This window comes from Patella vulgata, chromosome 1 (genome assembly GCF_932274485.2).
Source record: "Patella vulgata chromosome 1, xgPatVulg1.2, whole genome shotgun sequence".
Lineage (NCBI taxonomy): Eukaryota > Metazoa > Mollusca > Gastropoda > Patellidae > Patella > Patella vulgata.
In genome coordinates this window covers 79,716,102-79,788,190 of record NC_065879.2, presented here as the reverse complement: position 1 = coordinate 79,788,190, position 72,089 = coordinate 79,716,102, and the positions used below count along the sequence as shown (strand labels likewise).

At 36.7% G+C, this 72,089-nt stretch overlaps 1 protein-coding gene across 2 annotated transcripts; it reads left to right on the top strand.

The window, feature by feature from the left end:
* Positions 1 to 27,784: 27,784 nt before the first annotated feature.
* Positions 27,785 to 68,432, top strand: LOC126824023 (uncharacterized). Of its 2 annotated transcripts, XM_050553128.2 has the most exons (29): positions 27,785 to 27,918; positions 31,060 to 31,216; positions 31,907 to 32,076; positions 33,207 to 33,372; positions 34,320 to 34,483; positions 36,774 to 36,915; positions 37,651 to 37,841; positions 38,704 to 38,845; positions 42,000 to 42,175; positions 43,608 to 43,752; positions 44,204 to 44,406; positions 45,728 to 45,869; positions 48,717 to 48,883; positions 50,318 to 50,577; positions 53,207 to 53,290; positions 53,780 to 54,145; positions 54,444 to 54,529; positions 55,365 to 55,428; positions 55,748 to 55,927; positions 56,848 to 57,089; positions 58,283 to 58,562; positions 61,271 to 61,429; positions 62,070 to 62,250; positions 62,772 to 62,962; positions 63,617 to 63,883; positions 64,635 to 64,752; positions 65,184 to 65,387; positions 66,541 to 66,708; positions 67,413 to 68,432. In XM_050553128.2, the coding sequence occupies exons 1-29, from the start codon at positions 27,855 to 27,857 to the stop codon at positions 67,415 to 67,417; spliced, it is 4,884 nt and encodes a 1,627-aa protein (XP_050409085.1). In that variant the 5' UTR covers positions 27,785 to 27,854; the 3' UTR covers positions 67,418 to 68,432. The 2 variants fall into 2 exon arrangements, with proteins under 2 accessions (XP_050409085.1, XP_050409095.1); XM_050553138.2 differs by lacking the exons at positions 27,785 to 27,918; positions 31,060 to 31,216; positions 31,907 to 32,076; ... (12 more) ...; positions 53,780 to 54,145; positions 54,444 to 54,529 and adding an exon at positions 54,595 to 54,632.
* Positions 68,433 to 72,089: the final 3,657 nt, after the last annotated feature.

Below are 72,089 nucleotides of genomic sequence, written 5' to 3'. Positions count from 1 at the left end.
AGTATGACGCCACTGTAACGGTTAATCTCCGTTTACGACGCCATTTAAAAATTTAATCAATCAATGAAATCCTGTTTAAATCCAAGCCGAATCCAAGCCATCCGTGGGTCTACAGAGTTGATTTTGTGCTTGTTGTGTAAATAAAGATCTAATTTATAATTTCTATGACATCTGTAGCCTAAATAAAGACTTGCAATAATCAGATTTAGCTCTTGCATAATGTATGTTTAAGGATACATTATGTAAGATTTAGATAAAGAGCTGAACATTCTTGCCATAATAGTTCGAAAATAGATAATGTAAATTGAAAATATTAAAAATTTCATTCAAATTACTTCCTTGTGAGCCAAGTTATCACTGTTTGTAGTTTTGACAAGATGTGTGCATAGTGGCAACCAGAACACTGGTATATTCGAGACATAGCCTCGCTTTCCCATTTTTAAATTAAATTTTTAAATGGCGAACCATTCTAATCTATTTAAAATCTTGAGTATCCGATGCCATCAAGAGTTGATTATGATCTTGTTTTGTTAATAAATGTCTAATTAATAGTTTATATAACATTTCAGGCCTAAAGAAAGACCTACAATAGGCAGATTTAAATCTTGCATAATGCATGTTTAGGGTCAAGTACTTTCCAGTATTCTTGGATGCAATGCTCATCGTTTATCTCTGTAAAATTAAGGTTACTTTGTAGTCTATAAGAGTTCTCAGAATTATCTGAGACATTTAGAGATGAAATGAAATGGGGTTTAAGGTCCTACTGTACTGCTACAAACTGGGCTAATGAAGACAAGCATACGTCATACAGTGTGTTATGAGGAAAATTTTGCAAGGACCCGGACAGCGGCACTACAGCCTACTCTCATATCGAATTCCAACTGTCAAGGGATCTTTTACATGCACGCCAATATGTACACTAGACCTCAGTTTTTCATCCCATCCAAACGACTAGATAGCTGTCCTTGTCCTGCATCACTAACAATGGGGAACCACGCCGGAAAATCTGGATGAACTTTCTCGGCCAATACAGGGATCGAACACCCAACCTCCAGGCTAGCGAGCCAGCGTCTTACCCACTTACATACAATACCATACCCTGCACAATATTGATTGTCTTGGTATGTCTGATGTGAATGAAAAGTTTTGTTTTTGAAAATTGTCTTTTTGTAGGATATAATCTTGAAGTACAGTAGGGCGTTACACCTCATTTAATTTCAGTTAATATTGAGAGCTAATTAACTCCACTAATGTCATCTCTATCAGTGATAGTAGCGACCAAGCAAATATTTACTGCTGATTAGTTTGGAAAAAAAAAGTCTTCAAGCCATTGAACCAACCCACGGCTGGAGATGATTGTTTGTTATTTACATAGATGCATCCTGCCGTTCGACTTTTCTTTGTTGATTATTTTTACTCTATTTAGATTCTTGTGTAGATCAGTTTGTTTTTTTTGAGAGATGGTCAGTATTTTGGACAGGTCAACAATTTACACTTGTCCACTCTGTGGTCATTATGTCCACACCGACCAAGTCCAGTGTAAATACCGTAAAAAAAACATCTAGTAGTTTTCTGAAACATTTGATTTATTCAAAGAACATGCGGAAGATTTATGTTGTAGTATGTTTGTATGTCAACAAGCCAACACTGAGGCTGATGTCTTCGGCCAAATCTCAAAATAAATAGATGACACTCATTAATTACTTGCATATTTACCTTTCATGAAGCATCGAGCGAAATCAAATTGTTTATCACTTTGCTTATTATTGAACTTAGTCAAGGTAATGATCACATAATGAAACTATACACCATGTTTCATCAGTCTCACTAAATTAGGCGAAATGGGTAAGATGCTGGCTCGCTAGCCTGGAGGTCGCATGTTTGATCCCTGCATTGGCCAAGAAAGTTCATTGGGGTTTTCCCCTTGTCAGTGGTGCAGGACAGAGGGTCTGAAAAGGACAGCTGTTTAGTCATTCGGATGGCACGAAAAAATGCTGTCTCTTGTACACATTGGTGTGCACATAAAAGATCCTTTGGCAGTCGGAATTTGATACAAGAGTAAGCCATAGTGCAGCTGTCTGGGCAAAATTTCCCTCACAGCACACTATATGGCGTATGCCTGTCTTCATTAATCCAGTCGGAGCAGAACAGTCGGACGTTAAACCCCATTTCATTTCACTCAATAATAGCAGAGTCATCATGTTCCAAAGTCTTGATCAATCAAATTGTTTATCTCTGCTTAGCTTGAGCCTAATCTTGTTGTTTTTCTCTAGGTCTTCTGATTTCCTTCCACGGTGAAAGCAAATTATTGAAATAAAATGTTTTCCATATGTTAGTCCTAAAATAACCTAGTTTGTATTGAGTGGATGTTGAACCCAATTTCCCTCTGTCTCTCTGTCTCTAACATCTTAACCTCTACATACAAGCTAATTATTGAAAAAAATTGTACCATATGTTAATCTCAGAATGATCTTGTCAGGTAATTATTGAAATAAAATTGAACCATATATTTGTCCCGAAATGACATTGGTTGTGTCGCGTGGCCGTTAATCTCTCTCTCTCTCCCTCTCTCTCCCACCGGTTTCCTCCAACTGCTAAAGACCCCTACGGGCAAGCAAATTATTGAAATAAAATTGAACCATATGTTAGTCCCAAAACGACCTAGTTTGTGTCGAGTGGACATTTCACCCCATTTAATTCAGAAAATGTGTAATGCAGCTTTAACTTAAGTGTTTCCACTTGACTATTTGACTTTAACAAGTTATATTTTCTACCAATATCTTGAAGAGAATGTCGCTTTAAATTTGATTTACTGCCATTCATGTCATTAGAAACCTAAAAGAAACGAGGAAAAAACACCCCGTTTGACAAGAAATTTGACACTTACTGTCTGGCTGGGGTTTATGTTTTCACGGCTTTCACTATTGATTTTTTAATTAGTCTCTTTTTTTTTTTCTTGCTGGGAGCGTTAGCAACGATAGGTCGTTATACGACCACTAGACGAAGGTTTAAGCGATTAAAGATCGTTAATGACGTGGAGTTGATTGCCTGGTGGGTATTGGTTGACCGTAATATACATATATAACTCTATCTATATCCCAAAACAATTAACGTCAATAATGTCACATATGTATTTTTTATTCTGACAACTGTCCTGTATTAGGCATTGTATTCTTGCTTTTTAATGTCAATAACATAATACAATTACCAATATTGTCTAATTGGTGTCATGCATGAAGTCGCGTCCTTATCTGATACCTCATTCTTCTAACTTTTACATCCAACCTCGTGGGTTTTCTCCGGGTCCTCCGGTTTCCTTCCACTGCTAAAGATCCCTATGCGCAAGCGAATTATTGAAATAAAATTGAACCATGTATTAGTCCCGAAATGTCAAGTGGACGTCAAACTCCATTTCTCACTCTCTAACTTTTACAGTCAATAAAATTTGTATCAAAACTGTCCAAAAAGTATTTTTTAAACTGATGGGTGTCATTTTACGGCAGGCATGAAATAAAATGAACTGGGGTTTAATGTCCTACTGTTCTGTTCTGAACTGGGCTAATGAAGACGGGCATACGCCATACAGTGTGCTATGAGGGAAATTTTGCCCGGACAGCGGCACTCAGACTACACTTATATCGAATTCCAACTGTCAAGGGATCTTTTACGTGCACGCCAATGTGTACACAGGACCTCAGTTTTTTGTCTCATCTAAACGACTATTTGTGCTTTTAATTTCAATCATATAACATTTGTATCACAATTGGGGTGGGGGGGAGGGGGGCGAATGGTTAGCATGAGCGCGTTGTATCATCCTGCCTGTCATTAAGTCAACAGTGGTGGTTTCGATTCCCTGACAAGGAGTAGGGTCGCCTGTCCAACCCTGTGGGTTTTATCCGGGTCCTCCAGTTTCCTCCCACTACAAAAGACCCCAACACGCAAGCGAATTATTTAAATAAAATTGAACCATACGTTAGTCCCGAAATGACTGGTTTGTGTCGAGGGGACGTTAAACACCATTTCTCTCACTCTCTCCCTTGCTTTTTAATGTCAATAACATCACATATCACCCAAATTGTCCTTAAAAAAAAGTAAATTCTGATTGGTGTCATGCAAAAAGTGATATTTTATGCCATAAATACATGCTACAAATATTTCTTGTTCTAGACTAGTAGATCTAATTCTCCTCAAAAATGAAAATATTATACAAACAAATATTGGCAAACTTTCTACAATATCGAATGACCACCCACCTCCTCCCTCGCAACTGTCATTAACTCCAAGTCTCAAATAACTCTGGTTCTTGACAGTAGTATAAAGTTTTCACCAGCATTGACAATCGAAGCCTCAAATATTTCTTGCTCTGGATAGTGGCATAGATAATTTATATTCTCCACAGCAATGACAATATTTACTCAAACCCGTATTAGCAACTGAATAACTACTTGCTATAAGTGATACCCCCTAAACCCCCAAAAAATAAAATACAGAACAAAAAGTACCAAGGATATGATTTTTTTTTTTTTAGCAACATCAAGTCTTAAATGGTTTTTGTTCTGGACAGTAGCATAGGTTATTCCCCTCAGTAATGACAATGTTACTCAAACCAGTATTGGCACACATCTATAATACAGAATGACCACTAGTGACCACTGGTCAAAAAACAACAAAAGACATCATATGAAAAAAATCCTCGGTATGTTGAACGTCCTCATCGATAGTTATCTCTGTAAATAACATTGAGATCGCAATCTGTATCATAAGCTGAGAAAAACAAACAAAGTACGAACGATTATAATATTTGTTTTCCTGCCTGTAAAAATAACAGGTGAATTGGTTGTCTTTTTATCTTGGGCAAATTGGAACAAGAAAACGGAAATGTCCAGTCTCTTATTTGCCCAAATTGTGTTTATTTATTTGATTTATAATAGATTTTTCCCTCGACCAATATTTGTCATCATGGACATTTTTTTGGTTCTTTATTTATTTGTTTTGACGGTGGCAGAATTTTAAAATCTTGGTCTATGTCCATAAAATGACCACAAGTATGAAATGTGTACGGCTGTAGTCATATATACTCTAAATCATTTTGATCATATCTTTGACATATCCACTGGGAATGACCGAAGAAAGACTTCCGATTTAGGCTGAATCAATTTAATTTTTAGTTTTCATATTCACTTGGAATATCCAAGGAAAAACTTTCGATTTAAGCTGAACCAATAAAATTTTTATTTGTCATATCCACTGGGAGTGTCCAATGAAAAATCTTTATTTAGGCTAAGCTAATTTAATTTTTATTTATCATTATTCACTGACAATGCCAGAGATCATTAACTTAGATATACCTTAAAGGAAGAACTCTTTATTTGAGGCTGAACCAATCTAACTTTTAGTTGTAATATCCACTGGGAATGTCTGAGGAAAAACTCTCTATTTGAGGCCAAACCAATCTAACTTTTAGTTGTCATATCCACTGGGAATGTCCAAGTAAAAACTCTCTATTTAAAGGAGCTAAATCGCTAATATTTGGGACCTAGAAATTGACACAAATGGGTCGCAACCAGTGATGGGATTTCAAAATTTTTCTTGTCGGACATTTTTTTCCCGAAAATAAAGGGGCATAACTCTTATCGTTATTTAAGCAGACGTTTTCAAACCACAATTAAGAATCACGTGTCAACAAAATATTCAAATTTATACGTAATAAAAAAATATCTTCACCTCGTTATTTTTCATGCTTAATTCCCGTACGGTATTAAAATTTATGTCAATAATATTCTTACAAAATTACATGACATCGTAATATCATAGAATGAAAGTGTGACGACTACTGTCGATCGGTACCTGTTTCAAATTCCCCCCAAATTACCGTATTTTTCGGGTCATATTTCGATACATTTTTCAGCAAAGACCGACATTCATATCATACTCCGTTTCGATTTATATACGAAAGGAAAAATATGACATCCTGAAATTTATTTCGTAGTAAACGTCGCTCAAAAACTAGCGAGGGACACCCAACTGCAGCACGCGCTATCGTCTAAAACAATTAACTAACCTTATTAACTAACTCGCAACGCATATAATAATGTAATATGAATGTATATAAACTGATTTACATTAAATCATTTCTGTTTTTACTCTAATACGCCAGAAGTCTCAATCGAATGGCAATCTCTAGTGTCTGATTATTCCAGTCTACATCGAAAGTATTTATTGCACATGCTCTCCAGATAAGAATATGATGTCACCATTTGACATGACTTGTGAAATATGTCTTGCCTCGTTCTTCGAGTCCCTTGTTACAAATGGCGCTGAAACGCATTATGGTAAAATGTTTATTTTGTCTTAAATATTGGATATCAGAAGTTGATTTAAACTGACAAATAATTCGTGTTTTCAATGTCAAAGACTTTGGAATTTGGATAATACTGAGTTAGAGACTTAGCTACTTTAAGCTGAACCAATTTAATTTTTAATTGTCATTTCTACTGGGAATGTGAATGGAAAAACTCTAAATTTAGGTGGAAACAATTAAAATGTCTGTGGAAAAAATCTTGACTAAGGCAGAACCTATTTATTTTAAGTTGTCATTTCTACTCGGAACGCCCGAGGATCATTAACCTGGACGAAGGCCAAATGAATAAATAGTCATGGGGTTTAACGTCCTACTGTTCTGCTCCTAAACTGGGCTAATGAAGACGACATATGCCATGCAGTGTGCTATGAGGGAAATTTTGCCCGAGCAGCGGCACTACGGCCTACTCTTATATCGAATTCCAACTGCCAAGGGATCTTTTACGTGCACGTCAATGTGTACACAGGACCTCGTTTTTTTCGTGCCATCCGAACGACTAAGACAGCTGTCCTGAGTATCATGAATGTTTTTTTGTTTTTTTTTCGAATATCAAAACTAATTTAAATTTTAGTTCAAAATTTTTAAATTTAATCAATCAACTGGAGATGGAACAGAGAGAGAAATGGGGTTTAACGTCCACTCGACACAAACTAGGTCATTTCGGGACTAACATATGGTTTAATTTTATTTCAATAATTTGCTTGCACGTAGGGGTCTTTGGCAGTGGGAGGAAACCGGAGGACCCGGAGAAAACCCACGAGGTTGGACAGGCGCCCCTACTCCTTGTCACGTACAACCGGGGATTCGAGACCACGCCAGTTGACTAAATGACAGGCTTTATGATACAGCGGGCACATGCTAACCATTCGGCCATCCAACCTCCCCAGGAGATGGAACAAAAACCATGACATAAAAAAATACTTTAGTTCTATATATATATATATATATTAAAGTAAATAAAGTACACGTACTTATTTGTTTACGGTAGATAAATGCATAAATAAATTAAAAAATCCGTCCAGATAAAAAATTCTCCACTTTACTTCATTCTGACATACATTAAATCATATAAGCTAGCTGTCAGCCTTCTATAGGGGTCTTCAGATATTAATAATGTATATATATATAAAAAATTATTTTCAGTTCTTCAGGTTCTTGATAAAATAATGTCTTGTTTTGAATTTAAAAACTTGAACTAAAACCTATTGTGTAGGACAGAGGGCCTGACAAGAACATCTGTCTAGTCATTTGGAAGGGATAAAAAAAAAACAAACCAAGGTCCCGTGTACACATTGGCATGCACATAAAAGATCCCTTGGCAGTTGGAAATCGATAAAAGAGTAGGCTGTAGCGCTGCTGTCCAGGCAAAATTTTCCTCACAACACACTGCATGGCATATGCCTGTCTTCATTAACCCAGTAGGAGCAGAACTGTAGGATGTTAAACCCCATTTCATTTCATTAAAACTGCGACAGAATTTGATATACTAGATTGGTCAGAGATGGAAATTAAATTTAGCCTATCCAAATCATTAAAAAATTGACCCACTCAGCATTAGAAAATCAATTATTACCCTCAGTCAGGTAAAAAAAAAATAGCAAGTATAGATGTAAACTTTAAATGACTCAGTTGAATATTTATTTGTCGGCCCCATTTTCTCCAAAAATAAAAACGGCCCACATGGCAAAAAAAAAATGGCCCATCTGCCTATCTGGACTAAGGTCAGCTGGGGGTGGGTGGGCATGGTGGTGCCCTCCCTGTTGTGCGCAGGGGCGTGGTGATCCATGATTTTGCATCAGGAACAAGATATTCGGGCCCCCCCCCCCCCAAAATCAATATTTATATGTGGGGGGGGGGGGGGGGGCTCCCAGTGCTGCCAGGTAATATTGGACTGTGTAGAATATGCTAGAGTCGATATGTAGCATATCTGACACAAGGTATATGTTTGATACTGGTTAAGCATTTAAACCACATAGTTTTTTGCCATTTGCGAGGGGGCGTAAAAACTCAAGGGGGCGTCCCTGTCCATAACTCACACATATTATTTTCTATAAAATTCAAAATAAGTCCTCAGTATGATGTCTTGAATAAAACTACAATGTTACATGTTGTTATTAAAAAAAATAAAAACCTAGAAAAAAGAAAATCTGAAATTAAATTTTGTCAAACCTTAAAGGTGCAATTTCATATTTTTAAGTTATATTTTTAAAAATTTATTAAAATAAAGCCTTAAAATAGATGGTATCTATAAACAGTCCTACCTTGTTAAAGAATAATCCTATTAATCCTATAATTCACTATTGCCAGTTGAGAAATTGGCAAAAATATAATTTTCAACTTTAAATTCAAACGTTTGAAGATAGCTATTCCATAGGGGGGAATAGAAAAACAAGGGAGGTAATTGTGTTATTATTTCCGGGGTCAAAGGATTTTTAAGAGGGAGAATAATACCTATAATCGAATAATAGTGAGTTGACAACCTAGTGAGCAAAAGACATAGAAATAATTATGTTTTGAATTTCTTAGAAAATATGAAATTATCGCTTTAACGGAAACATAGCTGGAAATTTCAAACATCAATTCAAATTATACTTGGTATATAATTTATTGTGATTGTGTGTGTGTGTGGGTGTGTTTATATATACATGTATTTCCTGGATTGAAATTTCATTGACCTTGACTCCATATTATCTAGCCATGAAGGCAGGGGGAATGGCATAGCTTTGGAAAATTGTCAGGCCGTAAATTATGATATTAAAATTCAGCCTACCTTTAGCACTGATTACATGATCCTGCTCCATTTTTTACATTTTCCTTTTAAAACACAGACTTCTATACACTAAGATTTTACTTTCATTCTAAACATGCTTACTCTTTCTTGAACATCTAATGCCACTCCTCATTTAGCTGTAAGTAGTGGATGGTCTAATACATAATATATGCTTTATTCTTTCTTTAACATCTAATACCACTCCTCATTTAGCTGTGAGTAGTGGCTGGTCTAGTACATCAGGCAGTATATGCTTTACCGTTTCTTGAACATCTAACACCACTTCTCATTTAGCAGTAAGTAGAGGCAGTAAATGCTTTACTCTTCCTTGAACATCTAATACCACTCCTCATTCAGCTGTAAGTAGTGGATGGTCTAGTACATCAGGCAGTATATGCTTTACCTTTTCTTGAACATATAATACCACTTTTCATTTAGCAGTAAGTACTTGATGGTTACAGTACATGAGGCAGTATATGCTTCACTCTTTCTTGAACACCACTTCTCATTTAGCTGTAAGTAGTGGGTGGTTTTGTGCATGAGGCAGTATATGCTTTACCCTTTCTTTAACACTTAATACCACTTCTCATTTAGCAGTAATTAGTTAAGGGTTTAGTGCATGAGACAGTATATGCTTTACTCTTTCACCTAGTACCACCTCTCATTTAGCTGTAAGTAGTGGAAGGTCACGTGCATTAGGCAGTATATGCTATCTCTTTCTCGAACATCCAATACCATTTCTTACATACCTGAACCACAATATTCTGACTTCAACTTATACAGAAAACCCATTGGATTTGAAGAGAAGAGAATAAGTTGAAATGATATATACCATCCTCACTAAAGGTTAATCATATTTCGATGCTCAGACTTACATATTATATTAAAGATATATTAATGGTCTGTCATTAGAGAAAAATGAAATATATGTTAATGTGATATTTTATCAAGTGAATATTAAAATTTATCGTAATAAATATTAGTATCTGTGACAGTATGAAACAGATGTAGATATACATACTAACCATAGTTTTTCTATAGATTCTGTTTAACCTATTTTCCTACAATTCTTAAAATATATTCTGTTTAACCTGTATTCACGCAATTCTTAAAACATGTTCTCTTCTCTATAAATTCTCTATAACCTATTTTCACACAATTCTTAAAATATATTCTCTATAAATTCTGTTTTAACAATTTTCACACAATTCTTAAAGATACATTATTGGATATTAGATAAAGATCTGGCTGTTCTCACAATATAGTTAAAAAATAGATAATGTCAAGGGAATTTGCTGAAAATTTAAGTTAATTTGATATTAGCGAGTGAGTTTTAGGCCTAGCCTCGATCATCATTACTAAAGTCGGTACGATAAAAAAGCATAGTCTTGATTATCCATTTTTTGATTTAATCAGGAATGAGCATTGAGTAGCAGATTGGATCCTAATCCAGTAAATATCGCAGGCTAGAGATGAGATCTAGAGTTGATTATGGTCTGGATAAGTTAATTAATGTCTAATTAATAATTTAGATAATATTTCAGGCCTAAAGAAAGACCTGCAATAGACAGATTTAGCTATAATGTATGTTTAATGTGTATTCTCTATAGATTCTGTTTAAAGGGACAATAACACTCTTGCTGGCTTGACAGCTCCAGAAAATAAAAAATAGCCTTATTCTAAGTACTAGATGTGTTAGTGTCCTACCTGTTGTGTAAATTATCCATTAAATCCTATTTTACTTGTCCAGAGGGTTCGAAAATATTTTAAAATCCAAGTCACAGTTGAAAAGGTTTACAGGCTTTTCAAATCATTTAGTTGAATTTTTCCAATTTTTTAAATTAGGTGTGTTAAGATAAAATTTGTATCATCAATTAATTGGAATATTGTAAAATAGTACAATTTGTTGACCAGAATAAAGATTGGGGCATATTATTGAGTTACAACAAGAGTGGTATTGAGCCTTTAACCTATTTTCCTACAATTCTTAAAATATATTCTCTATAAAATCTGTTTACCTATTTTCCTACAATTCTTAAAATATATTTTCTATAAATTCTGTTTAACCTATTTTTACACAATTCTTAAAATATATTCTCTATAAATTCTCTATAACCTATTTTCACACAATTCTTAAAATATATTCTCTAAAAAACATTCTAGCAATGGGATATATTCTTACATGATATCCTCCATAAATTCCTTTTAAAGATACATTATGGGAGATTCGATAATGAGTTGGCAGTTCGCACTATAATAATTTAAAACTAGATAATGTAAAGCCAATTTGCTGAAAATTTCATTCAAATTGATCCACTGTGAACCGAGAACTAAGCGATTGAAATTTTTGCCTAGCCTCGATCTTCATTACTAAAGTCAGTACGATAAACAGCATAGTCTCGATTATCCATTTAATTGTTAAATCATGAAGGAAAGTTATGCAGTAAATCGGCTCAAAATCCACTAAAGATCGCAGGCTAGCGATGCCATCTAGAGTTGATTATGGTCTGGATATGTTAATTAATGTCTAATTAATAGTTTATATAACATTTCAGGCCTAACGAAAGACCTGCAATAGGCAGATTTAGCTCTTGCATAATGTATGTTTAACCCTTGTCGGTTCATGTGGGGTCTCCCTGGACCCCGTGCACATGTTTTATAGTGTTTTGTTATAACTACTGGGTACAACTTTCTGAAATTTAGTGACTTTGTCTCCAATACATATTTACACGTAGCAAAGAGATCGATATTTATCTGCTTCCCACATGCAGAGTTATGTTACATGCGAATCAGGACCAACGCTTGAAGGGAACAAGGGGTTCAACCGGACCCCTAACTTATAACGCACAGTAGTGATTTTGCTAATGTGTTTGTTGCCTGATACCATATTGCGTATGCCAGAGTATTCCCTCTTTTAGCATCTGCATGTTACAAATACCAAAAATTAAATGATGAATTCCAAATATTGAATGGTTTTTGTATCAAGCGTGAATTGCCATTTAACCTTTTTATCACATAGTACACAAAGTAGCAATTTGGTGAGAATTATTAAATCTTTTCCATATGCCACTAAAATGTTTTTGGATAATAATTTAGTTGTTTTTCAGATGTCAAATATGAATGCAAATAAAAACCAAACCACTGCCTTTTAATTCAAATATATCTGTACGTCAAAACTTGAATTATAACTGGGGTCCGTATGGACCCCATGATACCTGCTATGTGATTCTCACAACGTGAACCCACAAGGGTTAACCGATTTTCTTGCAATTCTTAAAATATATTTTCTACAAAACGTTATAACAATGGGGTTTAAGATCTACGTCAACTCAGTACTATGGCTATTTGGAGAAAAACAACCCATGGTAATCTTTATTTCTATGTTTACATGTGCAATTTGAGGTAGGAGAATTATGTCAGAATGCTGGCATTTCAAGTACTTCAGTCATTTTGAGGAAAACATGTTTATGTGTACAATGCAAAGTAGTAGAATTATGCCAGACGATAGCACTTCCAGTACTGCAGCCATTTTGAGAAAGTATCCCGAAAAAATCATGTTATTTCTTCTGGGACCACTCCATACACATGTGGTTGTCAACATACTGTTTTCATACACATGGGGTTGTCAATAAACTGTTTGCATACCGGTACACATGTGGTTGTCAATAAACTGTTTGCATACACATGTGGTTGTCAATAAACTGTTTCCATACACATTTCCTTGTTGATAAACTGTTTCTATACACCTCAATAAAATGTTTCCATACACATGTTGTTATCAATAAACTAGTAACATACAAACATTAATTATTAATATTGTATGTCAGTAAAAAAAAAAAGTAAATAAAAAAAAATGTTAATTATATGTTGAAAATAAGTGATGATATTTCACTGATGAGGTAACATGATCAGAGGAAATGTCATATATAATATTTAATAAGGCTATATATATTATCTACCTAATACTATCATATATCTACTGTCAAATACAGAGAGAGAGAGAGAGAGAGAGAGAGAGAGATGAAACGAAATAGGGTTTAACATCCTACCGTTTTGCTCCACTGGGCTTAGAGAAAACGGGCATCAACATACAGTGTGCTATGTGGGAAATTTTGCCCGGACAGCGGCACTACGGCCTACTCTTTTATCGAATTCCAACTGTCAAGGTATCTTTTACATGAATGCCAATGTGTACACAGGATCTTGGTTTTTCGTCCCATCCGAACGACTAGACAGTTGTCATTGCCAGGCCCTCCGTCCTGCATCACTGATAAGGGAGAGAGAGTTTTTAAAACATTCATACAAACAAATCCATCTCTCTAGTAATCCTAGTGCTTTTACAGACTGATCAACCCATAATGCAAAGTTTACAGTGTACAGCTATAGAAATGATGAAGTCAAACAGAGTTTGTTCCCTTGCATCAATCATCTATCCAAAATGAAATGGGCTCTAACTTTTTACTTTTCTGCATAAAATCAGGCTAATGAGGATGACCTTATGCCTTATGGTGTTGCTATTTTGCTCACACGGTGGCCTACTTTTATTTTGATTTCCAACTGCCAAAGCATCTTTAATGTGCTACAAATGGTATAATACACTGGATGAAAGTTTTTGTCCCATCCATAGAACTAGATGATTTTGTTCTGCAACACTGAAACCTGGTTAGAAAATACTAGAAACCTGAGACCCATATTCACAAACATTGTCATTTCAGAGAAAATGAGGCGTTAACAGTCAAAATGGGAATGGAAAGATAACTCAGTAAAAAACATTTAAAATTCACAACCTGAAAATTTAGGAATTAGATAAGATTCTACCTGCTGCTTTAATCAACAATCTCAATCAGTCTTGAAATATTCTAAGAAGTCTGTTCTGTATCGCATTCACAAGATTCCACAATTATAATTGTCAATTTTTCTCCTTGGGCTCAACCACGTTATAAAAAATTTCACCGAGAGCTTCCTGATGTAAGCTTGGGGTTAAATCAAATATTAATGCCAACGGTCACAGAATCTAAACAAGGCTAGTACTAACCCTAGACCTAACCCTTACCCACAATCTCGTCAACAATCACGTGCCCTAAACCTATTTACAACTTATGATGTTGATGAAATTTGCAGTTGGCCTTAATATTTAGACCCAACCTTAAGGTTGGACTGTAGTACGTCCACTTGGACCGACCAACAGACATGGGTGATGACAATGTAAAAAATAAGTAAAGAACAGATATTCCAAATGAAGTATATTATTTTTTTTTTTGCTGAAAATCAGTTGTCCACATGGAGTTAGTTTAAAGCAAGGCCTTACGACTGGATCCTCCCTTCGCCACACCGAGCTCGAAAATATTTGAAAAACACATGTCTCTAGTGTTATTTTGGCATATATCTAACTGGAAGTCATTTTGCAAAAATACATCTGAGATTTAACTCAACAACATATGACATATAACAAATACATGTACTACGTTTTAGTTTTACTGGTGTAATAATTGGGACCCTTCGGGACTTAATCTTATGAAATTATATAGCCATTCATTGCAAAAGTTCTAAAGTGTGAATCAATTTCGCTTTAAAATGGTTCAAATATTATCCCAACGTGACATATCATTTATGTCTTAGTCGTGATCATTAATGATTAAAAGTCTAATTATTTGTATTGTAACATTTCGACTTGTAATAATAATTAGATGTACTTTGACAAAAAATTTTAAGCAAGCAAACAAATGGAAAAACCAGATCTGGAAATAACAGTTTTAGATGTACCTGACAAAATGTCAGGCACTAATGAAATAGTACCTGACATTTTTCAACTTAGTGCCGGACATGTATTAAAGGTACAATAATCTTGCTGGCTTGAAAGCTCCAGAAAATAAATAATATCTCTATCTAAGTACTAGATGTTTAAGTGTCCTACATGTTGTGTAAATTATCCATAACATCCTATTTTACTTGTCCAGAGGGTTCGAAAATATTTTTAAATCGAAGTTTCATTTGAAAAGGCTTACGTTAGACGTTTCAAACCATTATGTTGAATTTTTCAAAATTTTTAAATAAGGTGTGTTAAGATGAAATTTGTATCATCAATTAATTGAAATATTCTAAAATAGTACAATTTGTTGACCAGAATAAAGATTGGGACATATTATTCAGTTACAACAAGAGTGGTATTGAGCCTTTAATAATATCAATAAAAAAGACAAATCAGTGCTGGACAAAATGACAGGCACCAGAGGTTTTGTGTATAAAATGAAATGAAATGGGGTTTAACGTCCTACTGTTCTGCTCCTAAACTGGGCTAATGAAGACGGGTTTTGTGTATGACAAAGCCTGCATTTGTGTCTGACATTGTCTGTGACAGGTGCCTTATTTCCAGGCTTGGGAAAAACAAAAAAAACGTGATCATCAGACGCCAAAATATTTTCATCACATCATTTATTTTTTTTTTCAACACCCAAAATCCTAATGAAATGGATTCAAACCGAAATTTTCATATACACTTGGAAGCGAACTCATCAATAGCCTCATCAAAATTAACAGTATGTACCGTGCCAAGTCATGCTTTGATGCTTAAAACGCCAGACCTACTAGTCGCGCTTGATTGGTACTAACATTCTACAGGCCTGGTCGAGGTCTGATTACATGCCTGGGTGCAGATACCCCAATGGTGACAAGAGCCCCACGCAATGCGGAGGCCCGGGCAGGTGGCTTATAGTTTTTTATTTTTCCTACCCACGCCACTAGGTACCCACATTCAGAAAAGTCACCGGTTTCTACTTTAACTTTAGAGTCAAGTAGCAGTGTGGTTTGTTATACCAAAAAATTGTTTTTAAAACATTACTCAGCAGTCCTCTGGGCCCTTTTAGACCCATGGACAGTGTCCCAGCTGCCCCCCACTCTCACGGGCCCTGGTTTAAAGAACACCAGAAAGACCGTGGATAGCAAAAAATTCCGGTAGCCATGCCGCCCCAGAAAATAACACGATTTTTCGGTTATTATTTTCAATTCTATAACAATTAAAGGGTTTTTAAACTGAATTAGCATTGTGCAGAACAGAATATAGAAACCTGCTAATATTTACCATAATATTCAAACAGAAATCTGGAATCATCCACATGCTGCCATTATTCAAATTGCACGCCCATCTTTTCCAAGTGAGAATAGTCTTGATCATCAAAACTGACCACGGCAATCAACATATTAAGGCTAATAGAGCAAGACTAATCGATGTCGAGTGATCCGGAGAACTATGCCCAAACTTCTTGATAAGGGAGGTAACTGTATTTTTCTATTTGGAGTAGCACCACTAATTACTTTCCTTGCTGAATTCAACTACACTTCTTCTCCGTGGATTCTTACTTTTTTATCAACAAAACGACCAACAAGCGCAATTATATTACCCCTATCTTCAAGGTGGGGGATCAGCCTTGTATTAAACACCACGTAACATAATGACGTGATTAACATCTTTAATTGAATTATCCCAATGGAAACTCACTCAATCGCGCTATTTTTCATTATGGCTGTTGGTGGCTTTCGTTAGAGAGAGAGAGAAATGGGGTTTAACGTCCACTCGACACAAACTAGGTCATTTCGGGACTAACATGGTTTTAATTTTATTTCAATAATTCGCTTGCGCATAGGGGTCTTTAGCAGTGGGGGGAAACCGGGGGACCCGGAGAAAACCCACTAGGTTGGACAGGCGACGGCTTTCGTTAGTCATGACCTTCTGCAAATCGTGTTTCGACGTGTGTGTGTGTTTTTTTTTTAAATCTAACATCACCTGATATCTTACACCCCACACCTTTTTATAGCATGCACCCAATTTCAGTCTTGCAAATGATCTTCCGACGCACCGAGTCTTGCTTTATTTCTATTTTCCCAAAATATCGTCCCACCCCTCAAAAAAAAAAAACTCTTAAAATTTACTGTCAGCTCTTTATCGAATCTTACATAATGCATCTTTAAGAGAAGATGGAATGAAATGTGGGATATTTATAATACTATAGGGTTTATTCTAGTTCTATGAAAGGTGTCCTGTAATGTATTGAAGTGGTTAAACACATGGGTGACAAAGAGAACTGCAGACTAAGTAGGTATTTCCAAGATTCAACTTTCTTAGACTAACTCACTGACAGTTCCTGCCACCATCAATTTCTTGAAATAGATTACTGGTGTCCAGTCATCTCGTGGGCAGATTAGTCCAATTAAATAAACAATGTTGATGAAAACGTGTGCCCACAGGAAACACTTACTCAAAAATGGTAATAGTCCCGCCCTAATAGCCGACGTAGCCAAACGTTTGACATAAATTAAAGGGCGGGCGCAATTAAATCCACTTCAGACATCATTTAGATACCATTGGCGTTCCTAGAGGAACATATAGCCGCCTCAGCTTAGAGGTCGGGATACCGACATTATGCGAGGTTCTTGGACGAAGGGATACCCACACCCTCATCGGCTTCGAAGCTGGGATAGAGACAACATACAATGTACCTAGAGGGACATACCTAGGCTTAGTTGCCGAGGATGATCACCATGTAGATCTAGAAAGAATAGCGTAACGCCACAAAACACAAGCTAAGGGATAGAGACTTATATCCAGTTTATGTTTGATGTCATAGCTGTGTGTGCAGTTTCTTGTATACATGTATAAGCTTTGTATTATGGATGTTATAGAGATATACATGTATAAACATAGTTATACCAGCAAAGTGCTCCAGAGTTAATTGATCATTTAGTAAAGAAGTACACAACGTTAATGTCCTGATTAGAGAAGTGTCACTGTTGTGTCACTGGTCGTTTTCTGAAGGTCCGGGACTAGGCTTCACTAATGATTGGATTAATGATTTAAAGTTGCAATTTCATATTTTTAAGTAATATTTTTAAAATTGATTAAAATAAAGCCTTAAAATTGATGGTATCTATAAACATACCTACCTTGTTAAAGAATAATCCTATTAATCCTATAATTCACTATTGCCAGTTGAGAAATTGGCAAAAATATCATTCCAACATTTGAAGATAACTACTCCATGGTGGAGAACAGAAAACAAGGGAGGTAATTGGGAGGTAATTGTGTTATTATTTCCGGTGTAAAATTTCCGGTGTAAATGAGTTTTAAGTGTGAGAATGACACCTATGATCGTATAATAGTGAGTTGACAACCTATTGAGCAAAAGACATAGAAATAATTATGTTTTGACTTTCTTAGAAAATATGAAATTGTAACTTTAATAACCTTTATAAGACAGTAACAAACCGACATTATTGGTGTTTGTTGTTTTTGTTTACAATCTTTTTTGATGGTGTTAGGCACGGGGGGGGGGGGGGGGGCTTATTTACTGGTTTACCTTTTGGGACTCAACGTGCCTTGTTTGTGGGAGCTGGCTTACTTTTCGGGACTGTGTTCTTTACTGGTTTGACTGTAGGACCCAAATACCGGGAACCGCAAAAATTTTCATGGGATCAAAATTTCAAACTTATTATGGATGCCGTATAGGACTACGCTAGAGCATGGGCCAAGAGGGAAGATGTTATCTCTGATACTCTCTCAGATTGGACTAAGTCTATCAGTCGTTTACTAAAACGAAGAACTTACATGCACTAGGCCTAATTCTATTTTCAATGATGTTGGCATTGTTGAAAATCTCAACACCTTACATGACAAGTATGTCATTCTTCCGGCTGACAAAGCGCCCAATAACATAGTGTTTATATGTAAACAACATTATTATGACTGTCTGTTCAAAGAACCTAGTTTCGGGAAATCAATCGAAAGTGCTACGTATAAACGCTCTACTCTTAGTAAGGATGAAATTATATCCAATCACAGATCTGTACTCACTTCATTTGGTACTCCATGTGGAGATACCTAAACAGATCTGCCCTTGTTATATTGGATACCTAAACTACATAAAAATCCCTACAAGCAACCTTTTATAGCAGGTTCATCCCGTTGTTCCACAAAACCACCTTAAAAAATATTGACTTCTTTATTACTAACGGCAGTTAAAGAGGGTATTCAAAAATACTGTGACAAAATATAATCTCGTAGTGGTATTAATTAAAACTTCTGGCGTATTTCGCCGAAAATAACTGATTAGAAATTATAGTAAAAACAGAAACGATTGAATATAATTCAGTTTATATACATTCACATTACATTATTATATACGTTGCGACCCATTTGTATCAATTTCTAAAGGGTAAAAAGGCCTCAAGTCCATACAAAATTAATAATGTTATTTTAAAAAATGTTTCAAAGTTTCTTGCTTTCCCACTGTTAAGATTATTCAATCTGCTTATATCGAAATCCATCTTCCCTGATTGTTGGAAATTGGCCCACGTCATACCAATTTAAAAAAAAAGCGATAGACATTTATGTTCTAATTACAGACCAATATCACTACTAAGTTCCTTGGGTACAGTTTTTGAAAAAATAATATATAAGCATATTTATAACTTCGTTCATACTAATAAAATTATATATATGTACCAGTCTGGGTTTCGATAAAATGATTGTGTTGTTTACCAACTCACTGATATGTACAACCATGTTTCTTTCTGTTTAGACAAAGGACGTGAGGTAAAAGCTATATTTTTTTTATATAAAAAGGGCATTTGATAGGGTGTGGCTTGATACACAAACTAAACTCACTTGGAATTAGAAATGGTGTTTTAGATCTCCTCAAAAGTTATTTATCCACGAGAAAGCAGTCAGTTATTATTAATAATGATTCCTCAGCTTTTAAAAATATATATTCCGGCGTACCCAATGGGTCCGTACTGCATGGGACCGCTCCTTTTTCTTATTTTTATTAACGTTATTAAGTTATCTCCTGATTAAGATTATTCGCAGATGATACCTCGTTATGTTTGGTTATAGATAATCCCACCGACACCCTTAGTGCCTTGAATAATGATCTGAAGAAAATTCATGGTCAGAAAAGTGGAAGGTCGAATTCAACCCAGAAAAAAATATCAGTCTTACATTTAGTAGAAAAAAAAACAGCCCAACTTTCTTTTCGCCTCTTTTAACGATATCCCATTATATGATGCAAAAACCCATAAACACTTAGGTGTTATTTTTAACAAACATTGTAAATAGGAAAATCACGTCTGAGAAGTTTAAAATTTAGACTATCGCGTAAATCATTGAGTATTTTGTATAATTCTTTTATTCTTTCCATATTTGATTATGCTGATAATTATAGTCTGAAATAATACCACTGAAATAATTTCACAAAAATTAGAAAAACTCCACTAGACGCGTTACGAACGATAGTTGGCTTGCCTCGTAATACTGCACTGCACTTTATACCGAATCCGGATTCTCATCTTTATCAGTGCGACGTCACGCTCATAAATTAATAATGTTTTATAAAATGTTAAAGGGCCAATCCCGATAATATTTTGGAGAATAAAACTGGTTAATTTTGTGTTAAAACCACTTAAAATCCCGTACCTTAGGGCCGAGCAACTAACTCAATATATTTGATACGTTTTCAAACAACTTAAACCCGTCAGTTTTAATCTGGAAGTGGGGACCGGTGCCCAAAGCTGTATTATGCAGTGTCTAGATAAAACCAGCCTTTTATTTATAAAAAATAATGTGTAGGTGAAATTTACCTTTCGTTATCAAGTACAGCACATGGGTCATTCACTGTATAAACCTCTAAAGAAACGGGAATCGATTATCAGGTCACCCAACGAAAGAATTGACCCAAAATCTTAAAAGGGTTACGTGTCCGGATAAGCAGTTTTGACGTTCACGCCCAAATGACTCAATATTTCGAGCTGAAATTTTGAGACAGGGTAAATACACCATTTCTTTATATTTTGGCGCTTAACTTTCATACGTACTCGGACTTTTAATTTTGAGACTCTGTTCAATTCGGGATAGTCCCTTTAAATAACATAGCTCCCAGTCATCTTTGTTGACTTATTCCGCCAATTACCTCTTCCAACAACCCATTACAACATACGTTACTCCGACCACATTACACAAATCAGATGTAAAACTAATATTTATATAAACGCGGAATAATTTAGATAATGAAATAAAAAAGGCCTCGTCTGTGTCTGATTTTAAAACTAGACTGTATCCAACCTTATTTCCCAAAGTTAACAAACTGTTTTTCTATGGTGAACGATAATTTCAAATTATCCATTGCAAACTGCGTAGTAACGAAAGTGATTTAAGGTACCATAAGATCCTTATACATCTATATAACAATCCTCGATGTGACTGTGATCTCGACCTTGAAATCAATGAAAACCTTTTACTCTACTGTCCAAACCAGATACTCCATCGCAATAATACCATTCATTTACTACCAATATATTTTAGAAATATTACTTGCCTACTCTATGGTAATGCCGAATTATCTCCAGACATTCAACACTGATATTTTTAAAACTCTTTACAAATATATTAAACATACAAAACGCTTTACTCTGTAATTATTTATTATTATTATTTTTTTTTTAAATTTATATTTTTTCTTCTATTTATTTTTTTTTTATTTATTTTTTTATTTTTATTGATTTATTTTTTTTATTTTTATTGATTTATTTTTTATTTTTTATTTTATTTATTTTTTTATTTTTATTGATTTATTTTTTATTTTATTTATTTCTTTATTCAAAATTACTTATATACTTATTTGTACCATAACTAAAATAATGTAATTAGTTTTAGTCTGTATTATATATTATTTGAATGTGTACATATATTATACACCCAAACCATAAGGAAGCAAATTAATATAAGCCTACTTGGCTTGTTTTTGTATCCTATTCTTTTTTATATTGTATAAATATTCTCAAAATAAATACAATTTTAAACAATCAAATGAAAAAAAAAAAAAAAATTCTGATTATCTTGCAATTACAAGATAACCATTACAAGATTAATTTAATTTTAATTCAATTTCATTTTCAAGTTTAACATAACTCTTTTTATCTTATTTTGGCGGAAAGCGTACTAGGTTAATGGATAAATTCTAGAGCTAATTCATACAACGCACCGTGCCCACGCCTCTCTCGGTACTGGATGCGTCGGTCACAATCGTCGATTTCTCCCTAATCGTGACGAGGTGGATTCACGGTCCAGCCTCGGTTTTCATCTTTACCCGGGTTAAGTTCTGTCTACCTTTAAAAAATTAGAGCGCTAAAATGCCAGGACAGATTACAGTATCTTTCCGAAAGCTTGTGTAAACATTTCTATCTATTGGTAATACGGTGCATAGTTTACGAGAAGTTCGGCAACTTTCTGAAAACGCACAAACCTTGCGAAGTGGACTCCACGGGTTCTTGTTCATAAGAAACCGCCTAGAAAAAAAGTTAATCACATAAAGCAAGCTTTGGAGGTAGATTGACTGAAATTCATGCATAAATCAAAATTTTCTTTAATTCATCGTCTAGTATTTTACTTCGTATCAAATATGCATTAATTGAGCTCTTTATTTAAAAAAATACAAAGTGCATTAACAAGTTGAAATCGCTAAGTGTATCAAGGTATAACACATCAAGTATCTACCTGGGCCCGACGCCAGAAACTTCACTTTACCATAATAATGCTCGTAACTATTGGATATGTGAACAGCAGGGTAGCTTATGCTGCGGGTACTACAGTCTCGAGTTGTTTGAAAGCAAAGTACAAACAATACTTTGTGGCAGGGTATGCTATTCTTTCTGTAATACCCAATGATATTCTCCTTTATTTCTGAAACTCACATATCTTACAATAGTTATGTATACATTTAGAAACGAAATGTGATCGTAATTCCCACGATTGAATCTCCTTGGGCCGTCCTTGAAGTGATTCACACACGTGGGCTTTGATCATTAATATCAACTTAATCTTGAATGATAATAACCTACCACCACCTTCCTGTTTGTTAAATGTTTAAAAGGCAACACAGTTTTGTGCAAGTGTGCAATGCAAGTATTGTCACAGCACAGCAAAGCCACACGCAAATACGATTGAAATATATTCATATGTTATAATGGTCTTCAATTTGTCGGTCTTTTTAAATCGTCGTTTTGTGATTGGTGTTTTATTAGGATAATTTATATTATCTGGTTATCATGGAACGGAAATGGGCGTTGCTGTTAATGACATCTTAATAACATGCTCTAGATAGAATATTTTTTATCCCACAAACCTTTTAACCCCTATGCAGGTTAATTTTCAGTACTTTTTTTACTTTAAGTTCGTAATTTTTAAAAGTATTTGTTACGTTTAATTTGTATATTTTTTTCAAAATCGTAACTTCCTGAATTATGACCCCTGATTGTATGAAAAAGCTGCGTGACAAAATGGCCGCCCCTCATACACAAATAGTGTAAATATATGTTATATCAAGGTTCTAGAAGTAGAAGTCACAACGTTGATCCGATTTTGATGAAACTTGGAATATATCTTTATAACCCAAAGATCTTGGTTCCTGTCGGTATTCGTGCATATCGGATCATAACTTACTTGATATTACGAAAAACCGCTTTATGTTTAGTTTTTTCTCTGTCCATCTCTTGCAAAATGTGGGTGTATCCTGTCTGACAGCCGCTGGTTAAGAATTATTGTATTTACATTTAAAAATTTAATATAATAAAGTCTCCCCACGGGAAGTCAATCCTAAAATACAATATAGTTTTAAACAGTGACGCGTCGCTTTTTCAAGGGCGACGTCGTGTTAAAAAGTCTACGTCGTTTTTTTTCCTTTATAGCTTAACAGCGAAAAAAGCCTTTTTTTTAGGCGACGCGGGAATTGGCTGAAATAGAACACCATACATTATCCCAGTTCGTACAGAAAAGTAGGACATTATCCCCGTTTCATTCCATTGACACTTGACACGCCAATGAATACAATGTGATACTAGCACCCATAAATGAATTGCGCAACGGCGGACGTGTGTGTTTATCATTAATCTCAAATTAATCTGGGAAAAACCATTCATTCAACCTTCACTATTCAAATTTAAATTTTCGACTTATCAATTCGGTCTTTACAATTTTGACTGGCGGACTGTTTGGTGTTATCCAATACTCAATGGCCGCTTCTTTTCTGGGAGTCATTTTTTGAGGTTAATTTATGTATTCTCATTATATAGCGCATACACGTGTTTCAGTTCGTTGACATATATATATGACATGCCCTAGATAAAATTGTTATTATGCAACAGACCGACTATTTATGATGACCAGTACGAAACGCATTTTAGCTGCACCAACCAGGATAAAAACTATGCAGTGTGTTATAAAAAAAATCAACTACCAAGAATTCTTTTATGTGCATGCGGGAGCTCAGATTTTGTCCCATACCAACGATTTGTCATTGCTCCTTGCCAGGCATTGTTCCTTGGAATTATTCCTTGCACTACTGCCAAACGTATCCCACGCTAGGAAATCCCGGGTGCATTCTCGGTCAACACCACCAGCCTCTTTTTCGGTTGGGTCCCGCGTAAACCAATCACCTATTGTAAACTGCGTCTCTCTTGCAGCAGCCAAATCGGACATACATTTTTACGTCATATTTCTGACAATCCAACCTGTAACTATGGTCATCAATTTGAAGAACGCCGGACCTCCTGGTTAGTGAGTCAGCACCTACAAACCAAGTCACAGTGACGCCTAATAGCCAGTATTGCACATACACTAAAAATGGGTTTAAAGATCCAAGCTAATGAAGACAAATAAACAGATTTGTGCAGCTAATGTTTGTTGTTTATGATGTATACTACCCGCAAATTGGAAACAATAACCACATACTACCAAACAAAACATAATAAGGAACTTCTAAATAGCACACTGGGATCGGGCAATAAAATCAAAGAAAATATCAACTTTCAAATGGTTCTAGTTTTTACTATTTTGTAGAAGTAACGTCCTTCGGCCCAAAAATCAATAAGAGAGAGAGAGAGAGAGAGCTTTAACGTTCACTCGACACAAACTATTTCATTTCGGGACTAACACATGGTTCAATTTTATTTCAATAATTCGCTTGCGCGTTGGGGCTTTAGCAGTGGGAAAAGATCCGGAGAAAACCCACAAGGTTGGACAGACAACCCTACTCCTTGTCACGTACAACCTGGAAATCAAAAACCGCCAGTTGACTCATTGACAGACCTTATAATACACGCACATGCTAACCATTCGTTCATTCACACCCCCCCGCCCATCGCCTTCCCCATGATCGTTCAAGTAACAGTCCGATAATGAACAAAAATTGTCCTTTACTGGCTCCCAGTCATATGGATATATGAAGGGGCTTGGTCAAGAAGACTTTACTGCAGAATCTGCTTTAGATCTTTTCATCTACGAATTTTGTATCCCTTTTAAGGATTTTGCAGACACAAATAAACTTCACCACATTATAAGACTCTCAGGAGACTCACCAACCTCCTTTAGATACAACCAGAGGGATGAAGTTGTTTTGTGTTGCTCTTACATTGGTCATACATCTGTAATTGATATTTTCACTGACATATACTCAGTTAATTAATGCAATACTCTTTTTTTAGCTTCACCCCTTTCCGAAATGCGCAAATGTGGTTGCCATGCCTGATATACCAGGCGAAAGATCACGATTTACGAGCGTAGCTAATTAAGTAGACATACAAACTCTAATTAAATACTAATAATCATAATTTAATTAACCGAATAAATATATGCGTACGCAATATTTAATCTAATTTACCAATAAAAACATCTTCATCTGAAATAAAATATAATCCAATGCAACAGATAACGTCTCTAGGAAATAATACATTGATAATAATAATAATAATCTACTATATAAGAAGCAAAAGAAACGTCAGGTTGGTATGTTACTCTGAATAGATTCATTGCATAAAACCTGCCAAATGTTTTTATTGTATATTTGTAACCACATCGCAAACTTTACCTGAGCAATAAGGCTCCTTCACAAACGCAGAATTGAATCCAGGAAATATTCTCAAAACCGGAAGCTGAGATGGTAATGTGTTCTCCATGATTTTCGTGTAACTCATGCTGCACATGCTGTTCACCGGGACCAGCTCTATAAAATGCACCCCATAACTGGTTGAATCATTCACACTACAACGCCAGCAGCATGCCACGACTCACAACAGCTCAGAGGAACCAAGCACTTGGAAGACTCGGCGCTGGTCACAATGCCCAAGCCGTTGCCAATCACTTCCAGGTCAATGTTCGGACCATCTGCAGGCTTCAGCAACGCTTTCGGGCCACAAACACAACGGATGATCGGTCCCGAACTGGTAGATGAAGGGTTGCTATAAGGCGACAGGACCGCCATGTTGTGCGACAGCACGTGCAGAGTCCCTTCACACCGGCATCTGAGACATCACGTCAGACAATGGGAACACACGGAAGACCCATCATTACCGATACAGTGAAACGTCTCACCAGAGAGAACATCCATTGCCGTAGACCCTACCGTGGACCGATCCTCACCCCAGGCCATCGACGTGAACGTCTACAGTTTGCCCAACAACAACAGAACTGGCGACACATGCAATGGAGAACTGTTCTGTTCACAGATGAGAATCTGTATTGCGTCGGTAGTGCAGATTGCAGGACCAGAATATGGCGTCGACGTGGCGAGCGTTATTCTGACCAATGTGGCATGGAACGAGACTCATGCAGAAGTCCAAGCATAATGGTTTGGGGTAGAATCGGCCAGAACCAGAGAGTGGGTCCTTTGGTGTTCCGAAATTTTGGTCCAGGGAGAGGAGGCGGAATCACAGCGGTGCGCTACAAAGATCAAGCTCTCAGAACCCACGTCATACCATATTTCGCACGTCATCTAAACAACGTTTTCCAGCATGACAACGCCCGTGCCCACATCGCCAGAGTTACTCGGGGCTTTCAACGGCAGAACGGTGTCAACGTTATGCACTGGCCACCCCTTAGTCCGGACCCGATTGAACTTAACGTCGTACCGAGACCAAACACGGCCGATGGATTGCGCCAGGCTTTTTTGAGAGTGTGGTTCCAGGTGCCAATGGCGTTCATCAACCGTCTGGTCCACTCCATGTACAGACACTGCGCTGCTGTTATTGACACTTCGGTGGACAAACCAGATACTGATGTATAGACTGTGTACAGACTCTATACCTTCTCGTAATGTCTTGGAATTGTGATGAATTAATCACTAATGTGTCAACGTTCTGTTCACCAAAAATTGATTTGATCCATTTAGTAAGTCGTTTTCTAGAATGATTTGATTAAAGTGCCTCTCGGATTTTGAAATCGTACTGATCGACGTTTTCTTTTTTTTTGCTGTTTAGTATTATTTATAAGGCGCCGAAAATCAACCTAAAAGCTGCTCAAGACATTCAGTCAATCGCTTTACTACGGTAAGATGACAATTGTTACAGTCATGTCGCGTTGACAGCTATTTTCCTATATTTATGAGCGTCACCAATGGCGATGTAAAAATGACACAGAAGTACAGATAAAAAGGGCTAGGGTTTTGCAATATCATCATCTTTTTCGCAGAAAGCTACCTAATTTTTATTTATCAAAAGTTTTATTCGTCAGCACTGATCGTATGTTTTCCAACCAATCAAATGCTTTCTCAACAAAAGGGTGCTGAATTTTTATATCAGCTTAAGACCACCCCTTCTCTTATAAAAGAGCTGAAAGGCTAAATAGTCGGGCAGATCCAGGGTCTTTCTGTTCGTTGAGGGGAGTGGATTGATTGGAGGAGCGAGGCAATGGCCATGGTTTACGCAGTCGTATTGGTGATCTTTACAAGCTGTGTGGTAATACCGACAGAGGGTAAATATATTTTCAGCATTTATCAGTTCGACTCCGAGGAAACCTGAGTAGCAATCTTAAATCTACTTCTCTTTTCCGACGTGTTTCCTCCTTGTCAGTGGTGCATGACGGGGGTGGGAGTGGGGTTGACAAGGACAGTTTTCTAGTCGTTCGGATGGGGCGAAAAACCGAGGTACCGTGTATACATTGCCGTGTACGTAAAAGATCGCTTGGCTGTTGGAATTCGACATAAGAGTAGACCATAGTACCACTACCCGGGCAAAATGTCCCTCATAGCACAATGTATGGCGTATGCCCGTCTTCATTAGCCCAGTTGGAGTAGAACAGTAGAACGTTAAACCCCATGTTGCTCTTGATGTTTTTAACATCCGCTTCCACTGAAGGTGATATCGCAGACAAGTTGCCTTATTTTCATTTTGATTATCTTAGCGCACGCGCAGGGGTCTTTTCTGTGGGAAGAAACCGGAGTATCCGGAGTAAACCCACGAGGTTGAGAATGCGCCCCTATTTCCAAGACACGTACGCACACCACAACCGGCCAGCTAGGGGTCCAACCGTGACATAGACAACTAGGCCTTCCCATCTCGATTATTTGGTGTGGTCATTAATATACTGTCCCGCTGTTATTTGGTGATATTAGGTTGTTAATTGTTTTGAGTGATATAGGGAGGCAAATAGAAGAGTTGGGTATCGCATTGGTAATCACATTTCAAGTACATATCCCGCGATATAACTACTATTTTAGAAAAACAATCAACAGTAATATGCTTATTTTGCATCATTATGTTGTAGTATTGAGTAGTATGTGATGATGTTGGGGTGGTTTAAGATTAAGTTTTCGCAAAGCTCACCTAATTTTAAAGAAAAAATTTTATGACAGAAATATCTGATGCAGTTTGAATATGTATAGTATTATATATATTTTAAAGTTCTGTAAAGTGTAATCGGCTTATTTAAAGTTACAATTTCATATTTTTAAGTTATATTTTTAAAATGTATTACAATAAAGACCTAAAATAGATGGTATCTAGACACAGTCCTACCTTGTTAAAGAATAATCCTATTAATCCTATAATTCACTATTGCCAGTTGAGAAATTGGCAAAAATATCATTTTCAACCTTAAATTCAAACGTTTGAGGACAGCTGTTCCTGGGTGGGGAATAGGAAAACAAGGGAGGTATTTGGGAGGTAATTGGGTTATTATTTCCGGTGTTAAGATTTTTAAGTGTGAGAAAGATAACCTATAATCGTATAATTGTGAGTTGACAACCTATTCAGCAAAAGACATAGAAATAATTATGCTTTGACTTTCTTAGAAAATATGAAATTGTAACTTTAGCAATATGCATTTCGACCTGTCATCAAATAGTTCTCCAATGTATCCTTAAATTGTACACTGACTTTTCGCTTTCTGTTTCTTTAACGATTTTTTGTTTACTCTACGTTTTTAATTTTCTGTAATCGTGGGAAATATTGCAGTTACCGTCGACGGGAATTCAACCTTCCAAAATAACCAGTTGACAATAGCGGGGTAAGGGGGGTGACGGTGGTTTGGGGCATACTCTGCTGAAAACATTATAGCAGGATCGCAGTGGGCATCTCTGGCAAGGTTTGGGGGCATTTGTGTGGAACTTTTCACCACAAGAGTTCCACAAGATACTGGGTTTCTGAAAATAAATACATTCCACAAGACTTTCGACTTAGAATAATATTCATAGAGTGTTTTGGGTCTGTGGTGTTTTTCACCACAAGAGTTCTACAAGATTTTGGACTTAGAAAAAAATCAATTTTTTCCAAAAATTTTAGCTCATACCTCCCTATATGCCTGTGTGGTACCACATTCCACAAAATTTTCGACTTAGAATAATTTTGATAGTGTTTTGAGTCTGTGGTGTTTTTCGCCACAAGAGTTCCACAAGATTTCTTCTCAGACCTCCCCATGTGCCTGTGTGGTACCACATTCCACAAAATTTTCGAATAATTTTGATACAGTGTTTTGGGTCTGTGGTGTTTTTTACCACAAGAGTTCCACAAGATATTGAACTTAGAAAAAATATCAATTTTTTCAAAAATTTCTTCTCATACCTCCCTCTGTGCCTGTGTGGTGCCACATTCCACAAAATTTTCGACTTAGAATAATTTTGATAGAGTGTTTTGAGTCTGTGGTGCTTTTCACCACAAGAGTTCCACAAGATATTGGACTTCGAAAAATAACAATTGCTTCAAAAATTTCTTCTCATACCTCCCTATGTGCCTGTGTGGTAGCACATTCCACAAAAGTTTCCACAGATTAAAATATTTTTGAAAAAAAATTTTTTTTTCTAAGTCCAAAATCTTGTCGAACTCTTGTTGTGAAAAACACCACAGACCACAAACACTGTATCAAAATTATTCTAAGTCGAAAATTTTGTGGAATGTGGTACGCACACAGGCACATAGGGAGGTATGAGAAGAAATTTTTGAAAAAATTGATTTTTTTTCTAAGTCAAAAATCTTGTGGAACTCTTGTGGTAAAAAACACCACAGACCCAAAACACTGTATCAAAATTATTCGAAAATTTTGTGGAATGTGGTACCACACAGGCACATGGGGAGGTCTGAGAAGAAATCTTGTGGAACTCTTGTGGCGAAAAACACCACAGACTCAAAACACTATCAAAATTATTCGAAAATTTTGTGGAATGTGGTACCACACAGGCACAGAGGGAGGTCTGAGAAGAAATTTTTGAAAAAATTGATATTTTTTCTAAGTTCAATATCTTGTGGAACTCTTGTGGTGAAAAACACCACAGATTAATATATTTTGTAGAATATATTTTCCCCACATCTTACAAGATGGTAGGATAAACTATTATTGTTCCAGCGAAATAAAAAGAAAATGTTTCATAAATATTTCATTGTCCACTTTTCCAAACGCCCCCAAACCTTGCCATGTCTAGCAGTAGGTACCATAATTCTTTTGGATTATTCAGCCGATTGGTCAAAGGCGCGAAATATGAGGGGGGCAATAGAATGTAAGCAATTTTAGAGCAAACTCCCATCCGAAACTGCAACTGTTCTTTGGGGTTTATCACCACTGATCATAAAAATATAATTAAAACTGATTATAAGTTAAACATAACGTAAACTCTATTTTTAGTATACAGCCAATACAGTTACCCACGTCTTGTTGGTGGGTCAGGACCATATGAAGGAAGAGTTGAAGTGCACTACAATAATACCTGGGGAACAGTTTGTGATAATGGTTGGGGTAGCCAGGAAGCTTCTGTAATTTGCCGACGTATGGGATTCAGAGCGTAAATATCACTATTTGTAGATGCAATGTATACGCAGGGCCGCCGGAACGCCGCGAGGGCCTTTAGAAAATTTTGAAATTTGTCAATTCCAAATTCTAACATAAAACCCTTTAAAATACCGACATCTGGCCAAGGCATGCACTGATAGCTGATAATGAGAGTGCGAGAGCCGGTTCGCGACCGACCAGAAAGCAATTATATAAATATCTATCATTTAAAAATTAATAGACTAGTAAAAAGGTTGAAAACTTTCATCATTAGGGCATGAATATACATGTAAAAACTCCAAAAAAGGGCAGGGTACCATTTGTATACCCTGGTACCCGGGTTCCGGCGCTCCTGTGTATACTCATTATTTCATATATTATGTCTAAATTAAACGCATCATAGAAAAAAAGAAACAAATACATATTTTGGCATGGTTTAATTTGGGCAAGGAACGGGACCAGTTTTGTTCAGCCATGTTTATAGATGTAATGTATATGTATATTCAATTGTATTAATGAGTTATCCGCATCCGTTCAAAGACAGCAGCATATATTAGTTTCCCCTGCCATCTCCATGAGCTTCGTATCGGCATAGGGCAGGTAGCACACCTGTCGTGATGTCTAATTTATTAATACGCAAATATGAGACTTGAATGTGAAACCTGTATTGATTCAATTGTTGTATCGATTTACATTGATTTAGAGACGGTGCGATTATTAAAACGGGGGCCTACTTTGGACAAGGAACAGGACCAGTTTTGTTCAGCGATGTGAAGTGTTCGGGAACAGAAAATTACCTACATGAGTGTGATTATTCCTGTTCTCCCTCAGTTGCCTGTGATCACAGCAGAGATGTTTCCCTTCTCTGTAAACGTAAGTTTATAATTTTATACATTCCAATAACTAAAGAAGAAAAATGCACCGACCACTATGAGATCCAAATGAGGGACAAAAAAACAAACCAAATGGTATTGGCATCATGAGGATCGAGAGCTCCCTAATCGTATTTACTGAGTCGAGAAAAAAATAATTTCATCTCTAAACGGTTCGTGCATCTTTCCATCGTGCATTCGTTATAGCCGTAAACTAACCCGTGACAGTTAGAATTCGATATACGCCACTGCCCTGGCAATATTTAGCTATAAGTAGGCTGGATTTATTCATTAGAAAACCTTAATGATGCATTATGATGTAATAACTAAATCTGCCTATTTTCGGTCTCTAGTTGGACTTCAAATGTTATATAAACTATTATTTAGACATCTATTAACATGCCAAACATGCCAAGCCCATAATCAACTCTCTAGATCAGTGGTTCTCAACCCGTTTTTGCCAAAAATAGCGACACACCTGGCTAAATATATATATATATGTGGATTATTACTTTTTACTTTTTTTAATACAACTATCAATATAGGATAAAAACTAATATTTCCATGTTCACATTATTACCCCTTTTTTAAGCTTTTTAGGAAAAAGTACACATTCTACACAAAAAGTAATTTAGATCATAAAGGGTGCAATGAATATCTAAACCTTAAAAAAATTATCGCCTTTTTGAAAACTTGGTCAGATTTGAATCATTTGATTGGATAATATTAGATTGCTTTTAGTGCTTAACCAATCAAAATTGAAGTATCTACTCAAATTTGGATTTTATCTTTAGTTAAGATTTCAAGAAACAGGGCCCTGGACTCGACACTTTTCAGTGGTGGTCCCTGTGGAGCTGACAAGAAAATCGTGTGCGTCGTCGGTTGCTACTAAAAACCAAGGCCCCATTTATAAATTGTTTGTGTCATATAGTCATATAGTTCGGACTTTGGACTCACGAATCGTCAATGGTGGACTAACAGAACTGTAATAGAACTCAGTTGCTTGTCATACGATTTCAGTTCTGTCAATTCGGCACACCCCTAATTGCCATCGACACCTACAATAAATATATACATTATTTAACTACTGAAATATTGCATATTACTCAACTAATCAATATTTGTTTCCAGCGTATTATCGACTTGTTGGGGGATCAGCGCCATACGAAGGCAGGGTTGAAGTTCGCTTTGATTATTATACTTATAGCCACAGCCACTATAGATGGGGAACTATCTGTGATAATGGATGGGGGAATGAGGAAGCAAAGGTTCTTTGTAGTGATCTTGGATTTGATAGGTAAGTAAATTTTGACACTTTATATTGTGGGACATTCCATTTTTCGATAAAATGATGACATCGATGAATGATGACAGATTGGAATTTATTGTGTTCGGAAGCACTAGCCTACTGCGGAATTGCCTCGCATCCGAAGTGAAAATCGGTAATATCATGGTGACCCTTACGAATAGTGTCAACGTGCTAAGGGTTACTTTTGATCAAAATGTAACCCTTAAATCTCATATTTCACTCTAAGCCCTAGCATTATTTAATCTCGGGAAATTGAGACGGTTTCTAAACAAGCCAACCTGCCTCAAACTAGTAAATGCTCTAGTGTTCTCGCATATTGACTAATGTAACTGTCTCTCTGTTACTCTCACAGACTGTACCTTACTTCCTCTTCAAAGAGTCCGAGAGACCTGGCGGCAATAATGATACTTGGTGTATCTAAATACTCAAGCTCAACTGCATTCAAACTCCTTGTCATGGTCTACAAGTGCCCAAACAATCTGGCCCGTGACTATTTAAAAACTTAAATAGATGTTCAACACGTTTATCTACTACCGACTCCCTGTATATCCTCTTTACTAAAAAAAGAATTGGTCCTCAACTATGGAAATTTAAACAATAATTAAAACCCCATCTTTATAAGCGAACATTCCCGGAATATATAAATCTCTAATAAAAGTGACTTAATTGCCATTGTCTCATATTGTGTACTACATGTTCGCTATCTTCTTTAATATGTGTTTTGTAAAACGCCTTTGAATGCTGATGTCCAGCCTTACCGAGCGCTATACCAAAGTCCGACCTTGGTCCCCTTTAGAGCTCAGATCGAATCCAAATTTTACAAACTTAAAGAACTGAATAGTTATACTAACTATACTATTCCGCGTATTCACCTAGAACACAAGGTGCCGTTTCTCGAAATGTTTCTGTAATACTTCGCATTTTATTTCTCAAAGCGATGGAGCTGTATCTCTTCATAATTCCTATTTTGGAAAAGGAACTCCTCTATCAGTGTTAGATAATGTAGAATGCACTGGTACAGAAAAGTCTATAGAAAGATGTCGCCATAGTAACCAAACAACTTGCACCGACGAAAATCACATTTCTGTTGTCTGTAAACGTAAGTATAATATTCGACTCTAGATTCTGCTGGGAAAATGTTTTCCTAATGTCTTTCCCATTGCCTTATACTATTAATATTCCAGGGGATAGATGGTTGAGTGGACACGGCTGTGCCTCGCAATAGCATGTGGTAGAATCATTATAACGAATGTTATTTGAATGATGTATACCTTTTTAGCGCCAGAAGTAGAAAAAATTCTTAGAATCAGGATCGTTACAATTGTACACTTTTTTGAATATATTTTTGAGTCAGCATAACACCGTGCCTTTGTGCATTTTAATTGATTTATTGCAATCTGATTGGGTGTCCATTTTATCGCAAAATTTTTAAAACAAATACAAATTCGTGCTTAACTTAATTACCGCGATCACTCGCCCAAGTTCGAATATAAACGTCATCTTTACCTTTACATGCAGGACTTCTGTAAAATAACTGCATTATCATAAATCGTTCGCCTACGTTCGAAAAAAGTGGTATACATTCATGAATATTTAATCTGAATGTTGGTGGTTTCTTTTCTTATAGTGCAGCAGATCAAAACTGCATAATATCAGCGAAATCTTTAAATTGTGGATACAAGTAGGCCATTAGCCATTCGAAATTCCAAAATGGCGGCCATTTACAAGATCGTCGATTTTCTAATAATTAAATATCTTTTTTTGCGATAAAATCACACCAAATTGATCTTTAACATACATTTTAAGTTGTTTCTACTAAATCCACCAAACATTCTGGGGTCTAGAAGGACCACAAATGTTGTACAATTCACATTTTGTGTAAAAGGCAAGAAGTTGTGGTCTGATGCAGACCAAAATGGAATTCCTTCCATATATTTTGATCCTTAACATTCATGTTAAGTTTCATCTGATCGGACCAACAATTGTGGCCTATTTAGGGCCCACATAATGCTACATATGTCATAATTATGCGTATCAGGCAGGTGCCATAACGCAAGAAGTTGCGGTCAGATGCGCACCACAATCGCAGAATATGTGTTTTAGTTCAAAATCGGATAAAGATTGTTACCTGTAGACTGCCTACAAACAAAATGTGAACGGACGTCCGGACGGACCGACATAAGCCAACGACATAATACGACCACTTGAAAATGTAGCTGTATACAAATCCTCTCAATTACTCCCGTGGGTAGATTTCCAAGCTTGTATTCAGATTTGAACGAGTGTTACACTTATCTGCTTCATTATTATACGGGATAAATTTTAATAAGTATATCATTTGCCTAAATTCAAATATCAACGCATAATTAATTGACCTAATGTAATCGCGATGGATGAAACACAATACATACACTTCAACTACATCGGTTTTGATAATATATCACAGCCTTTAATTTATTTCTAATACAAAAACATCACCCCCAAATTTTTACTCTAGTTCTTATGCCGGGTTGCGAAATCAATGCCCTCTGCGACACTTAAACACGTTCCAAATATTATTTTATCACAGAGATCATTGCTACGATAGATGAGTAATCAATGTTTCAACAATAGGAAGTGACGAACGCAAAAGGAAAACACGAGTTATCCCTCTATTTAACTGACTGGCGTGAAGGGTGATAACAGATACATGGGAGAATTTCTGCTCACTAATAATTCCTTTGAAGACCAAAAGTTGTTATATGGGACTGTGACAATTCATAAACAAAATTGACTGTCACTAGATAAGAGAACATGAAAGAAAAATAGAAAAAGTCCGTGCATTACCATGTTTTTATAAGTATAGAATGAATAAACAACCGTGAATGTACGGACTGTTTCTATTTTCCTCGTGTTCTCTTATCTAATGACATTCAATTACTTTTTTGAATTGTCAGATACACTCTTACAGTCCCATATAACAACTTTTGGTCTTCGAAGGAATTTTTAGTGAGCAGAAATTTGCCAGTGTATGTGTTATCGCTCGTTACTTCAGTCAGTTAAATAGAGGGATAACTCGTGTTTTCCTTTTACGTTCGTCACTTCCTATTGTTGAAACATTGATTACTCATCTATCGTTGCAATGATCTCTGTGATAAAATAATATTTGGAACGTGTTTAACCAGTTCTATAACATATGTGATAATGACTGGCACCAATATTGTCCTTTATTTGGTAAATGTTGTATGTTGCAATCATTGTGATCTGTACGTTATTATTCGCATTGTACCTAATTTATATTGACATACGAGTACCATGGGTTTGAACAATACAATGCTTACCTATTTATATATTCAAACACATGTTTTAGGAAATTCAGGTACTATGATGTATCTATTTGCTTTCTTCAGCGGTTATTCGACTTGTTGGAGGTGTTGGACCACACGAAGGAAGAGTTGAAGTTCGTATTGGTAATACTTGGGGAACAGTTTGCGATAATCAATGGGATATAACAGAATCAGGAGTTGTTTGTCAAGAGCTTGGCTTTTCAAGGTATAGTACACGCTTAAGACTGACAACCACTAATTATTTTTATACGCCTAATTGTTAAGGGGTCCATCTTGCGTGGTGTGTTTGTCCGGAAAGTTCACATCAACTATTATGCCCATTGTTACAGACAGTGAAAACATCGATTGTAAAACTTTCCTCAAAGCAAAACAACAGCCGATTTCCCAAACATAATTTTCATGGCGCAAGGGTTTTTTGATTTGTTTGCGTCGCAGGTCACTTAAATGAATATCAAAATGTTTATTTCACTTTTAGCATATTTACGTAATACATTTCTGTTAAGCGTTTAAACACGCGGGTGATACTCTTTTCTCTGTATAGAAGACCCACTTACTATTTACACGATCTTACAATCCGTTTTATGGAGTGTTTGTCTTTGATTGCTCTGCAGGATTTATTACATAAAGTATTTTATTACGTCACTGATCTATATTATAAAGAACGGAAGAATAAAAACTAGTATGTGAACTTTCAGACTCAATTTTTAACTTAATATTCTCTAAATATTTCGCCTCCCACTGCTAAAGACCTCTACGCGGAAGCAAATTATTAAAATAAAATTAAACCATATGTTAGTCCCAAAATGACCTAGTTTGTGTCTAGTGAACGTTAAACCCCATCTCTCTCTCTCTCTCTCTCTCTCTCTCTCTCTCCCAGTTAGCATTTCTAGCACTAGAGTACATCAAACTTGATCAGGGGTAATATATATATATATTCTAGTTATCTTCATTATCATGGTCGATACTACTCAAAAGCCATAGGTGGTGCAGCTTTTGGACCAGGAACAGAACCTATACTGTTAAATGAGCTATATTGTAAAAGGCAAGAGTCGCATCTTAGAGATTGTAAACATTCGTGCTGGGGTATAGGCAGCTGTAATCATCAGAAAGATGCTTCAGTGATATGTAAAGGTACGTTCAATTTAATATTATTACCCCCCCCCCCCTTGGCTGTTAAGCGGATTTGTCACAACATAAATTGTGTCGGCATGTTTTCATTGTGATATTGGTTGGACCTAATAGAGCTTTGCAGCTTTGCATAGTTTTTTCGCTTCCAAAACGTTCCAGGAAAACCACCTTAGTATCATTGTATATTTGCTCTGGGTGTTTATAGTAATCTCAAATTAAATTGTTAACGTGACAATGATTGTAACTAAATATCAGTTAACAGAAGCAACTGTCTAATCAAACTTCATATTCCTGAAGTACTATCAGTTAACTTCCTCTTGGTCCGGTTCCTACGATGACAATGTCCATTGCTTTAAGACTCGAGAGAGCTTAATGTTCACACAAACTGTCATTTTGGGAATAACACATGGTTCAATTTTATTTCAATAATTCGCTTGTGCGTAGCGGTCTTTAGCAGTGGGAGAACCGGGGAACCCGGAGAAAACCCATGAGGTTGGACAGGCCACCCTATTCCTTGTCACCTACAATCGGGGAATCGAAATCACGCCAGTTGACTCAATGACAGACCTTATGATACAGCGCGCACGCGCAAACCACTCGGCCATCCAACCTCGCATGAAAGCAGGGGTTTCTCTTTTGATTAGTCGTTAAGCTGACTTCCGCATTACACCAATTAAAACAGTTGCGCAAAATCGATATCTAAACGTGACAGTTGCTTAGGAAATATAACCACTTGATTAACATAATCCTTAAACAAGTTCTCTCTTTTCAATAGTTTGTACCACATGTCATGGGTAACGTGATTGTATTTATCTGGACAAACCGTCAACTACTAATTTGTTGTTGATCTATTTTATGTTACCAGTTGATGTAAGACTTACTGATGGATCAGGACCACACGAAGGAAGAGTTGAAGTTTATTATAATGGTATGTGGGGAACAGTTTGTGATAATGGTTGGGGACCAGAAGAAGCAGCAGCAGTTTGTCGAGGACTTGGATTCGCTCCGTAAATACAATACATATTTTTTCCAGCGTTAAGTTTGATTTATGTCCATTTCTCTCAATATGAATGAATCATGACTAGACTACACACAAATTATATAGCAAAATAATAGTAAGGCTGCTATCACATTGGGTTATATGACATACGGTATTCGGTATATGGCATACGGGCACGGCGGTTTACACGGTATATATATATATACCTTAGGTATACTGGCCTGGTCAGTTATGTTTTCCACCGATTTTGGTACCCTCATTCATATCCGGACAGAATGAATTCGACTTGGTTTCTACTTGCGGAGGCGTGAAACATATCATACCGATATGGGGTGGAGGGGGGCAGTTGACTGGACTGGAAATCAGAATAATTTTTCATGCCTAGGGATATGTCCATCAATGTTCAGAACTTTTGATTCGAACTTTTTACAACACAAATGCCCCATTTTCTGCTCTCCTCATGGAATTTACTCCCCCCCCCCTGCAGCAAGAATACGCCGACCCCCCCCCCCCCCCCCCAATATTTATGAAAAGCAGAAACTAATATATTTAGGCGATGTTTCGAACAGCACCGGATTAATATTGTGGAGAGCCTGAGTGAGGAAGATAGGAGGGCTGAATATTTAAAAAAAATCCCGTAGGATCGAGTGTAGCACGAAGGCCTCGGAAAATTGTGAAAAATAGATTTGATTTGATACATTCTGGGACATTATGGGCGAGTAACACAAATTAAATAAAAAAACAAGTATTTTTTGTGTTAGAACTTAAGTTTCAAACTTTTGCCCTCCATAGACCTAGATTATTACCTCGAAGTTATTAATTCTATTAACTTGATAACGCTGAGGGAATACTCGTGTGTTAAATCAATAATTTTTTTTCATGGTCATAAAGATAATATACTTTAAAGTGCACATAAGATGGATCTGGAAACCCTGAGGTACGTGTAGCCAATGGTTACTATATCCACTTTACGGCAAGTTCACACCAATCTGATTGAAATGACTTCAACTATCTTTACTCAAAGTCGCAAAAATAAACCTCCCGTAAAAACAACTTTGCAAATTATCGAAAACACTCTTAATCCCCTCAGACGCCAGTGACGTCACAGTGACCGAATGCATATTCGGAATGTTTATTCCTTAATTACCTATATACAGATGGCGTGTGTATTCATTAACGCTTGACTGACTCCTTAATCCCCTAATTAAATAAAACAATTGACTGCGGAATAATTTCTTTTGTAATTTATTTTAATTTAAGATCCTATTTAGAATTTGTTTTATAATGTCCCAGCCCCTCTTCTCACGAGAGCGATTTTAAAACTGTGTTTTAAAGTGACTTTTTGATAAGAGCCACTCTACCGTCGTGTGCAGTCCAAACGATTCGAAATATATTTCCGTCAGAAGAGTATTGTGGTTCTAAAAGAGTACAGAAGTAAAAGATTTGGTCATGCAAAATGTATCATAAAAGTCAAACATGACTGAAACGTGATTTGTTAATGACGATTCGTATCTCGTTTTTCTGTAGCATGTGGATTTGACTTCATTACTCTGAAATAGACCGTAAAAATGAAATACGAAAAAATATCTCAAAATAATACGTTAGAATTAAGAGATTGAGAACGGTCATCTAACTATCTTTGTGTAGTAATAATAATATGGCAAATGTATATTGTAGAATCGTTAATATCTGTCATTAATCAATCCGACTAAAGTTACAGACATGGGACCATAAATTTATTTACATCTCGATGTAGATTAGCTTCGCACACACATGGCGTTATAAATTAATTTACAGTTAGATGTTGGATTAAGAATGCTGATTAGGTTTTTATTAGCCGTCCAGATCAATCGTACATTACTCATCAGTGGTTTATAATTTTATTTTACCCAATAATCAATTAGCTTTGTTCACCGATGTTTTTGTATAAAGTAGCCTCGTTTATTTGTTGATTGGCGTTTAGACAACATTTAATGGACTTGATACGGAATCTGTATATAAATTATTCGATAGATATACGTTTGTGATAAGATTAGGCTATTGTCTAACTCGTTTAACTTCTTTATAAAAAAAGGCACCATGAAACTACAGTCACGATGATCACGTGTATTTGATGTTCATGTCCATGAATCCCATACAATTGTCGCTCCAAAATTTAACCTCAGTTACTACGGCCGTAGTATGCATGGCAGTGTACACGGTAATACGATTCCCAGCGTTGATTGGCTGAGAAATGAGGGCGATCTATTATGCATAGTCATTGAAAAATTAAATATTCGCTGTGAATTTCAAATGGAGTTATGATATAAGTTGTTCTTTGTGTATCGAAATGGTTATTATAATTATATATAGCCAATAATGAATATAACGACAAATGACTGGCACCATTTGTATTTCTGCGCTTATAGAGATCAAGTATTATCCAAATTACCGGTAAAGGCGCTAATTGCTTGGGTTGTCCTTTTTAAACAAAGGACGCTTAAATTGATCTACGGCATGATAAAGCATTTTAAATTCACTCTAAAATACTCCAATCACAAAATGTCTAATCTATAACAATGCAAGACGATAATTCGGTGATTATGATTAGGCCAGTCACGTGTTAATTGGACCGTGATTTGTATAGACAGAGATATACTGTACAGATAGTGATATATTGTGTATAGATAATGTATATACTATGTGACGTCACCAACCAATCAACCGGATTAAGGTCGTAATTGAAAAATTGAAAAGCGTTTTGGCGTGTCGGATACTCAAACGTTAATAGCCGAATTAATTTTAATCAGATTGGCGTTAGCTTGCCGTAAAGTGGATATAGTAACCATTGGCTACACGTACCGAAAAATTTTCTTGGCCATCTTATGTGGTCTTTAAGAAACAGATACGTTTTCCAGGCCAACCAAATAGTTTAATTACGTTCCATATGACACGTCTTTAAAGGGCCGATTTTTAAATTACAAGGAAAAATGTGCTATAGATATGTATATTTTACATATCATATCCAAAATTTAAATGATATCATATAATATATTATCATACTTTATCGAGTTCTATGTAATCTTGTAAAGGTTAACGTTTAATCAAAGAAGACGCCACTGAATCGAACTTAGTGACAGAAGTCCTTTAGTATGAATTTTTATTTTTTAAATATTTTTCAGTGATTTGGCTACAGTAAGAAAGGGCGCTCATTTTGGACAAGGATCGGCTAATATGCCCGTATGGATAGATGATGTTGATTGTAGTGGATCAGAAGATTCTTTAGCTGACTGCCGCATTGGTGGTTTCGGCTTTTCTTCTTGTAGTCATAGCAATGACGTTTCTGTTATTTGCCAAAGTAAGGTTTTAAAGCACTATTATTACCACTTGCTTTCTACCGTTTCAACTTGGGCATATTCTAATACGGATAAAAAGTATTTGTAAATCTGCTGTTCGTCAGTCTAACAATTTGTATGAATTATATTTTCTCCAACTCTATTCAACCCCCTTGTACTTTTCAACTATCTCTGAATCAGTCCGAACTGTTTGTGGCTAGATATACAAAGGTCAGTGAACGATTAAGTCATAGTTTTAAGAACTGGACAAAAATTCAAACGGGAACCGGAAGTAAACAAGGTCGACTCCATGGGAATTGTGCAGTATCGAGCACAGTAACATCGAATACTTATTAAAGTAGAAAACTTGTGCCATTCTCAATTCTTAACAAAATAGAAAGTTTTACTTCAAGATCGAACTTTTCGGAAGTTTCCAAAAGCCGTCAGATATATTTTCAATAAGCCGATTTGAAGGCACCGATCGAATTCCCTAGGAGAGTTGTCTTTCCGTGCACTTTCAGCTAAAGACTAATTTGGTTACGCACCATTTTATTTTGGTTTTAATATAAATCAACGAAAACCAACTGGGAGATAATAAACTGTTTCAATGGCATTTAGTAATTGAACTAGAGTACACAGGTCACAATTCTATGGAATACAACTACTGCTTTTTACTGAGCGACGTTTCGACTAGGCTTCTCTAGTCATTATCAAGCTATGATAAAAAATGAAAATATGACAGGACTATATATACATGTACACAACAATGATTAGTTAATGCTGTTGTTGTGTACATGTATATATTGTCCTGTCATATTTTCATTTTTTATCATAGCTTGATAATGACTAGAGAAGCCTCTAGTAAAAAGCAGTAGTTGTATTCCATAGAATTGTCACTTGTATGGGAGATAATACATTTATTTTTGTTACTATGATAAACGAAAATTTATATAGATTAAGAGATATAGAGGGTCTAAATGCAAACTACGAATTTCATCATGCTAAGTTTTGGAATACAAGAGACACTAAGCCACATAGACTAAGCACTACAACCCGGTATCAATAATAAAAAAACCCTCAAAATATTTATGTTAGGCTAAAATAAAACTCAAACTATTATGTTAGGCTAAAACAAAACTCAAATATTACGTTGAGAACGGTTTCATAACTTGAATAACATAATCATGTAATCTATAACCCTTCGGTCAAGCATGTTGACAAAATGCTGCAAACTATCACATTTCCAAAAATCGCCAGTCTAAAAAATTAAGAGATATGGACACTCTAACCCAATTTATTGCAGTAAATCGGTATTGCAGAAGATCATGAAATCCTACGATTGCGGAATGTTTGCACCAGGTACAGTTTTTGGTACAAGTTCCACAAACAAAACATTATAATAAGAACAAAACCTTTCCGAATACGCAATAAATTGGTTATTTTTTGTTGTTACAGATATTGGTTATCGACTTGTTGGTGGATCCGATCCACGTGAAGGAAGAGTTGAACTATTTGTAAATAATCGATGGGGAACTGTCTGTGATAAACGATGGGGTCAACGTGAAGCAAACATTGTTTGCAACAAGATTGGATATACCACGTAATATAGAACATATATACTGTTATTTAGCCAAATACCACACAAAAAGTGACTAAGGAGCGAATTATAATAGTGATAATAATAATTAAATTCCAAAAAGGTTGCTGCGCAAATTAATTTGACTGTTGAACAATGTCTGTTTTAAAATTCCTTTTTAAGCAAACGTAATTTCAGTCAATAGGGCAGCAGGGGGGAACCACTTTCATTACGAATTTGTGTTGTTGGATATCGATCATAGGGCTTGTCGTTGTTAGGCTTTTAATTTTGTTAATTAATTATCCCAAGTGGCTGAAATGGCAGTAATTGATTAAATGTACGTTTGAATTTAATGTAGCAAAGTCACAATGAAGATAATCTAAACATGTTAAAACATTACATGTATATCATTTCAACCAAAAACTTTGTAAAAGTCGGTATTAATGTGCGCGTCTATTTGTTTTCTAACTTTCAGAACTAGAGCTGAAGCATATGGTGGAGCTTATTTTGGGGAAGGGTCTGATCCTATCTGGCTTGATAATGTCTACTGTCGAAATAATTACGGTCCATTTTATACCCCTTACACGCCTTCACATACTACTTTATCCACATGTCAACATGATGAATGGGGTCAATCTAATTGTAGACACAATGGTGATGTTTCTGTTAGATGTCATCGTAAGTAACGTAAAAAAAAATGTTTTCACCTTTGCGAAAGATTTCAGGTTATCAAACATGTTGAGAATAAAGGTATAGTCGACTTTCAGTATCTATAAAATTACCATCATAAATAAAGGAGAGAGAGAGAGATGGGGTTTAACGTCCACTCGACACAAACTAGGTAATTTCGGGACTAACATATGGTTTTTATTTTATTTCAATCAATCGCTTGCGCGTAGGGGTCTTTAGCAGTGGGAGGAAACCGGAGGACCCGGAGAAAAACCCACGAGGTTGGACAGGCGACCCTACTCCTTGTCACGTACAACCGGGGATTCGAAACCACGCCAGTCGACTCAATGACAGACTTTATGATACAGCGCGCGCACGCTAACCATTCAGCCATCCACCCCCACCCCCATAAATAAAGGATTAAAATTAGCAAAATAGTAATTGATTTAACACCAGATATAATTCTGTGGACAAATATGTAGGTTATGTAACGACAATAACAATAAAATCAAATTACAACTTAAAACCTTTGGCTGGAGGTCAATTAAATCTAAAACGCTTGATTGGAGGTCATTTAAATCTAAAACTATACAAGAAAAATCTCTTCTAGGTAATTTCAAAAAGTGACACTATCAATAAGCAGATATCATTTATACTTAATACTATTAATGCCAAGCCAATACGTGCCGTGATCTAAAATAGACAGGGATTACGTGGCTAAGTAGGTAAGATGCTGGCTCGCTAGTCTGGAGGTCGGGTGTTCGATCCCTGCATTGGCCAAGAAAGTTCATCCAGATTTTCCGGCGTGCTTCCCCCTTGTCAGTGATGCAAATGCACGTAAAAGATCCCCTGGCAGTTGGAATTCGATATAAGAGTAGGCGATAGTGCCGCTGCCCGGGCAAAATTGCCCTCATAGCACACTGTATGGCGTATGCCCGTCTTCATTAGCCCAGTATAGCAGCAGAACAGTAGGACGTTAAACCCCATTTCATTTCATTTCATTTCTATAATAGACAATAACTAAAGGGGCATGAGTGTGGTGGAGTCGGAGTGGATGGGTAAGAAACATGCTAGGTGGCCAAAAGTAAGCAAGATAATCAATTAAGTTGAAGTTGTACATGATCTTCAATGAAAGGTAATCGTGTACCCATAAACAGTAAACCACATACGGATCGTATGTATATTATCTACATAGGTACCTATCTTTATTTGGTTTGGCTTATATTGCACTAAAGAACGGGCTGATTAATAACAAAAGATAGAATGATAACATATAATGCACATTTGAATAACTATAAAAAAAACAACATTCTGCAATATTCATCCACAGCTTCAGTTCGTCTAGCCAGAGGTGCTACACCTAATGAAGGCAGAGTTGAATTTTACAAAAATGGTGTATGGGGGACAATTTGTGATGATGGATGGGGGCCAGAGGAGGCATCAGTAGTATGCTGGGAACTTGGGTTTAAGAGGTAAGGTATTTCTTTCCTTTTTAATGAAATTTATTTTCTATCAGTTTGATCTTCCATGATTTGTTCAATGTACCTAATAATTTTCATGCACACGCTCTAACGCTCTAATAATACGGAGGTCTTTTTTTTACAATGTACTATATTACTATTCCCTGTCAGTTTAAATTTGGAGTAAGACACAGACTTACTCACCAATGGTGCAGGACCACTCGGCAAACCTCAGTAGATTCCTGTATCCTACATCTAGCCTCGGCTGTGTGACGACGTCCACCATTGCAACTACTTTTAAGTTACCGGATTACCAACGGCGTTGCCCATGAAGACGTCTTTGAAGAATGTTTTATCATACAAAGATTTTTAAGTCGGAAGCTGTTTTTCTCTCAAGTTTATCCGATTTTCTTTAGACAATGACAAGTTTGCACTGAAAATTCACACATTCTTCGAACGACGGAATTATGAGAACTTCTTTCTAAAAGCTGCAAGTTTTCCTAATAAGTAAACCGGTGTCGCATTGCAATTGTATAGGGCTAGGTACATATCACTTACTATCATACAGCCGAGGTTAGATGTAGGGTACCGGAATCTGCCGAGATTTGCCGAGTGGTGCAGGACAGAGGGCCGTGATAGCTTCAGATATTGTCTGGTCGTTCGGATGGAATGGAAAGCCGAGGTCCCGTGTACAAATATCTGTGTATGCAAATGACCCGTGACAGTTGGAATTCGGGTAGGTCGTAGCGCCACTGTCCAGTTAAATTATCCCCCATAGCACAGTGTATGGCGTAAGCCCCTCTTTATTAGCCCAGTCGGTCCAAACAATTTGTATTTAATCCGATAGTCTGGACCTAATTCAATTAATTTCCTTGACCTCAAGTTTAAAGTTTCCACTCCAGATATCATATCCATCGTGAATGTGGTTATAGTGTGCAAATAAAAAGGAAAATGTGAAGAAATGGCCTCGTTGCTTCGACATTCGGAAGTGAAATGAACTACGTCAACTTACAGTATCTGTTTGTACAATTACTGCAGATAATCATTTGACAAAGAGTCTTTGACACTGAATGAACCACTTGTATTGACAGAAATATTTCTGGGAATCTTAATTTTTTATCTTATGTTGTACTTTTGAAAATCACAAGGCCCCATTCTTGTAACTTTTACAGGTGAAAAGCAATATTTTATGACCCTTTAAAATAAGGTTCCAAAAGAAACTTTTTGCTCGAGTGTTACAATCTCCTCCGAGATTACTTTGTTTCTTTTACACCTGCACCCAGTCCGATTAAGATACAGATCTACATTTCGTTTCATTTCGTTTATTTTATACTTTCGATGGCCTACAGTACATGAAGATCTGACCCGTTATAGTGGAGTTTATGTCAGGTGTAAACGACCCTAGACATTGATTAATCAATCAGCGTTGACGTTTCTTGTGGTTTACCCACAGTTCCGTGCATAAAAAAGGCCAAGAACTTGCCGTAACAGACCGTTTCATTGGCTAATCCCCCACACCATCCAGAACACGTCAATGATAACAACTCTTCCAAATCCTAGTGTAGTAAAGGCAGCGAGAGAGAGAAATGGGGTTTAATGTCCACTCGACACAAACTAGGTCATTTCGGGACTAAGATATGGTTTAATTTTATTTCAATAATTCGCTTGCGCGTAGGCGTTTTTAACAGTGGGAGGAAACCTGAGGACCCGGAGAAAACCCACGAGGTTAGACAGGCGACCCTAATCCTTGTCGCGTACAACCGGGGATTCGAAACCACGCCAGTTGACTCAATGACAGGCCTTATGATACAACACGCACGTGCTAACCATTCGGCCATTCCACCCCCGTAGTAAAGACAAGTAAGACGAAATTTTGAACTATTAAAACGAAACGAAATAGGATCTGTGTTTTAATCAGATTGACCTGCATCTGCATGCATCTCAAGAATCGGTATTGTTTCTGTCACCACTTCGCCATCAACATTCAGTTTTAATTTTGGCTAATAGTACAGAGTAAAATTAAATTTTTAAAAAGCCTACTCGAATCGCCTGCAACCGCCAAAATATTGAGCCGTTTCAAAATTATCACAACAAAATTCTTTGTGGATTCGTGTTCGATCCCTGCATTGGTTAAGAAGGTACGTCGGGATTTTCCGGCGTGGTTCCGCCTTGTCAGTGGTGCAGGATAGTCGTTCGAGTGGGAAGAAAAACCCGAGGTCCTGTGTACACATTGGTGTGCACGTAAAAGACTCCCTGGCAGTTGGAATTCGATATAAGGATAGGCCGCTTTCCGGGCAAATTTTCCCTCATAGTACACTATATTGCGTATGCTAGTCTCTATTAGTCTCTATTAAATCCCATTTCATTTCTATTCTCAGTTTGGAAACTTTATGCTGTTCAAAATACAAGCTTTTTTTTAAAGATTAATCACAAATTCTCTGAAAATTATACAGAATAAAACATTTTTATTATTTTATGAACTAAATGAGATGAACAAAATTACACAAAAGACAAATGTGCCCATTGCAGGTCTCTTTTTTACTGGTTCAAAATAACAATCTAGTTTATTATCATCGTAATGGGACTTGAAAATTAAAATTTCTTTATCAAAATTCAAACACCCCTATTTGCTCTCAGGATACAGTAATTTGACGGAAATTTTCAATATAATCATGTTTGAACTATTATAGCAAGAACGGCCAACGGTCGAAATATTACATAATGTAGCTTTAAACTTTATCATATTATGCAAAATGTTTGGTATTTCATTTTCATAAATAAACCACATACAATAACTACAAAATGAGGAAAGTAGGATATAAATGGTAAATGTTTACATGACACAATTTTCTTACTTAGGAGTGGAGCCATAGCTAAGAAAGATGCTTACTTTGGTGAAGGAACTGGTACGATACATCTTACAAATGTTGTTTGCACGGGTCAAGAATCGTCTATATATGAACAGTGTACATATGGTAATGGCTATAGATGTAGTCACACAGAAGATGCATCTGTTATATGTTTAAGTAAGTGGAATGATGTATGATTGTTTTACATAGTCAACGTTTGAAAGTAGATACCCCCCCCCCATACACACATACATCTCAGTTTGACCTAGTTATACCTGTTTTAACATTAACGATTTCAAGTCACATAGAATAAAACGGATTCTCTTTATGACGCTTCCCAGATATCAGCAATAAGGCTTGTGAAAAGCCCACTCCCGGGTATTCCCCATAAAAGCGTCTTTCAATTCCATTTCTGGTGAACAACGAACCACAAGCTTGTATTCTTTGTATCTTACGATACTGACCCGAAGACTACAGCTCCACTGTTTATCTATTTATGTTACTCATTCGATTTATTTCTAGATCATTCGGACATACTGGAGAAATAAGTCCAACCCTAGCACTTGCAGAACGAGAGCTGGTGTTAAATAGAAAAGCATAATACATAATAAATGTATTTGTTTTGAAGTTTAGTATTTATAAAACGACAGCAGGGACGGAACCAAAATTTTCAGAAGGGGGGGGGGGGGGCGGGCTGCCCCCACTTCGGAGTGCGATGGCCGGCATAGGCGTACGGGCTCGATGACAGTTAGGGAGGCAGAACCCGAAATGCTCGAAAAAATTTCGGGTTTACAGACAGCGGCGTTGGCCTCCCTCGAGAGGCGAAGAAGCAGAGCTTACCTTGCATGGACTCCCCCCCCCCCCAAAGAAAATTTTGGAATCTATTTGACGGCTGCAAACACGTTTTCCTGCTATTTCAGTCCTTGAACAAAGTGGTCTATTATAGCCTAATCAAGATGGCTGACTCGAATTCCAATCAAAAGATCAATCGTTTACAGTCCACGAAGACGGGAGCGTTAGCAGAAAATTTTGAAAATTTAACTGCCGCAAACGCGTTTTCCTGCTATTCCAGCCTGTGAATACAGCAACTTCAATTTGGTCCAATATAGCCCACCTGGCTGACCCGAATTCCAAACAACCAATCAATCGTCGGGGAGTATGGAGGCCTCACCCTCCCGGAGAAAATTTTGAAAATTTAACCACCGCATATGCGTTTTCTGCTATTCTAGCCCGTGTAAGCAACTCCAACAGTATCCAATGGTTTTGTAACCTAAATCCCATTTTGAATTCCAACCATTCAATCAGACTGTTGCAGCTGCATTCACAAATAATAATCGATGCCCGAAAAATGTCGCACAAAGTAGCTGTCCCCCTGCCCCCCCCCCTGGCTCGTACGCCTATGATGGCCGGCCCTCGGTGGGCGGACTGACGGGCAATCAACCAAGTCACCAACCGACTCGTTTCGGAGTAAATTACGATTTCCAACCTAAACTGACTGTTAATTCCTTTCCCGTGAGAATATATGGGATAAAAAATTGCTCGCCACGCAAAAAATAAGGCGCCCCCCACGGATCCGCGCCTGTATAGTCATCCTTTGTTTATTTTTTTTAGCTGAGTCTAGTTTAGATGTCCTTCCTATTGTTAATATTACCACTGAATTTCGGAAAGATGAGAACGGTCCAAGAATGATGTACCGGTTCTTCTGTGATTTTGATGGTGTAGATGAGACTGTTTTTTATTTGGCGGCGTGGTACGTGGATGATATTCTGGTATATACTAGTACTGTAATCCAAGGTTCATTAGATCTAGAAAGCTTTAAAAACGGACTGAGTTTAACGGAAGACCAGATGAACAGAACAGTTGGTTACGATGTAAGTTCCATCATAGATATATGTGTATATAGATTTAATTTAATTTGTGTATATAGATTTAATTTAATTTGTCCTTGATGTTTGTTTACAATTTCACGTTAAAGGGGAATTATGGGGGATTAGATAAAAAGTTGCCAGTTCTCGCTATAATAGTTAAAAAATAGATAATGTAAATAGAATATGATGAACATTTTAATCATATTGTTCCACTCTGAAGCGAGATATTAGCTTTTGAATTTTATTCTAGCCTCGATCATCATTACTTAAGGCGGCACGATAAAAAACAAAGTTTTGGTTATCCGGTTTTACGTTTAATTATCCTTCGCCAAATGTATTCCAATCTGCAAAATATCACAAGCTAGCGATGACATTGAGAGTTGATTAATGTCTAATTAATAATTTAAATAACATTTCAGCCCTAAAGAAAGAACTGCAATAGGCAGATTTAACTCTTGCATAATGTATGTTTAAGTAATATACTATTCAAAAAAAGTAGGGGATATTTGATTTTTAAGTGTTATTAAAGTCACCTAATGAAACTGACGAAGAAACAAATGACAAAATGAAATGAAGTTCACATTCATCGATTTATTCCAAATGATCGTTAGACTAAGTAAGGCACAGACTGACCATTATAAGGGTAAAATGATACCCGGGGTCAAACAGCAAAGTTACCACAGCATCACAACCAAGTCAGTAACGGGTAAATCCTCCTCTGTTTGCCAAACAAGCATTGATCCGACGTGGCATACTCCTAATGAGACGTCTAAGGTCATTTTGGTCCAGATTGTCCCATTCCTGTTGCAACGCAGCAGCAAGTTCTTGGACATTGGCAGGACGTTGTTGACGTTGACGTAACCTCTGTCCAAGCATGTCCCAGACATGCTCGATGGGGGAGAGGTCGGGACTCAGTGCTGGCCAAGGTAATGTGGTGATGTTCTGTTGTTGGAGGTAACCTGTAACGATCCTGGCCCTGTGACATCTTGCGTTGTCATCCTGGAAGATGAAACGTCGGCCATGACGTCGTGCGAACGGCACAACATGGACTGCCAAAATGTTGTCCCGGTAGTACTGGCCTGTAACACGCCCTGCAACAACATGTAAAGCCGTTCTTCCAGCAACAGTGATGCCTCCCCACACCATAACAGAACCACCCCCAAATCGATCATGTCTGATGACGTTAACGTCTTGGAAGCGCTCGTTTCGACGACGCCACACCCTCCTACGTCTGTCCAAAAAATCAACAGTGAACCTTGACTCATCTGAATGTGATGATCTCTCAAACAAGGGATCACGCGAGGACGTCGGGCGCGAAGGTGACCCCTATGCAGTCGATTCCGAATCGTCTGGCCACTCACTCTCACACCAGTGTCTGTTTGAAGACGAGCGCTGATCTGATTTGCTGTGATGACACGATTTCTCAAGGCCAAGGTACGGATAAATCGATCCTGGGCTTGAGTTGTCGCCCTTGGTCGACCTGAGCGTGGTCTGTCCTGTACAGATTGTTTATCACGGTATCTGGACCATAGCCTGCTTATGACAGATTGAGAAACATTCATCGTCCGCGCCACAACCGCCTGTGTTGTGCCGATCTGTAGCATGCCAAGGGCACGTAACCTTTCATTTTGGGTAAGCCGACGCATATCAAAATTTGTTTTCTGGTCAATAAAACAATTAAACTGATGTTTCCACCCTGGAATTCAATGCCACAATGACTGTAACATTCAAAGTCAGAGTCGTGCAAATCTTGGGTTGGACCCCCATGATGATCCCAAGCATCACCTGCATTCCATGCGGTAGCTATTGGTGCGTTTGGGCGTCACATGTAACTGGAAATGTTTCTTCTGTTAGGTTCTATAGTGACTTTTTTCGTAGTCATTTGCATATTTTAGTATTATGCCCCCAAAATCAAATATCCCCTACTTTTTTTGAATAGTATATATAAAGCGATCAGGCTTATAGATTTATTTTCTCATAAACTGAACCGGCGATTGAAATGAACATTATAAAACTACCGCTTTGATTGGGTTTTAAAAATGTAAGTGATTTTATTTCCTCTAACTTTTACATGTATAGCAAATATCGAAGCAGTTTAAAATGTATGGTGTGAGACTCCGAAACGAATCGAAACGTTTGAAATGGATTTCCTTTAAATTAGCACGACATAGAAATATAGGTGTTAATTATACGGGCCCCGATTTCACAAAGCATTTTCGGACTAAAGTTAAGAATTTACTCATCTTTCAGTCACTGTTTATGAGAAATATGTTTGGTCCAAAAACACAAAAAATGTTTAATACATTAAAACAACAAAAGTTTTATAAAGGTCTATATTTTAGTTATAATAAGGCAAACAGTTTTGAGTAAATTCTTAAGTTAAGTCTGAGAATGTTTTGTGAAATCGGGGCCAGGTCAATTGCTTTTCGCATTAATAGAAATCCCTAGCAATTCACACATTGGTACCGTTACCAACCCCCAATATCTTAAGGGGCTGGTAATATAGTCTTACAAATAACAATGATACGTAAATAATGATTTTAAACATACATTATGCAAGAGCTAAATCTGCTTATTGCAGGTCTAACTTATTGATCAAAGTAAAATAAACCGCTGTTTTTTTTTCTTGTAGATACGATGCGAGATATTTGCTAGTAGAAATGAAACATCACACCAGACTGTTTCTAAGAGTGAATCGAAATTCATTGGAATAAAGGTATGTTAATTATATATTATAAAGTGCTAATTATGGTCAAAGCGCCTGAAGTTTACTGGACACAGGATTTTAATGTTTTAACAGATTCGAATTCGAACCTCAGTTTTATTCAAACATATATTGGTTTGAATGTTCACTCATATAGGTAACCATTTTTCATATAGCACACATGGAGTCCACTCAACGTCTTTATTTGATTTTCAAGATATATAAAAACTGATTATTGTTATTCCGGAAAAGTATAAAATGCTTTGTTACTCTGGTTACAAAAATCCAGAAGTTGAGTAGTTTCCAATATCACCTAAAGTAACTTAAAGATTTACATGTCAGTTATTTTTATCTTTAGACCCATATGCATGTTCATTATTACCAAATGCTTCGTTAGCATAGATACTAAAAATGAAATCCAAATATAGCACTTCTTACATGTAATGTGATAATTTTCAGGATTAAGTACCATTTATTCTCACGTTTCTTTTTCAACTGTAGGTCTTAAATCCTGTAATTAGAATACGGGAAGGCGAAACTGGTCAAATAAGAATAAGATCAACTGCAGAGATAGGATGCCCGCCATTAGAAAATCAACCCAATTTAACATGTAATTATGGTGTAACAGTATCTACACCAGATTATTCTGATTCTACATGTGGTGCCAGTCTATCAATCACTGATAAATGTGGTGTAGACGTCCTGAAACATGGATGGGATAACGAATATATCATCAATGTAGCTACCGACACAATAAAGCAATATGGTCGATCCTTAACACAGTTTGAAGTAATATTAAGGTCATCTCAGATAGATTATGGATACCATAAAACTTGGGGTAGCTACACAATACATCCCCGTGTACAAGTATGTAAATATGTTCTTACATTTAAATGGACCCGTTGTAATGCTTTGTTTATTGTTTGGCTAAATTAGTTTCATGACAATGTAATTGAATGGAAAATTTGTTTAAACTATCATGGGCTGAAATTTAAAATTCTGGTATACTATTCCCTTAAAGATGCCATAGTCAGTTTAAAATAATTTTAATTAATCTGTGACATCAAAATGTAACATAGTCATTAATTTTTATTCAGTATTTCGTTGACGTATTAGTATCAGTTGCATAATAATAATTATTTGTTATTTATATATGTTTATACAGGTTATTGTAGTAAAAGATACTTTGCCTACACAGTCATTACTATGCAAAGCCTACAGTGATCCCAGACTTCAAACATTTAAAGGACTGTATGTATACAAAACAAAATCAATTTTATAAATTCAAAATTCGATTTACCCTTTGTTCATGCAAAGCCTACATTGATCCCAGACTCCAAACATTTAAAGGACTGTGCGTATACAAAACAAAATCAATTTTATAAATCTAAAATCCAATTTACCCTTTGTCATCAGCACATTTTACCACAAGGATATTTAATAAACACCGTCTAGTTTACTTGAGATAATTGATTTGGTTTAATTGGGCGCAGTTTGTTTGAAATTAATTTCGTCGTAATCAAATTTTAGAAGCAAACAAAATCATACCAGATGTCCGTCTGTCCGCGCGGCACGGCTGTGTCTGTCTGTTCAGCTGTTGGTCGCAGTTTTGGTACCGAATAGCTCGCTCTGCTTCTAGTTAAGGTAGAATGTTCATACCTGATGTTTGGGTTTATTAGGCGAATGTCTTGGCTGGGTTCGATGATGATCATTCTCCATAAGGCTATAAAGCAGAGGTAAACGATTACATCTATACCGGAACTAAGTTTGATGGTTCGAATATTCTACTTTTGATTGACCAATAAATTGGAACACAATAACTTTACTTTTCAATGAGGAGAAATATTCAAACTTGTTATAGATATTAATAATGTCATTCTTTTTGGCATAGTGCAATGGCTAACATAACCCGCTACGAGGCTTTACAATAAGATTACTTTGCAACTAATCATATGTGCCATCTATCTATTTGCGATTGAAGAATCAGCCTAACTGTGTGTTTGTTAAATGTGTTTAAATTATATACTTGGAATACATTTAAAAATGATCAATAAGTAGATATGTGCATGTTCTCTTCATTTTACAGTTTGCTCGACTTACAATATCTGGGAACATATACACTCTATAAAGATGACGCAAACGATATAGAGGTTAGTTATATTATGTATAATATAGTGTCGGTGTAAAATGCCTTTGTGTTCCTCCTATCATGTCCCCCCCCCCTTCCACATACGGATACAGACAAATCCCTCCATCACGCATACCCCGCAATCCCTCCCCACCACCAAAACACACACAACACTCGCACACACCTTTATGCAAGCTGTGGACAAATATTTGTGGCATTTATTTGTGGGCCATTTATCAGTGTGAACTCAGCAGGCTTAGTAAATGATAGATTTGATCAGACCGATTGGACAAAATCTAAAATATATGAAATACTAACTGAAATGAATGTATTAACTGCAGGTACAAATACAAACTGTTAGCTGTGGTGGTGATGCATATTGTAACTGTGGTGTGATAGCAAGAGTTGGTGGAACAGCTTATATGATCAGTAAATGTTACTCACAAAACTGGATCATAGAATACGTAATGTGTGATGGTGGCGTTGGTGTTCTTCAAGTAGAGAGAAATGGAGACTACAAGGTAACACAAACTAAAATCTGAAATTCTCCTCGGCATATTCCACCTCGCAACAGTTAATGTTTTTTAAAATTAAAATATCTGAACTTGATCTAATGGTGATAAACGATGTACTTCGTCGACAGCAGAGGTGCTGAAGACGCAATGATTTATTAGCCAATATATTCAAGCGTCTGTGAATACTGTGTTGCTAAAACATTACATCTTGGGAAGTACTATCTAAATTCTAACATATCGCAATTACAAGCGCAATTACCGGGGTGGCGTCCTTACTGTGGCGCTACGGCGAGAGAAAATGGTCGTAGAGCACGTCAAGATCGCCATAAGCGTGGTAAAAGCGTGATGGAAACGCTAGATATCGTGATGTGGTCTCCATGGTCGCCCACGATCGCCGAGTCACGGAGTTTGTGTTGAACATGTTCAAAACAAACGCCAAGGTTCTGCGATCTGACCTGGAAAGCTGTAAGAACGCGACTTTTTCAAGTTTGTAATTCTTCTCTCGTTGTGGTCACGTTTGCTGGCGACCTTGTGCATTTTCTGGTCGCTGTACGGTCGTAGCAGCGCAGTATGAAAGCCAACCTGGTCTGACGGGGCATAAGCAAGGTGTGTTCGTAGATCATAAATGTACGCTACATTGCGTCACGTGATAGAGAAAGTCAACCTCGTGGGTTTTCTCCGGGTCCTCCGGATTCCTCCCACTGCTAAAGACCCCTACGCGCAAGCGAAATATTGAAATAAAATTAAACCATGTGTTAGTCCCGAAATGACTTAGTTTGTGTCGAGTGGACGTTACCCCTCTCCCCCTCCCTCTCCATGTCTCTCTCTCTCTCTCTCTCTCTCTCTCTCTCACTACATTTATATTCAATCTTCAATCTTTACGCACATGTCTTATGATTGAACTAACTGGTCAATACCTTTTATAGATAACATTTCCCACTGGTGCCACAGTGACAGCTCATTTACATGGAGGTAATCCCCCCCGGTATGTGGATGTGCATGTTAACCCATCATTTTCGGATGCGAATAAAGTGCTAGGATTGTGCGGTAAAATATCTAATGACAAAACACAACAACTTGTTCTAAGAAATGGTGTGGTTACTACAGACAACATAGACTACATCGAGCTGTTTTACCAGGAGGCCGAACTGTTCACCAGTTCATGGAGGTACGTGTATTTTTAAACTTCTAATTCATACACATTGCATTAAAGATACATTGTCACGAAAGTATTTATCGGGTGGTTATTTCCAATAAAAGTATGGCAAATTTGGTATATTATTATATGGAAAGTATACTGGATTACCCGACAAACACCCATGGGACAAGCACTGGGCAAAAATATCAGGGTATCACTAATTGGCAACCCAACTGATGTCTGTCAGCTTATTGTGTGCTGGCTTGACTGAGGGAGCGGTTAGTCGGTTTTGGGAACATCGTGGGATTTAAACATACAAAAGACTCTGCATTTAAACGACGGAAAAAGACGTTGACAGAAAATAATTAAGAATTTACTTAGGCCTCAACATGGATAGTAAATGAACAGTAAGTAATCAAAAATACATTCTGAAAAATGGACCCGTAATAATACATACATGAAAGTTAAATTTATACCTACTCTCATTTAAGAAATTGGCTTTACAGACACAAAAAGCATTTCTTTAAATATATACATGTATACCAGTTATGAAAATATCAAAATCAAAATGAATTTGAATGCTAATATTAAGATGATCAACATGAGTACTATTATCAAAATGAATACTATTATCAAAATGAGTACTATTATCAAAATGAATACTATTATCAAAATGAATATTATTACCAAAATGAATACTATAATGAATCAAAATGAATACGTTTATCAAAATGAATATGAATACTTTTCTTTTATCAAAATGAATATGAATACTTTTCTTTTATCAAAATGAATATTTTTATCAAAATGAATATTTTTATCAAAATGAATATTTTTATCAAAATGAATACTTTTATCAAAATGAATACTGAAATTAAAATGAATACTCTAATCAAAACGAATACTATAATCAAAATAAATACTATAATCAAAAATGAACAGTGTTACAAAAAATGAACACCATTATCAAAATGAATAAAATTATTAAAATGAATCTGAATACTATTATTAAAATTATCAATATGCATATTAATGATAATATCAAACTTAATACTAGTATCAAAATGTACTATTTTCGACAATTCGTCTGATGACATGAGTATATTTAAGAAATATTTGACAAAACATTTCTGCAAAAACCTTTGAAAAATATAAAACGTCACATTTGTTGGATAATAAAACCCCTCATATTTATAGTGAATTGTCATTTGCTATATCCACAGGGTTGCACCAGATGAGAGTTTATTTAACCCTACTGTTCGTGAGAATTTTGTACCTACAATCAAAACTCCAATTATATGTGAGTGTAACCCTCCTGCAGGCCAACCAGAACCGTACCATACGATCGAATGTAATCCGAAAAGTAACATCAAATCTTGTGCCAGAGATGATAGATATAAGGCAGTCAGTAAAAGATCATGCGCCACCCATACATTTTCCCGTAAAAGACGATCAGTGCCATCATATTTACCAGAAACTGGCCGAATCAAAAGACTCAAACGGGTAGGTATAACTTTATTCTATTATATGTCTTTAAAATAAAGATGCGACGTCACCCTTTGATGTTGGCGTACGATTATTTCAAATAATCATACGGGCAACTTGCCAATCGTGCATTATTTATTCTAGTGAAATATTGGACTCGCGTGACAAATTTCACTGTAAAAGCACGTGCCGAATGTCTGTATTTTAAGTAGTTTAATGGTCTCGAGCTTAAGACTTTGCGTAATATATTCTACAAACACTCGGACCTACGGCCCTCTTGTTGGTACAATACATGTTGTTGTCCCGCGCCGCACGGAGTCAAGAGGCGTGCCATTCAAATGAGCCCCATCCGTCCGCCCATTCCGAATTTGTTTTCAAAGCAACCCCCAGGAACTATTCAATATATATACTATTCAAAAAAAGTAGGGGATATTTGATTTTGGGGGCATAATACTAAAATATGCAAATGACTACGAAAAAAGTCACTATAGAACCTAACAGAAGAAACATTTCCAGTTACATGTGACGCCCAAACGCACCAATAGCTACCGCATGGAATGCAGGTGATGCTTGGGATCATCATGGGGGTCCAACCCAAGATTTGCACGACTCTGACTTTGAATGTTACAGTCATTGTGGCATTGAATTCCAGGGTGGAAACATCAGTTAATTGTTTTAGTGACCAGAAAACAAATTTTGATATGCGTCGGCTTACCCAAAATGAAAGGTTACGTGCCCTTGGCATGCTACAGATCGGCACAACACAGGCGGTTGTGGCGCGGACGATGAATGTTTCTCAGTCTGTCATAAGCAGGCTGTGGTCCAGATACCGTGATACACAATCTGTACAGGACAGACCACGCTCAGGTCGACCAAGGGCGACAACTCAAGCCCAGGATCGATTTATCCGTACCTTGGCCTTGAGAAATCGTGTCATCACAGCAAATCAGATCAGCGCTCGTCTTCAAACAGACACTGGTGTGAGAGTGAGTGGCCAGACGATTCGGAATCGACTGCATAGGCGTCACCTTCGCGCCCGACGTCCTCGCGTGATCCCTTGTTTGAGAGATCATCACATTCAGGCAAGACGTCGTTGGTGTAGGGATCGTCAACACTGGGATAATCGACGCTGGAGCAATGTGATGTTTTCAGATGAGTCAAGGTTCACTGTTGATTTTTTGGACAGACGTAGGAGGGTGTGGCGTCGTCGAAACGAGCGCTTCCAAGACGTTAACGTCATCAGACATGATCGATTTGGGGGTGGTTCTGTTATGGTGTGGGGAGGCATCACTGTTGCTGGAAGAACGGCTTTACATGTTGTTGCAGGGCGTGTTACAGGCCAGTACTACCGGGACAACATCTTGGCAGTCCATGTTGTGCCGTTCGCACGACGTCATGGCCGCCGTTTCATCTTCCAGGATGACAACGCAAGATGTCACAGGGCCAGGATCGTTACAGGTTACCTCCAACAACAGAACATCACCACATTACCTTGGCCAGCACTGAGTCCCCACCTCTCCCCCATCGAGCATGTCTGGGACATGCTTGGACAGAGGTTACGTCAACGTCAACAACGTCCTGCCAATGTCCAAGAACTTGCTGCTGCGTTGCAACAGGAATGGGACAATCTGGACCAAAATGACCTTAGACGTCTCATTAGGAGTATGCCACGTCGGATCAATGCTTGTTTGGCAAACAGAGGAGGATTTACCCGTTACTGACTTGGTTGTGATGCTGTGGTAACTTTGCTGTTTGACCCCGGGTATCATTTTACCCTTATAATGGTCAGTCTGTGCCTTACTTAGTCTAACGATCATTTGGAATAAATCGATGAATGTGAACTTCATTTCATTTTGTCATTTGTTTCTTCGTCAGTTTCATTAGGTGACTTTAATAACACTTAAAAATCAAATATCCCCTACTTTTTTTGAATAGTATATATAAATATCTTTACTATACTCTGTGCACACACATCCGTATATAGATGTACATAATTTTGATTTCCCTTTCTACAATATTTTTTTTTATATGAACAATATTTATTCAGAAACTGGGGGGGGGGGGGGTGGGGTGGGGAACAGGCAAGGCCTATATAAACCCCTACAATATACCGGGTTTTCTAAGCTTTCAAAGGATGACGTCACATCTGTATTTTAAATATCATTAAAACACATATTGCATTTTTTGTTAAACCTTAAAATTAGAAATACTCTCTTATTTGGCATTTAATTTCTTGGATCATTGATAATATTGCACATTATATGACACGAATCATGATTCTGCATTACTATTAGGTATTGTTAGAAGCACACGGACTTAAAACATTTACCATTCGAGTTTTTTACTTGCAGTATTTGTAGGTGGGTTTGTGGCAGGCGAAAGTAACGACAATACTCAGTTCTCAGTGTTTAACGTCCGCTTCCATCGAAGGTGATATCGCTTTACGACTGCACGCCCAAGCGTAGACATTAATACAGAGAACGTGTTTTAGTCTACTAAACCTAACGCGTTATGGCAAAACGAGACTGTCGAGTGGGCAATGCAGAGTGTCAGTTCATCAAAATTTGTTTTATCATCTTCTGAGATGATTTCCATATACTCGTATGCTGTGACTTGTTCATTGACTGAATGACTATCTTTTGTTTTTGCTTGTGAATCCTCTCATTTGGGAGAATTTTGTCCAAAGTATATAATATACAGCTTAATTCTGATTTTTTATATTTTAGCAAGCAACGTTGAACAACACCTGGTCTGACGAGAACGCAACAGACTATTGTAACAGTTTGTTTGACAGTGATGGTCTGTTTAAACTATGTAGTAGTGAAATAGAATCTCTTCAGAATGAACTTCCAATAGCTCTTGAAACATGCAAGGAAGATATAAAAGTAAGTTGTATGAACAAAATATCAAAAATGTGATTTTTGTTAGATTTTTTTTATTTGTGTATTTATAGCTCTGGTTTTTCGTGCTCTCAATGGCAATGGTAGTTTTTGGTAAGCGTGTGGGGTCGCGGTGGCTAAGCGGGTAAGACACTGACTCGCTAACCTGGGGGTCGGGTGTTCGAGCCTTGCATTGGCCGAGAAAGTTCATCCAGATTTTCCGAAGCGTCTCCCCTGTTCAGTGATGCAGGACGGAGGGCCTGACAGCTGTCTAGTCGGTCGGATGAGACGAAAAACCATTGTACACATTGGCGTGCACGTAAAAGATCACTTGACAGGTGGAATTCGATGTTACAGTAGGCCGTAGTGCCGCTGTCTGGTCAAAATTTCCGTCATAGCACATTGTATGACGTATGCCCGTCGTTATTAGCCCAGTTCGGAGCAGAAAAATAGGACGTTAAACCCCATTTCATTTCATTTTGTTAAGCGTGCGTGTCTTTGTTGGGGAGTTGCTCATTACACACCCTCTTAGAACTACATGAGTTTAAGATACAATATACTGTTTATATTCGATAACTTCTAATGTTGCAGGCAGTTCAACCAATTTTTTAAGCAAATGTTGATACATATATATTTTTTTCTACAGCTTACTGGCGCTACTGAATTTTCTATGTCAGCGGTTGGTAGTGTCCGGAGTCAGTGTCGATACGAAGTGGACTTAGATCCTAAATTACAAGAAGAAGAACCCGACAAACCGTCAATTTACAAACGAGTTGTTGAAATAGACTGTGTGAATAACTGTTCACAACATGGCACATGTGATAATGGTGAGTCATCGTAACGATATAACGCTTTATTACCAATAATATCGACAAGGGCATCTGTGACACTGAACTCTGGTATGAACACATGCAATAATAATGAAAAAATAAATAGACCCCGCTATATTATAAACTCCCAATCTCCCCATTTGTTGGGGGGTTGGATGGCTGAATGGTTAGCGTGCGCGCGCTGTATCATACAGTCTGTCATTGAGTCGACTGGCGTGGTTTCGAATCCCCGGTTGTACGTGACAAGGAGTAGGGTCGCCTGTCCAACCTCGTGGGTTTTCTCCGGATCCTCCGGTTTCCTCCCACTGCTAAAGACCCCTACGCGCAAGCGAATTATTGAAATAAAATTACACCATATGTTAGTCCCGAAATGACCTAGTTTGTGCCGAGTGGACGTTAAACCCCATTTTTCTCTCCCCATTTCTTATATCAGTAGAATATGGGTAAACCCGTATCTGACATGTGTGCAAGACGGTATACCTGAGCGATTTTAAACCATCTCTATATCTATATTGTAGGAACATGTATTTGTGATACTGGATATATTGCTGTTGATTGTTCTACTAATGCAGCGGATCGTCCAGTTCTAACGGAATTAGAATATGAAGGACTGTGTGATGTGAAAAACCAAACTTGTGATGATATTGCTGTTTTTGGTACAACATTTGTAGAAAACCCTGGCTCGAAATGTCAGCGTTATAGCATCAGGGTATGTTATGGGAAACCGATATAAATCTTTCGGTTGACTTTCACCAATAACATTCGCCAAAAAATTAAATAGAAATAAAATAACCACAATTACACCGGCTGGATAACAAAACATCATTTATACAAGACGTGCCATGATTAATTAAAACATACAAATGAGAAGTTAACCCACATTAACCAGGCATATGAAATGCAATGAAATAAAATGGGGTTTAACCTCCTACTGTTCTGCCCCGAAGTGGGCTAATGAAGACGGGCATACGCCATACAGTGTGCTATGAGGGAAATTTTGCCCGGACAGCGGCACTACGGCCTACTCTTATATCGAATTCCAACTGTCAATTGATCTTTTACGTGCGCGCCAATGTGTACACGGGACCTCGGTTTTTTGTCCCATCCGAAAGACTAGACAGCTGTCCTTGCCAGGCCCTCCGTTCTGCATCGCTGACAAGGGGGAACCACGCCGGAAAATCTGGATGGAACTTTCTCGGCCAATGCAAGGATCGAAGAACCGACCTCCAGGCTAGCGAACCATCGTCTTACCCACTTACCCACCGTGACCCTCCGAATCACTGCGGGGAGTATGGATAAAAGTATAACATGTAGATTTTAGACAGTATATATAGCAATTTATGTAATTATATTATCTGTTAAGGTGTCAGAATCTGGTGCTGTGACGAATATGGATTCCTCTCCAACTATATTAGATGCAACAATAGACAGTATAGGTGAAGCAATCTGTCCACTGGATGTGTCTAATACACGAAATCCTATACCCGTCCAACAACAAACCTTCTCTGGTTATAAGCTATCTGTAGCTAATGATGGACAACACTACAGTAATCAACTAATAATGATCTACTACAACTCAGATTGTGTGACTTGTAATAATACTAATAATATAATCACTTGTCAAATATCCGTAAGTTTTTTTTGTATAAATAACCGATGATATATAGTAATATGGTAGGATATGCGTACTGTCTCTAGACCTCCTTCAATCATTTTTCTTTTATGGCATTTCTGTGGCTTACACCTTTTTTTCCCCTTTTTCGTATATATTTGCTTTAAAGCGACCTTAGAACATTCATACCACCCAAGTGCCCCTTATCCTCAAATTATCCCTAAAGCAATGGTAATACGCATTATATACGGACTAATCAAACTATGCCATCCACCCGGTAGTGGTTTCACTTATGTTTAACCAATATTTTCGAAAATGTATAGTTCATTTGCATTATCACTCTCATATATGGTAGGTCGTAAATCTTTATCCAAATAGAAACTGAACCCACGGGAACCGGAAAGTGTAGCAATAGTTTATGGGCTGGTAATTCCTTCGGCAATGTGAATTCTGATGACTAAGTCTTAGGGATACGAACCGAGACATCTCCACCATGTGTTGCGTGTGTTGGTGTCTAAACACACGCCCGCGGGTTCGGGATCTCATCTTATTATAAAGTAGACCACAGCAATTGGACATACAACATTTCATTCCATACCAAATCCGGGCTACAACCCCCCCCCCCCCAAAGAGCGCGGGGGAATCCCGCTTTACCATAGTAACAGGTCACATCACCAAACATATATCAGGTGATCGTGTGACAGAGATAACCTGTCAAAGAGGTACCATAAGGGGTATACATATAAGGAGATATTCTCTACATTTTCAGAAAAATCACTGTTTGGTCAATGATCGATGTTACAATCATGATGAAAGTTATGTTTATAATGATCAATATATCTGTAAAGTTGATGAAAATGGCGGAAGATGGGAACTAAATGATACCTGTAATTATTTTAGCTTTTTGTAATAATAATAATAATATTATTGATGTTAGATTACAATATAGTTCATTATAATGATATTGATGTTAGATTACAATAGAGTTCATTATAATAATATTGATGTAGCATTTTAATAATAATAATAGTTCACCACGAGGGGGTTCTAACTTGATAGCTTTAAGAAAACAGCTTACAATTTTAACCGAGCCACTTTGCTATGAATTCCAATATGACAGCGTTGGTGGGTTGAGAAGAGAGTTTTATTAAAATATCTTGATTTTATATTAATCTTTTATTCATAAATCGCTCTCATCCTCGCTACTGTAGACGAATTTGCACAATCATCCGTTAAAGAATAGTTTTGAAACACACATTTATGGTATTTGAATACAATAATTGCAATTTTTACGATTTTGTTTTACACTATCTTCCAGCTCTTAACGGTGCCTGTGGTAACTATACGTCGTTTACGTACCCTGCATTAAGATTAACTAACAATCTGTTATCTGCCGGAGCTGTGAGGATTAATGATAGGTATCTATCAGACGGATGGTATGGAAAACCAGGAAGAGCTATACCAAGTGTTACAGCTCCATTACAATATTACTGTGGTACATTATTTCCTATTTATCTACAAAGTAAGTATGCCTGTTTAATTCTACTTACATAGATTTGTTAATGAATGAATCGGCTAATGCTACGATTCCGTCCACTTTTTGTTAAGTTATGATTTCCGGAGTATCTTCCCTGAATGTTCATCTTTGTTACAGGCTCGATGCGTTATTTAGCGCTCTACTACAATAGTGTGAAATGCAAATGACGCATCGAGCCTTTGGTTGAAACAAATTATATTCATAAACGTTTTTGCATCACTGCAATGTCATTCTGAAGGCGCGTTATGTATATTAAAATATAATTATGTTTATTCTGGTCACGTGATACAGCACAGTGCTCACAACAAATTATTTCTTACTCTACTAGATTTTTGGACTCAATATTTTCTGCTACACAATCTGATTAAAATACAGATCTATATTTCGTTTCGTTTTTTTATACTTTCGATGGCCTACACTACATGAAGATCTGACAAGTTATAGCCATAGGTCGTGTCAGGGGTCAAAAGACCGGCTTATGGCCCTGTGACGTCAGACATTTGATTAACCAATGTGCATTGATGTTACTAGTGGATTACCCACAGTTCCGTGCAAAACACGCCTAAAGCCCGCCGTAACAGATCGTTTCATTGACTTATCCCTGACACCATTCAGAACACGAGTTAAATAACAACTCTTCCAGATCCAAGTGTAGTAAAGACAGTAAAACGAAATTTTGAACTATAAAAACGAGTAAAACGAAATTTTAAACTATAAAAATGAAACGAAATAGGATCTGTGTTTTAACCAGATTGTCTGCTACACAGTATATTCAGATTCTGAAATTCAGATCCACATTATTGCCCCTTTTAAGTATAAAATGATCAGTAACGTAGTAAAGACATCATATTTGGGGAGTTCAAGCATATCACTATTAATATGGAGAAGTGATTGTATCGTTTATATCGAAATATATGTATTCATATTTAAAAAGAGAGAGAGAAATGGGGTTTAACGTCCACTCAACACAAACTAGTTCATTTCAGGACTAACACATGGTTCAATTTTATTTCAATAATTTGCTTGCGCGTAGAGGTCTTTAGCAGTGGGAAGAACCCGGGGGACCCGGAGAAAACCTACGAGGTTGGACAGGCGTATTCATATTTAAACACTAAGAGCATAAAATGTTATGTTTTAGCTGCTCCTGTCACAACTGTGAGTGGAATACAGAACATACAAGCTTGTGTTAGACGATACAGTGTATTATGTAAATATACTATTGATGTAAAAGTTCAGTATTGTGGAAACAATTTCTTTGTTTACTACCTGGTTAATTCACCATTAGAATCGTCTGGTTATTGTCTGGGTAAGGCTATTTACGTATTATTTCTTTAAATACTAACTCGGAGCACTCACTAGAAGGTGCGAAATACGAATTGGCAGAACAGTCGAATTTGTATAAATTGATAACATACACACATCTATAGCGAATGTATTTTGCTTTAAATGCTGGATATGCCATCCTTGCAAACCTGTCCATTGGATAATCTGAATCAATTTTCTTAAGGTCACTATTTTTGTAATGTGGCATACTAATGAGAGCGAAATGTGGGTTAATTAGGCTAGTGATGTTGTCTCTTTCCCAAGAGTGTAATTTTATTACTAAAATGCGTTAGTATGTTACGCCTTGGTGGCCTGGACTAGAATCGTCGACGTAAAGGTACACATTAAACGTCTATATATATAGCTGCTCTGAAACCCTTTGTTATCTATGTAAGCAGAATTACATGTCACTCCAAAAAGAAAAATGACAAATCGGCAATTGTGTGTAATTTGTAGCCGTCATTTTCAATTTCTGCCATCTTGAATTTTAAACATTCATTTCCTAAGTCATAATTGAATTTAACGACCCCAGAACTTTAGAATTGATATAGTGCAGCCATGACGTACGTGATACTTAACCTTTCTCCCAAAACCTTATTGGACAGCCATGTTCGAAAACAGACACCGACAGGTCTCGCTCTTGCATAATGCATCGTTAATTTGATACTGTTTATCTTTATTTTTCAGAGTAAACATCACGATGAAGTTTGATGAGACCCGGATTTTTACGAAAAAAACTGTTATAGTGTCTTACTTTTCTTTCTTGCTTAATTATGTTATTTGTTTGCTTAATTATGTATCTGCGTTTATTTGTTTAGTCAAAGGAGTAATCCGAAATTTTACAGTGTATATGTTGACACTTGTGCATTTAAAAGTTGAACTATTTACGTTGTCAGGAAATTCAGTTCAGATTCGAATATTGCTTACCGGGTTGCGTAAATCAGATGAATAAATTTGGCCTATTAAGTATGTGCACTGGGTGACCTAATACATGCCATAACTACATACGACAAGCTTACAGTGATAGTTAACAAGACACTACTGAAGCTGTTCGTTTTGAAAATTGTACTCATTCCAAATTAAACCTTCCTTTGATATCGAACAATTCTCACGTATAGGATGAGAAAAAAACGTTTTTAAAAGTCTTTCACATATAATTAACCAGTTGTATTCACTAAATAAACCTGATACTGCTTATTTAAATATTAAATAGCTTTTAGTTTTTATGATATACGCAAAATATTTTTTTTATTAAATTGCGCATTCCCTTTTTTGTATACGATTGTAAACACTGGAAATGATATGTTCATACAAATATTTTTTATAGAGTGCTACAGTCACTTTACTTACATTTTTTGATCAAATAATATATCGTTCAGGGTCGATAATAAATAAATAAATACTATAATATACTTTGCTAGTAATGTACCTTTAATAATTGATAATAAATATTATAATTTTTACTAGTAATGTACCATTAAAAATTGATAATAAATACTATAATTTTTACTCGTAATAAACCTTTGATAATTGATAGTAAATACTATAATTTTTACTCGTAATAAACCTTTGATAATTGATAATAAATACTATAATTTTTACTAGTAATTCACCTTTGATAATTGATAATAAATACTATAGTTTATACCAGTAATGTACTTTTAAAATAGATCAATAATTGATAATAAATACTATTTTTGGCATAAATTTGTCTTTAGACATTTTATCGCATCTAGGGGTAAATTCTAACTTTCTTTTGATTCACAGCTATGTGCCCTCGCGTTAAGTTTAATGCATTGGACCAGCCCTTAGCCCTTCAGACCTTATACATAACGGATTCCCTGTTATTCCATTGGCATATGATATATAAAAAAATAAAATTGGGTTTAGCGTTTTACTTTTCTGTAATTACTGAGCAGAAATGTGTGCTATATGCCATAGTGTGCTGTGAGGGAAATTTGCTAAAACAGCTACACCATGGCCTACACTTATATCGAATTCAAACTGTCAAAGGTTCTATTACGTGTACTCCAATGTGTTTCTGGATCTCCGGTTTCTAGTCCTGTGCCACTGAAAGGGGAAACAACGCCGGAAATCTTTTAATGGAATATGATACAGGCAAGTGTAAAAGCAAATTTCTCCCTGGAAGATGGAATGGTCTAACTCATGAGATTTAGATAATAAGGTCTGTAAATCAGACAAGTAGCGTGGTTTCGACAAGGAGCAGGGTCGCCTGTCTAACCACCTAGGTTTATTCCCGGTTCCCACACGCAGGTGAATTGTTAAAATAAAATTGTACCATGTCAGTCCCGAAACGATCTAGCTTATGTTGAGTGGACGTTGCACATTTTACCCCCCCCTCCCTCTCCATGTCTCTCTCTCTCTCTCCCTCGAATAACAAGGAGATCAGAATGTTCAAGAAAAGGTCCTAGATCAAATGTACACTGTTGAAAATACACATGAGAAGGAAGTACAGAACGCAAAATATACCGAATTTCTATTCTTGCAATGACAAAATAGCAAATCGGGGTAGCCTGCTACTCCCGTAAAATATGTATGTACGTGTCATGGTTATGGAAATTACACACCACCCTTCCTTGTTGGTATTGACGAAGCCCGATTGCATGCTATTGGATTACACCAGATTCCCCACCCCACACATCTTCTTGTCTGGGATAAGATCATCTTAAGTTTTAATGGCATCAGACTAGCAATTATTTGCCTATTGACTTCAATGTTAAATGGTTGTAACACCACAGGCTGTAGCTTTTTGCCCAACATTTCGTTGATTCCGATCTTTATAGGCACATAATTTTATAGGGGGTTGAGCGTTTAGAATTTTTGCAAAGAGGATTTGATGTCGGCTCGGGTCAAAATCTCACTTCCAACACAATGATTGCTCTGCAGAAAGACACTTGCAAATTTGACCCCTTTCTCTAATTCTAGACCAAAAAGTCAACCAAAAAATGCAGGAAGAGGGGAGAAATAAATCAAGGGATAAATTTTCTATTAATAATTCGTACTACATATAAAGGGAAATAATTACATGTCTTTGTCCTATATATGGCCACAGATCACTAAAGATTTCCCCATTGACTCCAATGTTAATTCTCGTATCTTAGGCCGGCTCTAACTTTTTCGCAAATTTTCGTTAGATAGAATACTTTCTACCACAGATGGAGCAACATGTGGCAACCTCTTGCCCAAAAGCACGTATGAGGTTCTTCATGAAAAACTTGAGATACACAAACTGGAAGTAGAGACAAGTAAACATGCAATTTTACGCCTTACATTTCAACCTAACCAACATCTCAACTCGTGTATGAATATTTACCAAAACCTGACAGAAAATGTATTTTCAAACTCTTTTCTTGGATTCTACACCAAAAAGTCAACAAAAATCGCCATGCAAAAAGGGAAAAAAGGAAAAGGGGGAAGAAGACTAAAAATAGCTTTGGCACTTGTTTCGTGGGTGACGGCGTAGGAATATTTGGTGATCTGTGTCCTATATAGGGGTGAAACTTCAGATATCACCAAAAGGCCCTTTTTATTTGCTTCCCATGTGTTCTGGCAACATGCCGGTGAAAGAAAATCAAATCAAAGAATAACTGCCAAAATGATGGCCCTTTAAGTATACATGCTGCTTTTGCTTTATATACACTGGTGCATCTGTGGTCCATGGGCTTTTTGTGCTAAAATTTAAAAATCTTTCTTATTAAAGGCAGTATCTGAGTTCTGTGAAAAAATTAGACAAGTTACACACAAACTACATAGAAAACACTATGGGGGTGTAAAGTGTCTTTCTGCAGAGCAATCATTGTGTCGGAAGTCCGACATCAAATAATTTGGAATTTTTTTCCAAAATATAACTTTTTACTGCCATGTCATGAAAAATGTATACAATTTACATGTTGCATCTTTCAAAATAGCAATAATTTTCCACTTTTTTAAATATCCAGACTGGCAAGAAATCTATTTTTAGAATCTGTGGACAATATGCAAACAGAAAAACTGCAAACTAGTTGCATTGATTATAATATTAGAGATCTATACATAAATCTGTATCCCTACCCCTTGAACACGCCACTGATTGAATTAACCTAATCTTTGGTTGCAGAACTAACATTACCAAAGGAATCAGTCTAACAGCTATGTTTTACCATCCCTGGCTAACATATGCTCATATAAACTAAAATATTTGCAATAAATATGAATTATGGTTAAAAATAGGCCTTGATGAAAGAAAAAATGCCATATTTAGTCTACGATCACTCCTCTCTAACAGAAGGGTCACAGAATACACAATTTTCACAAATTTGGGAATGTTTTAATGTTTCCAACATCTCAAATCTCAGAGGCATCATACAAATTTGTATTGCAATCCTTGTGCTGAAGCAAGATGTCTTGAACTTTACATCAATTTCCTAAAAAAATGAAGTTATGACAGAGTTGACAACATAAAGGAGGCCTGAAAAGGAGAAAAAATAACATTTTATTGTTCTATAAGCAACATAAATGCAACAGACACAACCAAACCTAGATTGCGATAAGAAAATATTGAACATTAAGCTGACATTTACACATCTACACCAGTGTTATATCAGGGTGTGGTCTCATTGGCCTGAAATGCCTCAGGGTTCTAAGTGTGACTCTGAACAAAAAGGGTTAGAATTCCTTGAAATGTTTAAAAAAAAACCCCTATTTTTTGGGGGTGAAAAATAACATTCTTAGCTGTAATTCAACCACAAATTCCAATTACTATCATTTAAATGTCAACAAAGGGTGCAATTAAATCTCTCAAAACACATTAATAATAAAGGGTGGGGTGGGGCATTTAGAGCATCTCTTAACGGAATGGCGGAGTGAAAAATGTCTAGAAAGACTGGAATATTGCTTTATACATGAAGGAAATGCAAGAATATAATGTTTCAAAGAAGAACAAAAATGCTTGTTCTGGGTAAAATAGTGGCAAAATTGAGCCAACCCCTGGTTAGAACATTTTGTACAAACCCATCTTCTGTACCAATTTTCAATTTTCTGTAGGAAAGCTGGAGCTATTTCTAAACCTGACAATCATCTAGATCCCATCTAAGTTATATTAGCAATGAAAATAAGGGCATTTTTAGACAGTAAAATCACAATTTTTCTCCAAACTTTGATTTTTTAAAATTTTTTTTACCTTTTTTTAGTTTGTCTGTAGTCAAAATATTTTATTCATATTTTCTGTGAATTTAATCTTCATATTTTCAAAACTAAGGCATATCAGTCACAGCCTTATCACACACAGACAGGCCACAGATCACTAAAGTTTTCCCCATTGACCCCAATGTTAATTCTCCTACTTTAGATCGGCTCTAACTTTCC

Bases quoted from the DNA above. Each gene is read 5' to 3' on its own strand.
- LOC126824023 (XM_050553128.2), top strand. From the start codon at position 27,855: ATGGCCATGGTTTACGCAGTCGTATTGGTGATCTTTACAAGCTGTGTG. The intron at 34,484-36,773 runs GTAAGTATAATA...TGCTTTCTTCAG, and splicing joins CATTTCTGTTGTCTGTAAAC to CGGTTATTCGACTTGTTGGA. The intron at 62,963-63,616 runs GTATGTTATGGG...TTATCTGTTAAG, and splicing joins GTCAGCGTTATAGCATCAGG to GTGTCAGAATCTGGTGCTGT.